General features: G+C 35.4%; 2 protein-coding genes and 1 long non-coding RNA gene across 3 annotated transcripts in view; 1 reads left to right on the forward strand and 2 right to left on the reverse strand.

The window, feature by feature from the left end:
• Window positions 1-5,132, reverse strand: part of LOC110873397 (prolycopene isomerase, chloroplastic) — a 10,173-nt gene extending 5,041 nt beyond the window's left edge. The window contains exons 1-7 of the mRNA XM_022122314.2: window positions 4,349-5,132; window positions 2,277-2,483; window positions 2,067-2,166; window positions 1,761-1,843; window positions 951-1,007; window positions 720-872; window positions 12-90 (exon numbers count right to left, since the gene is read on the reverse strand). Coding sequence (XP_021978006.1) covers window positions 12-90; window positions 720-872; window positions 951-1,007; window positions 1,761-1,843; window positions 2,067-2,166; window positions 2,277-2,483; window positions 4,349-4,948 — 1,279 coding nt within the window. The 5' untranslated portion in view covers window positions 4,949-5,132. The remainder of the gene's footprint in view (window positions 1-11; window positions 91-719; window positions 873-950; window positions 1,008-1,760; window positions 1,844-2,066; window positions 2,167-2,276; window positions 2,484-4,348) is intronic.
• Window positions 5,133-12,217: 7,085 nt separating this feature from the next.
• On the reverse strand, window positions 12,218-21,829 carry LOC110873396 (nardilysin-like). Its single transcript, XM_022122313.2, has 19 exons — window positions 21,458-21,829; window positions 20,928-21,003; window positions 20,495-20,541; window positions 20,299-20,411; window positions 20,062-20,135; window positions 19,847-19,942; window positions 19,627-19,746; window positions 19,308-19,541; window positions 19,055-19,203; window positions 18,682-18,838; window positions 17,730-17,882; window positions 17,235-17,614; window positions 15,940-16,089; window positions 15,668-15,850; window positions 15,253-15,456; window positions 14,659-14,765; window positions 14,428-14,581; window positions 14,220-14,341; window positions 12,218-12,644 (listed from the first exon to the last, which is right to left on the reverse strand). The coding sequence occupies exons 1-19, from the start codon at window positions 21,749-21,751 to the stop codon at window positions 12,401-12,403; spliced, it is 3,057 nt and encodes a 1,018-aa protein (XP_021978005.1). The 5' UTR covers window positions 21,752-21,829; the 3' UTR covers window positions 12,218-12,400.
• Window positions 21,830-46,459: 24,630 nt separating this feature from the next.
• Window positions 46,460-50,131, forward strand: LOC110871332. The gene is made up of 3 exons (XR_002553654.2): window positions 46,460-46,530; window positions 46,640-46,660; window positions 49,756-50,131. It is a non-coding gene; the product is annotated as an uncharacterized LOC110871332 (long non-coding RNA).
• Window positions 50,132-72,089: the final 21,958 nt, after the last annotated feature.

A 72,089-nucleotide genomic window follows, 5' to 3' on the forward strand; every position in this document is an offset into this window, starting at 1 on the left:
TGAAAACTAACCGAAAGTATCCCATCTTGTAGCATTTGAGATTATGGTTTTGGCAAAGAATTCTCTTCCATCTGATAATTTCACTCCTACCTACAATAATGCAAAAAAAACGCGTAAAATTAGATTATTGTTTTGCTCCTCATGATAGTTGTAGCGTTTTAGTTGACATTAAATGACTAGACTACCCTTCACTAAACACAAACATTGGGCAAAAAGGACAATTCAACTAGAATTTTTTTTTTTTTTTTTTTTTTGGAAATGGACACTTGGAAAGAAATGGCCTTCGATAAAGACAAACAAAAGGAAACTTATGGACCCGAATCAACAATATCAATTTATTTGTTTTGATAACAAAGAGTAAATAAATCATTTTAACTAGAAAACTTTCTTGACATTGAAATTAAAAAAATAAATAAATAGAGGAACGTTATGGATCCCAAACAATGCTATAAAGTGACTTGTAACGATTATAAAAAGAAACTCGATCATCTTAATTAGCAAACTTCTTGAAATGGGAGAATATACTTGTAGTTGTTACAAAGGGCAAACCGGTCATTTTAGCTAGGTAACATTCTTGAAAGTGAAACTAAATCTACACTATTAGCTTATTTGTAATGATAACGAAGGTCAAGTAGGTCATTTCAACCAAAACTTTATGCCAACTAGATGCATATATTTTTCTACAATGTCATTAATATCAATAATTAAGATAAACTCACTGCCTTCCCGTTGTCAACGATAATACTTGTGACATTTGCCCTGTAAAGTATTTCACTTCCTTGGTCAACTAAACCTTTTGTCAAAGACTTTGCAATCTCTCCGACCCCACCAACAGGGTAATTAATGCCCCCAAAATGCCGATCACATAAAACCTAATGAAAGCATAAAATCATAAACGGGGGTATACAATCGGAAAAACAAACCAATGAAAAGGGAAGGTTGATGTTTACCATGCTTGCATTAATCATGGGTGTTTGTAAAGCATTAACCGTGCTCACAATGAAACACTGCAAGAACCAAACCGTAAGTATTTCAAAGAAAAAAGTATCGGTCATAGTATTCCGAAACTTATAGGTGGCAATATTAATTCATTTACTAATGGGTTGATTTGGGTTGTATTTTATCTCATAAAAGTCAAACTAAAAAAGTTAACTAAAATGGGAATGGGTCAAACGGGTTGGAAATCGGCAAACACATATCTTTAATGCGTTTAGCCTGTCAACCTCTAGAGATCTAGATATCATTGTAGTTTTCAGTCATGATTAAGAGTAAAGTACACGGATGGTCCCTGTAGTTTATCAAATTTTTGGATTTGGTCCATAGCTTTCTAAAAGTACACGAATGGTCCCTGTGGTTTGCACTTTGTAACGCATTTAGTCTCCAACCAACAAATCTAAAGGGTTTACCATGTCCAAGTTAGGGATTAAATATGTTACAAAGTGCAAACCACAGGGACCTTCCATGTACTTTTGGAAAAAGTTGGGGATTAAATGCGTTACAAAGTGCAAACCACAAGGACCAATTGTATACTTTTGGAAAGCTAGGGACCAAATCAAAAATTTTGGCAAACCACAGGGACCATTCGTGTACTTTACTCCATAATTAATGTAGTGATGATCTATAGTTAAGTAAAGAGAAGTGTTAGGAGGTTAACCCGACTTGTTTTAACATGTACCAAAAATCACATGTTTCAACCCGTTACCCAACCCTCCTGACCCGCCCATCTTGCCACATCTACTTGGAAGACAGTATTGACCCACCTCCGCATCTATGAATGAGAGCACTTCAGGATCTTTTATGTAATTGCGAGCAATGGCTCCCGCGTTTTGTGGCAAATAATAAGCTACAAAAGACACCAATAAAGTATAATTTGAGTTAATTTAGTTTTTGAACAGAAAGAAACCAACGGTTGAATTTTGTATTAAATGTGGGGCCGTAAGATGTCCTTTTCGCGAGTCTTGTCTTCATCTATCGAAACTAAATGGGACCCACACTCATATTATTAGTTTTCTCGGACCATATAGATAGGACCAAAAGAAAACGATAGATGCACACAGAAAACGTACCTAACGTCAAGCATTCGGCAGGCTTTTTAAAAAACTGACCAAAGAGGTATAAAGGTTCTTCAAGGGACTTGAGTTCCAACGAATTCAACGCGTTAAAAATCTGTTTAATACCAACAAAAGTAGATTTTAGACCGTTTTGATTCAAAACGAAGGTGAAAAGGAACAACAAGTAGATATTTGCAGTCACCTTAAACAAAAGTCAAAACAGACCTTCCAACATTCGTTGTAGAATTTGAGAATTCCTTCTTTTTCGTGTGGGAATTTACTTGTGAGTTCGGAAATGAAATCGTCGTATTCTCTGTGTACTTGAACAGAAAGGTTATTCGGTAGATGAAAATGAACAGTGGTTGGATCGGGTATCACCTCCATTTTACACCCCACCGCCGCCAATGCTTGAGTTATTAAATTTAAATTTCCCTATAACAAAAGAAAAAAATTGTTAATTTTATATTGTTCACATTTGAACTCATTTTCAAATATTTTTTAAAGATTTGTTTTCATTTGAGTCTAATTTCATGTCTAGATGGAAGGAATTTATTACATTGTAAATGGTAGTTAAGATATTATCAAGGCGCATACTGTACAAAAAAGCGATATCAATACTTGAAGTTGCAATAATCAGTTTAGATAGCTTCACAAAAGTTTTAATTTTTTATTTTATGAACATTTACGTTCGAAACAGCGAAGAATAGGGCTGCAAACGAACCAAACGTTCGGCGAACAGTTCGTGAACCGTTCGGCGGGAAGTTCGTTTGTGTTTGTTCGTTTATTAAACAAACGAACACGAACAAGAAATTTCGTTCGTTTAGTTAAATGAACAAACATGAACAGAGGTCGTGTTCGTTCGTTTATGTTCGTGAACGTTCGGTAATGTGTTCATTTGTGTTCGATAGTTCATTAGTGTTTTTAGTTTTTATATTTATTTAAATACTTAAAAATTCTGACAAATTAAATATCTAATAAGTGTTAGTGTATTATATATTCTATTCATGAACAATTGTTTGTGTTCGTTTGTTTCCATTTGTGTTCATGAACATTAGTTTGTGCTCATTTGTGTTCCTCAACGTTTGTTTTTGTTCCTTGCTTAAAATTAACAAACAAACACAAACGAACAAGAACAAGTTCATTTCCTTAACAAACGAACACGAACATAAAATCTCGTTCGATAAGTGTTCGTGAACCGTTCACGAACACATATATTTCTTAACAAACGAACATGAACAAGGTCTTGTTCGTGTTTGTTCGGTTCGTTTGCAGCCCTAGCGAAGAAATATGTAAGAAGTCGCAAGAAAACCTATGGGTGAGTTTAACGTAATATAACTCGATTATCCTAAACTTTAAGCAACTAAACATCTTATATTCTTATTACTTATTATTATTCTTTAACTAACAATAATTACTTCAAATACACACATCCAAAGTCCAAACACTCCTAAATCATAGTTGTTACAGCGAATAGCGGACGATAGCGCCAAGCAACCTGTACGCTACGAGCGATAGCGACGAAATAGCGGGCACTATTTTATGTTTAGCGATACACTTGAAGAAAATTTTAGAAATATTTTATATGTATATTACATCCAAATACGTTGTTTCTATATGTATATTTAACCCAAAAAAAAAACCTAAAATCCAGCTATTGTATACCTATATTTTATCGCTATTTATATTAAAACCAAAAAAAACACCTGAAATCCCGCTATTTACTCGCTATGGAGGCGCCAAAATCAGATAGCAATGAATGAGCGCTTCACTACGCTATTCGCTATAGCACTCGCTATGAGCGCTATTAACAACTTTGTCTTAAATTGACGTGAAATATGTCAAATGAACACAATAAAGATTCAATCATGGCAAAGAGTACTAAGACCATGTGTAGTGGGGCATTATGGGGCATTATGGGGGCATTATAACAAAAAAAAACGCCCACTCTTCCATTACATAGGGCATTATGGGGCATTATGGGGGAAAAAATTTGCTTGGGCATTATAATTATAACGCCATTTTGCACTTGTTAGAGGTATGACTTGAGTTGACCCACCAATGAGAAATCACTTTGTTTTTTTGTTTTTTTTTTAAGGATTGAAAGGGGCATTATCCCCACTACACCACTTTGCCCCATGCTGACTGGGTTGCCACGTGTCGGATAATGCCCCATGGTGGGGGCATTATAACAAGTTACCACTACACATGGTCTAACAATTGACAACATAAGTAAACCTACTTAACACGAGTAAATCATCCGATAACCGAATTAAACAAAACACGAAATAACCAAGTACCTTATCACTGAACCCAAACATCACAGAAGAACCAACATCAAAAGTATACCCATCTCTCTCATAAAACCCTGAACTCCCACCAGGAATCACATACTTCTCAAGCACCAACACCTTCGCCCCCTTCACCGCCAATTGTGTCGCCGCCACCAACCCGCCAATCCCAGAACCAATCACAATTGCATCATAACCACCCTTATTCCTCCCCTCTACCACCTCATCTTTCTCCACTACTTTACTAACATCCATCACTGATTTAACCCTAACAGACAACAAATTCTTATTCCTTTCAACTGTTCTAAACAAACCCACCTCCTGATTACTGTAATTTTTAAACTTCAAGGGTCTGGAACAAGAAAGACTCTGTTTTGAGTCTTTTGACCATCTGGGTCCATCAAGAACAGTGCAAGTTAGGGTTTTTAAGGGTGCCAAACAAGAAATTACCTGCTTTATGCATCTGGGTTCATCAAGAAACCCTGAATTGAGTGAATTCCCCAACTGGGTATCCTTAAAATCAAGAAAAGATTGAGAATTTGGAAGCCTCATACTCATCTTTCTTGTTTTGAAGTTGGTGAAACTACCCAATTGAGTATTTGAAAGCATTTTTGAAGGTGGGTTGAAGACAAAAGTGCAATTTTAGAGGCAATTGGTTGGGTGGTTTGGGATTAGTGGCATTGGATGATGATGATTCCAACAAAATACATATTGATCCGGTAAGGAGATGAGACAAAATACCAAAATGTCGCCAAAGTTGGAATCTTTGAAGTATTAAGAGTACACTTTATGGGCATCTTAACTTATTAACTTATTTCCTTCTTGAAAAGATAAAAAAGGACTTTTAGAGTGTTTGGGATTGTATGTGATGTGAGGCAAGAAGTCAATAAGTTAGAAATTCTGACTTATTAACTTCTCAAAGAAGTTGAAAAGGAGTTTTCAAAAGGAAAGCCAAACATGCCTTTTGTGTTTGGTTTAATTTGGGATGATTATTGTGCAACTATTATTATAGCCTTTCTTTTTAATTGGTTTACACTTTACACGCACACACATGTTGTGTTGGAGCATTCAAATCCCTTCCCTTGTATTGTATTACTTGAAACTTTTATAGGGTTTGTGTTAAATAAACTCATAAATCAACTTTTTGTATATTATTCGATTGCTTTGAGGGTGTGGTCCGTTTTCAGTGTTTGGTGTAACATTACGCCGCTTTACCTTTTTGAGTTTAAAGACATCTTCGAAATCCACAAGTTCAGTAAGCGGAGTAAGAAGGAAAGGAAGATCATTTACGGGTTGGCTTTGATTGCGTGTTGGTGCATATGGAAAGAAAGGAACGAGGTGGTTTTTAACCAGAAAAGATGTTACACACAAGAGATCATTGGGGAGTTAAAGTCTAGAGGTTACGCTTGGTTAAAAAACAGATATTCATGTAATTATCTTAGTTGGTCAGAATGGTGTAAATACCCTATGTATATATTGTAATTTCTTTGCCCTTTGCCCATTTGGGTCGGAGGTTGTTTTAATGAAGTTTAATTTTCAAAAAAAATATATATAACAATTACAAGTCAATTGACTTTTTTTCTAATAATCTCTATTTATATTTCAAGATCTATACAAATCCTACCAAATTAGTCAACTTAGTAATAATTAACTACTTTAATACATTATTTTATTCTTTTTTTTGAACGACAAAATTAGATCACTGACGGACTACTGGAGTATCATTGTGTGGAAAAAATCCCCCCTTGTGGGAATCAAACCCAGGACATATTGGTCCCAAAGTCTTATCCCACCACCAAGATGCCACTAGGCTAGCCATGGACAATACATTATTTTATCTAAAGTCAAAGTAATAATTATGTTTTTTTATATTATTATATTTTATAATACTTTTGTTACTTTTTTATATTTTGTTTCTCTCACCTTTCTCTTGGCTCTCTCTCTCTCTCTCTCTCTCTCTCTCTCTCTCTCTCTCTCTCTCTCTCTGTTTATCTCAATCTTTGTAGGAACAGAGAGACTGCTTCCAGTGATACCCTCGGCTCGATAGTAGTTTTGCATCAAACCTTGGACATAAGGCACATAACACTCGGCAATTAAGACAAAGGCCAATTAGTGCATGTACTCCCTTGTCTTTCGGTTTTCAACGCTACCACATGATTAACCATCCCCCTCTTTTAACATTATTTTACGAAATTAGTAAAATAACGTTAAAATTAGTTCACTTTCACTTTTGCCCCCCGAGCGTCCACACATATATACATTATATCCGTATACCGCAAACGGGACGTATTTCAAATGACGAACATATAACTTTATTTTGGTAAGAAAATCAAGTGTGTGCAAATTGGCATGCTAAGAAAATCAAGTGTGCACAAATAAGCATAAACTAGTAAACACGAATATATTTTGTATGAATATAGGGGGTGCCTGGCTTAGCTTTTTGAAACAACTTATTGATTTATTGGCTTTTTGAAAAAGCCAATAAGTCAAAATAATGTTTGGATATGTGAAAGGATATTGTTAAATACACCCTAAAAGTCAATTTTTTTTTTACTTTTTGTCATTTCAGTCAATTTTTCAAATTTATTTCAAGTTTCCATAAAGTAACTTTTATGGTCAATGGAACAACTTTCCATAAACTTACAGAGAACAAGCTTTTAACCCTGTAACCCAGATGTTCACAAATAAGCAAAGGGGAACCCAGATCATAAACCCTAAAAAGACCAAAACTTGCTTACATGGTACTCTTAAATACACCAAAATAATTCTTGAAGATCGTGAACGATGGAAGGATCGTCTGGTACACTGTGATTGTCGACTTCGCACTAGTCATGGGTTACCGTGTGCTTGCGAAATTTGAAAGTATATAACATCACGTAAGTATATTCATGTACATCAAATAAGACTCTTCATGTTAAAGTTTCAATAAACAATATGTATTTGTATTTGCAGGCAGATCAATATGTTTCCTTGGATTCGATTGATATTTTTTGGAAGAAGCTAGACATTTCACCATCGGTATCTTTTCAAAATGACGATGTTAGCTGTGATGATGAACTACTACTTTTTAAAGAAAACTTTTACAAGCAGTCTAAAGGTGGGAAAAAAGTTGGTTAAGAAAACTGAAGGATATATTTGGTCCTGGTAAAACCGACATTCGAGAACCTCAAGTTCAAAAAAAACCTCATGGACGGCCAAGCTTGAAGAAATCGCAACAAAAAAGTGCCAAAAAGGAGCCGGAACCTCAAGCTAAAAAAACTCATGGACGACCAAGCTTGAAGAAATCGCAACAAGATAAGCCGGCCAGACATAGTTCATTCAAATTTGACTTGAACATGGAACCGGTGATAGATTGGAACGAGGTCCCAGATAAGCCGGCCAGACATAGTTCATACATGATAGACTAGAACGAAGTGCCACTGATGAATGACTTGAATATAATGGGTGAGATTCCAAAAGTATTTCATCCATACATAACAAATATACGAAATGTTAAACCCGATGGAAATTGTGGATTTCGAGCACTAGTTGTTTGCCTCGGACTTGATGAACGAATATTGTGTGTACATTCGACAACAAATGAGAGAAAAGTTACAAAATCGATATCATATCTGCGTGGACATTTTTGTCAGGGATGTAAATTCATTATCTCATGACTTGTGTTTCTTTGGGTCGCCTTGTCCAGAAAAACACTTGATGAAAATGCCTGAAACAGGTGTTCTGATTGCCAATAAGTTTGATGTAATCGTCCATTCTTTAAGCATGTTAGGCAGTTTCACTACTTTCCCGTTTTGGAGTGGTCCAAAAGAGATTCAACATCACAGAGCTCTTACAATTTCCCTAGTAAATGACGAGAACCATTTTGTCATGGTGGAATTACAAGGAGGGTACCCAATGCCTACAATCACGTCTTATTGGAATTTTCGCAACATTAGCATGTCTGCGACTGGATGGGAGACCATGTATAGGTGGCGTCTAGAATTATATACCCAACTTTATCGTCATGAAAGTGGTTTTGTCGATCTAGGTGATTAATTGTTTTAATGTTTGCATGTTTACTTTTTTTATTAGATTAACTTTTATTTATTTAAGATGAACTTTTTCACTTTTGTGTTTATAATAAAGTGTCTTGATTATTTATTTATTAATATTGCTATTAATACTAATAATAGTATAACAAAATATAAAAAAAGTAACAAAGGTATTATAAATAAAATAACATATATTATTACTTTTGATTTTTATAATAAAACTAGTTCTTTTACGAGCCGCGCATTGCGGCGGCGCCACCGTACGCGACGTAAACCGATTTGTTTTCGAATTTAATTTACGCTGAAACGTAGAGTAATCCGATTCAAACCGTTGAATGAAAATGTGTTATATTTGACTCGACTTGTTTCTAAACAAATTTTACCTCAAAATATAGACCAACTCAAAACGTACATAAATAAACATGTGCGGCATCGCCGTACGCGGAGTGATAAAATGTAGGCTACAATTGACCCGACTTGTTTCCGAACTAAATTTATGTCCAAACGTATTTTAACTCAAATTTATACCGTTGAATAACAACGTATTTTGTTTGACCCGATTTGTTGCCAAAAAATTTACGTCAGAACATAGTCCAACTCAAAACATACATAAAAATAAACAAATCTTATAATTGACCCGACTCGTTTCCAAATAATTATGATGTTAAAGCATAGATGAACTCGAATTTATACTGACACGTACTTAGAAATAAAAACATAAGAAATTAGTTTACAAAATAGAGGGTTAACTTTGACATTATACCAAAATTGGAGGTAGAATAAGTCGTTTACAAAGTAAAAGGTTATTTTTGGCATTATACTATAGTTGGAGGGTAGAATGGTTGGATGGCAAAAAGCCATCCGACCATTGATTTTAGAGTTAAATGCTTGGTTGGTCCCTGTGGTTTTCAAAAATTTCACACTTAGTCCTAGTGGTTTACTAATTACACTCGTGGTCCTAAAACTTGTCAAAAATGCACTCGGTTGGTCCCCCGACCTAACCACTGTTAAATTTCTCAGTTAGCTATGTGTGAAATAACTATATTACCCCTGAGCAATTAAAAGAAATAAAACAATGGTCTTCTTCCAACCATCGCCGGAAACCAGCATTAATACTGGTCTTCTTCCTCCTACCTCTCAATCACCATCACCACCCTCAACCACCTGGACAGCAGGTTGTGGCTGTCACAGCCCGAAACCCCACCGTGTGCCGCTGATCCACGTTGAACCCAACACCCCTAAACGGCACTACCCCACTCTTCATCACTGCCCAGCCATCTCTGATGTCTCGAACCTAGAACCACCCCTGTTCGCAGTCACCCAGCCATCTCTGATGTCTCGAACCCAGGCGTTGTTTCCGGCTCGGTATGTTAGGGAGTTGGAGAGGGTTGTGAGGGTTGGTGGTGTGGTGGTTGTGTGTGTCAAAGAGAGTGGGGAGAGTGGTGTGAGGGGGGTTTTGAGGTTGTTTGGGCGGTCAGAGGTGGTACGGGTGGGGAATTTGACGGTTGTGGGATCGTTGAGGATGATGCCCTTGAGGATGAAAAAGTTCACATCTTGTTGTGAATTTCTGCTTCAATTTCAGTCAAGGTTCAATCGACCCACATTAGAAAACCTTGAAATCCACACGGGTTTGTGAAAAAGTTCTCATCTTGTTGTGAATTTTTGCTTCAGTTTCATGTTTTCTGTGATGGTTTATGTAGAAAAGATATGGGTATCTCTATTTTTTATTGGGTGTTTGCAGGTTCTTGTGAATTCACAAAACCTGACATGTAATCCCAGTGATTTCAGTGGGTCAAAAGGGTTTATGACGGTGGAGGTGGCTGCGGTGGATTGAAGGTGACGGAGAAGGTGGAGGGTGGTTGAAGGTGACGATGGAGGTGGTGGGTTGAAGGTAACAGTGGTGGTGGTGGGCTCAAGGTGGAGGTGGTGGTGGTGGTGGTGGTGGTGAAAGGAGGAAGAAGATGAGGGGTGGACCCTATTTTTTTTTTTTTTAACATTTATCAGTGTTTTGTTTTGTAGTTCAAGGGCAATCTAGTCTTTTTACACCCACTTAACTGAGAAAATTAACACGGGTTAGTGATAAGGACCAACCGAGTGCATTTTTGACAAGTTTTGGGACCACGAGTGTAATTAGTAAACTACTAGGACCAAGTGTGAAATTTTTGAAAACCACAGGGACCAACCAAGCATTTAACTCTTGATTTTAAGGTTATAGTAATAATGTAATAAAGTAAATAACATAAAAAACATAATTATTACTTTTGACTTTTATAATAAAATAATGTAATAAAGTACTTAATCATTACCAAGTTTGACTAATTGGTATATTAATATCTTTGGTGTATTTATCACACCCTTAAGGCTATGCGGTATGCTAGTGGTCCTCCCTTGGAGGAGGATCCGCCACGTAGGCGTCACATCATAGTTTCTTAGAGGATAATCCGTCATGGTAAAACACTGGAAATGGGAGGATGATCCTACCCCACCATCTTAATTTTTTTTAGTTTATCTACTTTTTAATTTATCTCACCCTATAGATCAACAACAAGATTGATGCTTTGCATCAGATCAACCATCACAAAAGCCCCAATTTTGGTTCTTAATCAACACCCACAAAATGCAGTTCATCCGATCACACATTCACTTTCAATTACCAAACAACACAAATTAACTTCCAAAACCAACATCAAACATTAACACAAACATACTTAAATCACACATCAACCGATCAATCAAACCACCCAATTCAACAAATTGAACAGAAAGAAAGAATCAAAACCTGCAAGAACTGTGCTTCTCTGCTTCAGATAAAAACCCACCACCCTCCATCTCGATTAATGTTGAAGAATGAAGAAACGAGTGTAGATCAGTGGGTATAGTTGAAACTGTGATGACCCAAATGGGATTTGGGAGAAGGGTTTGATTTTGGATTTGAGAGAAGGGTTTGATTTTGGATTTGGGGGTTTATTGGTGTGTGAGAGCAAAGGGAGGACCGTCCTAAACATCGAGACCCCGACGTTAGCGACGATGTTGGACCGGCGACGGAGGGCATGAAATGGAGAGGGGGGCGGCGCCATACCGGAACGCGGCGAGGACGAACCCCGTGCCGCATAGCCTAAGTGAAAAAGACTTTTTGAAACAACTTTTTGTATAAGGTGGAAAAGCCATTTTGAAAAGCTAGGAAACATTAGCTTTTTGAAACTCCTTTTAACTTTTATGAAATATTATCTTTTCCCACCTCGTAAGCTCATCCAAACATTTTTTTAAAAAACTCATTTTAAATAAGTCATAAGTAAATAAGTCCTTTTGCCAAAAAGTTATTTTTGAGTTAAATAACCAATCCCAAACACCCACATAATAACTCTGTAGTGGAGCTAGAACTTTCAATTCGGGTGACTACAAATTTCGAGCACGAATAGCTAATCGGATTTAGCCATATAATTCACATATACACGGGAAACGTACTAGACTTCAAACCATAACTAAACTGATGAACTAAAAATCATAATTTGCATTCGTTTCAACTACTCTATGGACTATAATCCAAAATGTCAAGCTACTATCGACTACAATAAAAGATGTCAAGCTACAAAAAACGACGAACTGTATAAACCCATGAATCTCTTTATTAAAAATGTCAAGCTCCAAAATGCCATGGGTGTTTGTTATTTACCAACATAAAACTCAATATTAATTGTCATTATACGAGAGAAAAATGTGTTTTTTTTTCTAATAAATACCATTCGGTAAGTAATTTGGTGAAATAGTTTGATTGATAAACCTATTTATAAGATGCTTGTTAGCAAATTGACAAAATAAAACATGTATGAGCTTGTAGACATTAATATTGTAGAACGATAAACTAATAACATCTTTAAATAAGCTCGTAAACCATACACATGCATACGAGAATAAACTCAACTCGAAAGTAAAACCGTTTATTCATCTAAATAGCCCGCGCTTACATTTTCTCATCAAAACTAAGGTTCTGAAAATGGTTTTACTTGAAAAGAACCGACTTGCGAATGTATCAACAAAATGCAGGATAAAATGCGGAAGACGCCTTAAAAGCAACAAGGTCGTCAATTACCTTAACAGAAGCAAGGTTTGTTTTAGACTCGTTTATGTTGGTGTTGCACCCCCAAACTCTAACAGCAAGCCTTCGACACTTTGGAGATGCTTTCCTCAAATAAGTGTTGTACCAGTTAGTAATTTCACTCTTCTCGAGACGTTTGACTTCTTCGGCTTCTTTTGCAGATAAGTCAAACATATACCTGCGTGTGTAAATTGTGCTTTTTAGAGGTTGTAAAGAGTATGAGATGCAAATTGATTTGTTTACTTAAAATTGATTTGATTTGAGTTATGTTTTATCTCTAAACGCATCAACTGAAAAACTCCTAAAAAGGAAAATGTCAAATTGGTAGAAAATTGTCCAGGTGTTCTTTTAAAGCATAAAACCTCCTATATAAGACTACCCGGTATGGGGGCCGGCCCTGCCCTGGCGAGCCCCGGCGCCGCACCCCCACACCGCCCCCCCTCATGGCTGTCCCGTCCTCTCCGTCACCCAGCCGACGCCTGTGACGGGCCTCCTCTCTCTTGCATCTCTCTCTCCTCTCTCTCTCTCTCTCTCTCTCTAGAATCAAACCAATATTTTTTAACTGTTTTTATAAATAGTGTGGGGCCCCATCCTCCACCCCCTTGGTCTATCCCCTTTAGGCCCATCCTCACTCCCGGTAACGTGGCGTCCTACATGGCGGCCCATCCCCTTGGGGATGACCCTCACCATACCCACTAGCCTAAAAAATTGGTTATTAGTGAAAAAAAATCATATATGTGATCATATATGGCACATGAATTATTTTTAGAGTAAAATTCCATTTTCGTCCCTGAGGTTTGGCCAGTTTTGCTACTTTCGTCCAAATGTTTGTTTTTCCGCATTTGGATCCAAAAGGTTTTGAAATCTTGTCATTTTCATCCAACTGACTAACTCCATCCATTTTTAAGCGTTAAATCAAGGGCTTTTTTGTCCTTTTAGTTAATGCACAGATGCGGAAAAACAAACCGTTTGTTAAAATGTGCCCCTTATTTAACGGTTAAAATTGGATGGAGTTAGTCGGTTGGATGAAAATGGCAAGATTTCAAACCTTTGGGATCCAGATGCGAAAAAACAAACCTTTGGACGAAAGTCGCAAAACCGGCCAAACCACAGGGACGAAAATGGCATTTTACTCATTATTTTATATAAAAAAGCTTTTATTGTTGGAAAACTTTTAATGCAAAAAAACCACCTATAATATTGTGTTTAAAACAATTATGCTATATGTGAAATAAAAAAAATGTAATCACATCTGGCACACAAATTATTCATATAAACGTTGTAATTGTTGGACAATCCAATGACGCATAGGGTTAAGTTATTGACAAATGGGTCTTAACATACAAAATACCCTTAACGTACAAAGTAACGGAGGGACTTTTTTTTTAATTTTTTTCCCTACTTATTAAGCACGTATTTTAGTCCCAGAATCCAAAAAAAAAAACAAAAAAAAAAAATTCATGATTTTACACTAGTAGAGTAATTATGTAATTCTGTAGAGTAATTATAATTACCCTACAGGAGTAATATAATTACTCTACTACTGTAAAATCACGAATTTTTTATTTTTGTTTTGTTTTTACATTTTGCAATTAAACGTCAATATTAAGTAGTAGGGAAAAAATTCAAAAAAAAAACAATTTCCTCCTTCACTTTGTACGTTAAGGGTACTTTGTATGTTAAGACCCATTTGTATTTGATCTTTACACATGACCCATATCAAGAAATTAACCTAAAATGCAGAAAAACTAACCTATGATCTGTGATTTGCCCCCAGTATCGATTCGTTTCATAATGGAGAGATGGATCTTTCTCTAGCAGCTTTGCGATTAACCCACTTTTAAAATTCTGAAAAGACTCGTCATCGAGTTCACTCTGCAATACCAGCAAACAAGAAGAGAAAGCGAGATAATAAACTGTACTTTAGATTCAAATATATAGTTAAAAAAGAGTGTGCTTACCAGCAAACCGTCCATCTCATTAATAAACTTATCTATTCTTCCTTGCAGATATACCGGACTATATTCAGAAGACTGAACGCGAAAACAGAATCCCAATATCCGATACGTTACCCTAGGGCTACAGTCAACAACGTAACCAAGCTGCTCCTTTGTCCTACATCACATTAAAATATTAGCCATACTACCACATTATTATTAAAAAAATAAAGTAGAAATTCAATCTTACTATACCTAAGTTGATTAAATAGCGGTTCTTCGACAATTTCATCCAAAAGATCAATCAGTGCTTTTAATTTAGCTAAGTCTGAACCAACTTCTGGTTCAATCTGATAATACAGCTGAGACAAATAAATAAATAAACAAATCAGAATCATCCAAATGACACCATATGATGAACGACAGTTTCCTTCGTCCAAAGGTTTGTTTTTTCGCATATGGATTCAAAAGTTTTGAATTCTTGCCATTTTCATCCGACTCGTTAACTTCATCCATTTTTCTACGTTAATTCAGGGGTATTTTTGTCTTTTTTGTTAACTTAAAGGGCAATTTGGCTTTTTCACTTTATGTAAAAAGACCAAATACCCCTGAAAAAGACCAAATTGCCCTTTAAGTTAACAAAAATGACGGAAATACCTTTGACTTAACCGAGAAAAATGGATGGAGTTAACGAGCCGGATGAAAATGACAAGATTTCAAACCTTTTGGATCCAGATGCAGAAATACAAACCTTTGGACGAAAGTCGCAAAATCTGGCCAAACCTCAGGGACGAAACTGGCATTTTACTCTAAAATAATCGTAGAAATCATATAAAAAGATCAAATTACCTCAACCACCGAATTTGTGTCGAGCTTATTTTTTACTGTGACGTCTCTCACGAGGTCAGCACTAGGAGGAAGACATAAAATGTTATCTTTGTGTCTCATTTCGGACGGAAGTGGTTGTACAGAGAAATATTTTTTGAATATGTCTGATACGTTTTTAGCTTCTTCTTCAAGTAGATTTCCATGGCAAAGCCCCTCAATATACAACTGCACAGAGAAGATGTATACATGCAGAAGACGGTTAGCAGAATACATAACTGGGTTAAGTAGGCCAACTTGGGTTAAAAGAAAACAGGGTCGAATGGGCCAAATAAGCCAAACAGGTCAAAGTTTCCCATAGCATATTTTTAATACCTAATATCTCAAAAAGAATTCTACTTATTGGAATGATATATGTTTAACAGGAGTTATTTTGGACCTGAGAGAATAGTTCGGGAATAAAAGCCTTTAAATCTGCTAGAGAGAGTTTATGTAGCAATCCAAGCTTCTCATCAACATCCCAAAAACTTTGACAAAGAAGTTGAAGTCTCAAGTAACTTGAATGATTTAACGGCTTCATGTTGGCGTTTCTTAGATTTCTCTCCATATCCTCCTTGATTACCTGTCAAACGAGAAGGTAAAATAGCATTATAACACCTAATCTTACAAACCATTTTAATTTACCAAGAGAAAGCTCTAACTTATACATACCACAAAGCGGTCATCGGCTGGCACAAAAGATTTGGCAGTTTCCAAAATTTTGGAAAGAAGAACTGGAAGCTTGTCATTAAAACCGTAGACTTTTAGTTCTAGTTTATCACTCACAAGTGATATCGAAGTGTCCAGCTTGGCCACACTTGCCTGCATGCAAAAAAATCGGTTATTATATAAAATCATCATAATAACGAAGAAAAATAATGAGAACTAAAGTCCATTTGAGGACAGAAAAGATAAAGAGTAAAATGCCACTTTTGTCCCTGAGTTTTGGCCAGTTTTGCGACTTTCGTCCAAAGGTTTGTTTTTCCGCATCTGAATCCAAAAGATTTGAAATCTTGCCATTTTCATCCTGCTCGTTAACTCCATCTATTTTTCTCTGTTAAGTCAGGAATATTTCCGTCTTTTTGTTAACTTAAAGGACAATTCGGTCTTTTTCACTTGTTGTACAAGCATTTAGCATAGTGTACAAGTATTCGAAACAAAACAAAGTAGGTAAAAAGACTGAAAGACCCCTGACTTAAAAGAGAAAAATGGATGGATTTGACAAGCTGGATGAAAACGGCAAGATTTCAAACCTTTTGGACCCAGATGCGGAAAAACAAACCTTTGGACGCAAGTCGCAAAACCAGCCAAACCACGGAGACAAAAATGACATTTTACTTGAAAATATATGTTAAACAAAACAAAATATAGTTTTAAAGAAAAACATGGATTAGGATCAAATACAAAGGATCCTAATTGTAAGAAGTGTAAGAAGGATTTATAGAGTGACAAGTGTCCAATAACCTAAAAAAACCCACTACACAAAAAAACCCCACTACAAAAAAAAAACCCTTAAACATCCACCACCACCAAAAACCTAAACCCCCCCCCCCCACCCACATCACCCTCCCCCCCCCCCAAAAAAAAAAAAAAAAAATATTTGCCGAGGGGGTGGGGGGTGTGGGTTTAGGTTTTTGGGTGGGGGTGGGGGTGGGTGTTTAGTTTTTTTTTAGATTTTTTTTTAGGTTTTTGGGGGGTGGGGGGTTAGGTTTTTGGGTGGTGGTGGGGTGGGGTGGGGTGGGGGTGGGTGTTTAGGTTTTTGGTGGTGATGTAGTGGGTTTATTTTGAGCTTATTGGACACTTGTCACTCTATAAATCCTTCTTACAATTAGAAGCCTTTGTAGAATAACTTGACGCAGAAAAACATATTTATGAGTGTGACATACATACAAAAATAAAAGCTTAGAAATTGACTAATAGCATTAAAGAACTACAAAAAAAAAGTGAGAGGAACAATAACTACTTACCTGATATACAACGTCATTTAGCTTGTCTTTCAGTAGGTTGAGAAAAAGCTCAGTCAACAAAACATGCTTCAAACCACTATAGGCACCATTTAACGTAACACGAAAATACGTATTAGCACGTGGAGACCGGAAAGTTGTATCGAGTTTGTACCAAAACTTCATCAACGGTTCATCAAGTATACATTTTGGTGGGGTTGTACCCATGGAATCAAATGATATATTATTTGCACGAATAGAAAAATCTTGTGGAATGAACTCGTTCTTTTCAGGTAGATGCAATGCCGCATTTATTTCTGGAGGATCTCTCCATAATTCCAAAAGAGAAGGAGAAATATCTTCTTCTGTATAATGTGATCCAAACCATGGCTCACATTTGACATCTGGAATGACAAATAAAGTTTGAAGGATAATATGATATTATCGACTTATTAATTATTACCACCATGATTATCTGAAAACAGTTCGTTTAGCAAAAAGCAGATGATAATAAATTACCTTGTGATTTATTGATCGACTTTGATAATATATCAGTCCTCATGTTGTCTGGCGTAAAGAAAGACAAAACATGTTTGATCATTTCTTCATCCCACTCCTTATATGCATAATCCCCATATATAGTGTGCTCCGGTGGATATATAAGCAGATTTGCTGAAATATACATAAACCCTATTAATTAAATATACTATTTAAAACAAATGGCAAGAAGTTAAGGACATTATGAGAATCATAAATTCAGAAATGAATACCAAACCATAAAAAGAGTTCTAAACAACTACTTAATGAAAAAAAAATGTATTAAAGGACACAAGACACTTATGATCCGCTATACATATGGCTGTAAACGAACGAACGTTCAGTGAACAGTTCGTGAACCGTTCGGCGGGAAGTTCGTTTATGTTTGTTCATTTAGCTAATGAAGGAACGCGAACAAGATATTCCATTCAATTAACTAAATGAACGAACACGGATAAAGGTCTCACACATTCGATTGCGTTCGTGAACGTTCGATAATATGTCTGTTTACGTTCGTTCATGTTCGTTCGTTTACATTCGTTCGTGTTCGTTCGTTAATGTTAATTTGCTACAAAAATGTTAACGTTTTTTTAATGTTTCACCTTCCCTCTTAAGGTTAATGGTGCTTTTTTTTTTATTTTCAAGTTAACGTTCGTTCATTTGTGTCCTTTTGTGTTCGTGAACAACTAAAACTCCTCAACAAACGAACACAAACATAAACTTCTGTTCCACATGTGTTTGCGAACAGTTCACAAACATCTGCATTTCCTTAACAAACGAACACGAACATGACCTCGTTCGTGTTCGTTAGGTTCGTTTACAGCCCTACGGCTATACATATATGTGAATTATATTCAATCACAACTAAATGAAATGGGATTTATAGTAAGCAGACAAAAAGGTTAATTAAAAGAAAGATAACCAAAGGAAATACCTGAAAGTTCTGCAGCATACTCATCTTGGGGTTGCTCCTCAGTGAATGTAAAATCCATATTTGCTATGTCTTGTAGTTCTCTATATATCCATTCTTGAGGACCAACTTGTCGCAGTAATTTAAGGTATTGATAAACAAAACCAATAATCTCATAGATCTGCAATATAAATATCTCATTTCAATAAGGACCATATAGTAATTTGTTGTGAAATACAGACTAAACATGACTGTAGTCATGTTGGAGGCTAATGATGTAATAATATGATTCGAACTGCTTATGTATATAAGAAGTATTGTTAAGCAGATTTCTCTCATTCATTTGAGAACTCTGTTAAGTCCATAACATGTTAAGGTAACTGTGTAGTATTATTACCTTCTCCAATCCAGAGTCAGTGAGGTGTATAGACATGCCAAAAACATATGCTACTGAAGATCGTTGCATTCCATCATCACCAACACCAGCTGATATAGAAGTGGCCCACCCTTCAGCTTTTAAAAAGAAAAGCAAGCTTCCTCTGCCCTCTGTACAAATACGTTTCCTCAAGTGAATTTACTGAATATCCCTAAAACCCTATGTTTATAAACGCATTATGTTGATATGAAAACACAATGATAAGATACATTACCGTGCCCAATGAGATGTGCCAAGTAGTCTTCCGCTTTCTTTACGTAAGCTTTCCTGAGGCATGGTAATGTCCATGACAAATCAAGAATATGGACATCTTTCACAGCCTCTAAACGGTATATTTTTCCTGCACGCCAAACTGGAAGTCCTGGTTTGACTTCCGACTTTGACGCATTGCTGGTTTTGACTTTGTCAAATAGTTCAACAACCCAACTTTCAAGCACATCAAGGCTTTCTGCAGCACAAAAAGAAATTTCAAAAGTCAGATTTATCTATCATGATTCTTTCTTTTGTTTGTTATTATATAGCAGGGAACTTACCTCCCCCGATGACCACTAACTTCAAAAGGCCACCATGGTAAAATTCATTGTATAATTTGAAAATTTGATCTCGTAAGTTAACTCCGTTCTCCATCGCATCAACAAGGCTTTTCTTGTTCCCTTTAGTACAACAAAACAGAAAAGATAAATAAGAATAATATGAGAGAATAAAATGAAGTCGTACAATAAAGTGAAAAGGAATAGAAGTATTCAAGTTTACCCCAGAAAAATTGATTAAAGGCGTGACCCGGTGCTGCTGTATGACATTGTAATTGTTGAAGTCGACAAGCATCACTTTGCAGAGCCTGATTAAATTCTGTAGTTTTTGTGGTATAATTAAGGTTGAGAGTTGTCAGTAAGCGATTCACTTTTCTTTCTTATTTTCATGATTAGTTATAAAATGGGAATCAGTTGAATCGACTGATATGTACGCACCGGAATCTACAGCCAGTACTTCTCGGTCCATTGCTTCGGTCTTCACTAGTGGTGAAATAAAAAACTGTGAAAATCTGAGAAATTGACAGAGGATGGCTTAGTGCGCTACAAACTTGAATATGAAAAAAAAAGTTCTCTTTAATGTTGGTAGTAGTGTATTGTTTTCATCATCAATCTATCATTCTAATTTATTTTGTTGTCGCATGTAAACCAACAATCCCGTGAATATAACCGTACCTTTTCAAAGCACCCAAGAGAAATTCTGGTTTAACTTCAAAATGGTAGCAAGTATGCTCCACTTCTGTGTAAGCATTCGATGAACCTCCATGCTTGGACAAATAACTGTCATACTGGCACACAAAAGAGTCAAAACAAGAAGGGCATATGTATCTTCATATATAGTTCCAATGAAATAGTAGAAAACGATAAAAACCTCATTTTCATCTGGAAATTCAGCACTCCCCATGAAGAGCATGTGTTCTGCAACGAAACACGTAGTAAGTACAAAACAAGCGAAATTATTATCCTCATTTCTTGTGAGATTAGACATTAACATTATTATACGCATTAAAAAGAAGTTGTCCTAAACACATGTTTATGTGTTAGTTCATCATGAAAACTCCATCACGAAATCAATATAGCACGTTTTAACTATTTGTATATTTCTCGTTGGCAGAAAACGCATCAATTTGAGTACCTCAATACAATAAAAAGGTAAAAGCAAGCCATTATCAAATATCAACCACTCTTAGATAACATGAACTCAAAAATACATGATTAAGAATGTACAGACTTTTGTTAATCCATCTACACACTACATGCCGAAGTATAATCTGCAATACATATACAAAAGGGCAGGAACAAACCAAGAAAATGTGCAAGACCCTGTGCCTCTAACGGATCACAAAAGCTGCCCATCCCTACACACATTGCTGCCGCTGCCTGCATAACAACAACAACAACAACAACAATAATAATAACTCTAACCAATTTCACATAACAAGCTCTAATCAATTTCACATAACTATAACTCTAATTAATTTCACATAACTATAACTCTAATCAATTCCACAAAACTATAACTCTAATCAATTTCACATATCTATAACTCTGATCAAATTCACATAATTATCACCACAGCAATCAGTTAAATTTCAAACAAAAAAAAAATCTCATTATATACTATATATCATCTATATATAAATACTTATTAGTAGCTACAAAACAATAAACATAAATTAAACAACATATTCAAGCTTATCAAATACTGCTTCCAATCACTGCAATAGAAATTGAAACATATGAAATTCATCTATTGCTAATTTTCACTTAAATCATCTTAACGTATAATTAACCCTAATTTTTCGATTCAATAGCTAAAAACTGATTATCAAACCTTCTTAGTCTGAGGAGCATTGCTCTTTGCAGATCCTCGCTCTTCATCTTCATCATCATCGTCTTCTTCTTCTCCGCTTTCCTCATCATCATCTTCTTCGTCTTCATCTTCGTCATCTTCGCTGACGTCATCAGGTGTGACAGTTTCCGGTGGTCCGTCGGCATAAATATCAGGATCATGTACGAGTAAAGCACATAGGCCGTTTGGCAGCTTTATGTATCTGTATAATCGGCGATCGTTGGGTGACTTGACGACGATATCGTCCGACGAGAAATCACTGGCGCCGACCACCATTGCTGACTGCAGCCTGTTTGCGATGCGTGTGTGATGTTGTTTGCTTGAAGATGTGGCAAACACCTCTCTAACCGTGCCCTACTAGATTATATATATATGTTTATTCCAACACTTTGACTCTTGACGGTGGAATATTGAAATCCAATGTGTTTGATGTCTTGATCTAATGATCTCATCGAATCAAACTTTTTATTGGTAGATTATAACCGGACTTTCAAAATCCAATATTTTACCTTAATTTTTTTTTGAAAATTTTCGATAAAATTAACACTACGAAATGGAAAAACGGGAATTTGGAGGGGGGGGGGGTGTTCGGGGACCCATTGCTCATGAGAAGCTCTGCCAATGCTTGTTTGGTTGGATCATTACCGTTCTATGTCTTGTTTAGTTACTATGTGGGAATAGATTGAATCATTATTTTGTTGTTTGGTAGGCAAGGAAAGACAAATGAATAAAATCAGTGGTGGTCGGGTGGCAGTGATAGGTGGCGGTGGTAGCGAGCCAACGGTAGGTGGGGGGCGGCGATGGGTGGATGGTGCCAGCGATGGTGGGTTTTGGCGACGGTGGACGGTGGTGGTGGTGTTAAAGAAGGGTGACGAGGGAATGAAATGGGAAAAAAACTAGGAGGTGGTGGAATGATTTTGAGGGAATGTAATACCTTGTGTAATTGGATATTTCATTCTATTGACCAACCAAACGTCTTCTTCTTCATTCCCTCACAATAGTTCATTTCATTTCACCTCTCATTCCTACAACATGAAAGAAATATTACACCTTAATAAACCGGTAATATAAAATATTATTTAAGTTTATTTTCAATCCTTTTAATTCGAGAGTTGATCGTAATGGAAACCGCATTTTGTATCGTACTTGTTTAATCATGCGTGTATAATACATAAACAATCACAAATACGCTTTTTGATTAAAAACCGAGTCACCAACCGAGAATATATTATTCTCGGAATTATATCCATACATTACACATATGCTTATATACGCCCTAAAACCCTAAAAATGTGATTAACATTTGAGTTTATAACATAAAATGACAAACAACCAAACCACAAGGGCCAAAATAGATTTTTTTTAAAGGCCATACGGTCCACAAGGACCTGGTCTGACAGCAGGTCGTGAAATTTGCTTGTTTTGAACTTTCCATCCTCTCTTAACTCCCGACCACTTCATTAAACACCGAACCCTAATTCTCACTTATAGATATAACCCTTCCCCACCTTCTAAACACTTTTAACACTCATTAATTGTAGGATCGTTTTCAGACCCGAACGAGTCGTTCAGAAGAGTTCTCGGATCAAATCAGAGGTGGAATTCAAAGATTTGATCTTCGTTCAGCTTGTTGTACACTTTAACAGACTCTTGTATTAATTAACGTGACGTTACAATGGCTGGAGACAATTTGGCAGCACCTCGGCTCCAAAATCACAAAGTTACAAATAAAATCTCAAGTCACCTATTTATAGGCATGGTAATTCCGCACGAAATGTAATTCCGCACGAAACTGTAATTCCGCACGAAACTGTAATTTCGTGTGAAATTACTTTTTCAGCCTATTTCCCAGTTTCCTCGTACTTCGTGACCTAGATCTATCATTTCTATTACAAGACTCGATACAAGACGAAGTCAACTGACATATGCACTAACAGTCTCCCCTTGGATGTTGACGGAGTCTTCAGTACGAGACTTTAGTACGTCAAGACTTCAGTCTTGATCAGTCTTATTGCTTTCTCCAAAAAAATTGACACTGAAGCATCCTTCAACCTCTCTCTTTTTCTTCAATCACCATTATCAGCTATTCTCCAGAATCTGAGTCTAGCTCTTTCACTCTTCAGACTCCCCTTTGCTAACAGACTCCCCCTTAAGTTGTTCCGGGATCGTAATCTGATATAGCACTTTCACAGGTTTTGTATCGGAAACCTGGCTTTAACTCTGCACAGACTTTGACACGGGGATCTACACAAATCTTTATCTTCTCACATTAGCAGCTTTCACAAATACAGGACCATCTCCTGGCTCTCTGTAGCAACAAGATCAGGAACCTGGCTTTTACGTCTACAGACTCCCCCTTTCGACAAGCTGGGATCGCAGTCTGGAATTCACTAGCTGCATATACTCTAATCAACAATAAGTTTTGACTTTATGCTTATCACTTGAATTTAAAATGATTAAATTGGTTTCAAATTAATGAGCCATTTAGTCATTTCAAAAACCTTTCTCATTTTAACAAACTCTCCCAATCCTGTTGTTCATCATGTTTAGCATTTGGAATTTTGAACATCAGCTTTTCAACATCAGTTGTCGAAAATAAGATGAAAGAAAATCTTTTTGATTTTTCAAAATTTTATGCTAAAACACATTTAAAATCTTTTTGGGATTTTGAAAAGCTGTAAAGAAATATTTACAGACAATATTTTTGTGAGTTTGTGTAAGAGGATCATATCAGTTTTTGAGACAAAATGCAAGCACCGTTAAGCTTTGATTTCATTCTAAGTTTTAAACATTTCACATCTGATTGTCGATATACAGATCCACTTAAATTTTCATACAACTTTCAATCTGTTCAGGATAGGATTTTAGTGTTTTAAGAACTTAACTTTTACACGTGTCCCACTTCAGAATATACTCCTGTGTCCAGATCCCAATATTCAGTCTTACAGGTGAGTATATCTAGATGATATCTGTAAAGGGTTAAATGTGAGGCCATGAGAGCTCAGGTCAGAACTTCCGTTCAGCAAAGAGATGATGGCTCGACTTTTGGTGTGTTCCCTTTAGAGAATCTTTTCTTCAACAACACATGATTAGCATTTTGCAATGTTTCATCATTTTTTATGCTGAGGGTGAGCTTTATGAATAAAGCAGGCGAAAAGTATTATTCGAGGACAAGGCCATTGCTTCCGCAAAATCAGAAGCCCCGAGATAATACCTCAGATATCACTAAATATAAAGACCTAATATCTCAGAAAGAGGGACCTTTCAAACAAGATTTCGGGGGTTACCCATATATCCTGGAGATGTTCCCCATGTAAAGGCAAGTTTATTATATTTTTGTTTATATCCCGAACAAACTTATTGATTGTGTAAAAACCTATCGACACATCATCAGTGAGACTGCTTAACACTTTTTAATCTTTACAAATCTTTAGCGTACTGCACTGTCTAGCTGATGTACTATCATTTCCTCTTTTTCACAACAAAACTCGTTTTGAATTTTCCAATGTTTATGAATTTTTCAAATTTTCTAATTTTTAAAATTTTTCTCCCCCTAAAATCAAAAATTATATTTCAAATTTTGATTTTCCGGGAAAGTTTGAAAAAAAAATAAACTGTACAAAGTAAAGTGACAACATGATGAGAATTGCTTCAATTCTCCATCCACTTTGCGTAAACAATCAGAACTCCCCCTGACAACAAACTATTTTCCCATTATGATTTCAAAACACTCAAGTTTGTTTTAATCAAAATGGTTTTTCCAGAAAATTAGTTTTGTCTGTCATTTCACAAACATGGGGTTTAATTCATCACACTGTTTTCAACCACTTGTAGGTTTATCACAAAACAATTTCCAATAATCATACCATTTGTAAGATAGTTAAATCAAGTACAACTTAATGTCCTTGATTAACCACTTGTAAGTCAAAATATCACAGTTACCAATCTGTGAATTTCTCAAGAAAGATGCCGATTCTTACTCCCCAATTACCAGCCTGGGAGTTCCAGCAAGTCAGGATTTTAAGCAAAGAATGCAGGCACCTAAGCCTGACCAGCCTTGGGTGTGACCTTTTCAATTTCACTCGGGGTTTGATCATTCCTTTTTGCTTCATAAAATTATTTTACCCCTTTTACCTTACCCTCGACCATTTTTCCAAAAATATTTTTCACTTTTCCATTGAACACCTTTTCGATATCAAATTCTTTATTTTCAGAATTAATTTGATTCGAAATTTTCACTTTACCAACTTTTTCTTTAAAATTTTCAGTCCGCAATGGTGGGAAGTTGACATCATCCATTGGCGGAACTGAATTTTCTCCTTTTTGCTCAAATGGTGGCTCTTCTGACTTTGACGAATCAGATTCATCGCCAACACGTGGCTCCTTTGTTTCCGAAGAAACAAATTCATCACCGGGAAGTGAAAATCTCACTTTCTTTGAATTGTTAATCTTTTGATTAACCACTTTTTCTTTCTTTACTCTCTCTTCTGTCCTCAGATTTGTATCTGATGAATTCATTTTGCTTGACTTATCATTCTTTGGAGAGCAAGATGATTCACCAGAACTTTTATCTGTTTTTCTGGTTGTATCAGAGAACAAAATCTTTTCAAGATATTCCCTTGCTTTCTTTCTTTTCTTTCTCAGTCTATCTTTCTGCCCTTGTGAAAGCTTCACTTTCTGTTCATTCACTTTCGGTTCTTTGGGCTTTTCATCGACCTTAACTGATTTCTTCATCTTTTTATGAGATTCAGCCCTCGATCTTTCCATTGATCTCATTGGGCAATTATTGGCAATGTGACCTTTGATTTGGCATTCATAACATCTTCTTGTCTCAAATCTCTGTCTCTGGCAGTTAACAGCAATGTGTCCTTGAAAACCACAGTTGTAACACACCCTGTTATCGTACCAATCTCCACCATCAATCCAAACACTCAAATCATAACACTGATTTGATTTGTAGTACTCATGACTTCTCCTATAAGCTTGATTTGACGCTTGAGCACTATGGTCAAACCTGCACCACTTATTACCAACTTTTTGTGAGTTTTGATTTTCAACTTTTTGTGATTTTTTATAATGATTGGATGACTGAACTGATGAGCTTTTATTGTAATTTTGAAGATTTTTCGGCTTTTTAACATTTTGTTTTTGTTCCACATTCTTCTTTACAGGTTTTTGCGTTGAGCATTTACCTTTTTCAATAGAATGTAAAACAGTTTCTTGAAACTTTTCTTTTAATTTCAAAAATATTTTCTTTTTCTCATTTTCATCATCAGTTTTATCATCACAATCCTCTTTTTATGACTTTGTCATAATTTGTGACATTGTCACTTATTGGAATCTCATTGATCGGTTTTGGACATATAAGATCTGGTACTGATGATGTATTCACAAAACCTTTCAATTGATTTTCTAAGTCATTGACTTTATTTCTAGCACATTCAACTTCTTTTTCAAGCTGAATGATTTTCTCAAGATGAGAATTTATTGCTATTTGTTTTTCAATGTTATTTTTGCCAAAAATAGATTTCTCATCTTCTAAAATCTTTATTTGACTTTGAAAATCTTTTTCAATTTTTAATTTTTCATTTTCAAACATTTTTATTTTATTTTCAAAATCTTTTTCTTTTTCTTTCAAAATTTTGTTTTCCAATGTCAAACTCTCCATCTCTTTCAAGAGTTTGACATTGTCTGCTTTGAATTCATCACATTTTGAGCACACTGGTTCAGAACTTGAAGCTTCATTTTTCTCGGATTCTTCATTTTTCGACGATACCTCTGTCTCTGTCTTGTATGTGCCTGCACAAAAAATTTTAACAAAATCAAGAGGATTCATACTTTCATCTAGATAACAACCCCTCTTAATATCGTATTTCATAACATCTTTGGCTACAAGACACATATTGACTCTTCTTCTCATTTCAATAATCACATCCAAACTTATTTTTTCCAATTCTTTTTCTATTCCATTCATCAACTCTTTCTTTTTCTTATCATTTTCGTAATTGTGTATTTTAAGCTCTCTGATGAATTCTTTTGGATAAAAATTTGAAAATCTAGAATCATTTTTCAGTTTATTCAAAAATTCATCCCACTCTGACGGTAACGCGTCTGCAAATTTTAATATCATTTCAGCATTTGACATCCTTATCTCGTACCTTGTCAAATTGTCCAGTAAATGATCATACCGATTTTCCAACTCATTCAACATTTCATTTTTCTTACACAAGAAACATTCAAATCTTTTAACCCAACCTTCCTTTTTCACATTATTATAACTACTATCCAAATATCCACAATACCAATTATTTAATCTTTCAAGATCAACGTTTTCCATTTTGTCAAACATTTTAACCACAATTTCTTTGTTAAATGTCTTGGTTTAAAAATTGTTTTTAGCTCAGAATCCACAAAATTTCAACTTCTTGGTATTTGTGCCTTGTAAATCACTTCGAATCAACTGCAAACAAACAAACAAACGATCAGTTTTAAACAAACTGAATACGTGAAAGTGTGTGTTAATGAAATCAATCTAAGACTCGTGTCGAAGATTTGCGGACTCGTTTCAATGTTGTTGAAGTAAAGATCACTGAATGAATGGGCCGATCAAAACGAAATGGATTCAATTTGGCCTTCACTGATCAGGCCGATGATATTATATTTAATATTGGGCCGAGAACTTTGTTTTTATAATTAATGTTCACATGGACCTATGTTCTCACAAGCAATCTGATAACATCAAAAGTAATTGGCCGACAATTGGTTTTATCACAAACAACTTATTGGACCGTTAATTTGTATTCAGTCGAAACAACATAGAGTCTGTCAATTAAATTAATGTGTTCATGTGATGTTAAAATGTGATTGGGCCGTTAATATTCAGCACATGGATCGATCAATTGTGATTATCTTTCAAAACAATGGCCGACAACTATTTACAATGTGTAAATTCTCATTGGGCCTCTAGTTTTTATCACATGCAATTCACACAAACAAATCTTGGGCCGACACAATTAATGATCACATGCACAGTACAATGGCCGATGAACAAGTGAGTGACAATATCATTTAATACATCATAAAGACACGATATAGAGATTGATTGGGCCGATACTTTGTATTCAGTCGATGTGGGTGACAAACACTTTCAAACGAAATAACAATTTCACGCGGAATATCTGTTTCACACGAAATTATGTATTTCACACGAGATTACCAAACGAAATTATGCATTTCACACGAGATTACCAAACGAAATTATGCATTTCACACGAAATTAAGTATTTCACACGAAATTATCAAACGAAATTTAATTCCGTATGAAATTATGATCACTTTCAAACGAAATTAGGGTGTTTTCAAGCGAAATTAGCACATTCAAACGAAATTATGTTTAATTTCGTGCGGAATTAGTCTGACGTCACGCGATTTCGAACATAAAATCTCAGATTTCTCTCAAACGGCTAGGAATTAGGATCTGAAACTTTGTAGGGTTATAGATCAGGTATTTTCGCACAACATATCATAAAAATCAGCTAATTTGGACCGTAAAAACCCGTTCAATTTTGAAAAGTTCAGTAAAAAACGTGAAAGAATGAGTAGAAGTCAGAATTTTCAGTGAAAACAAGCTAAATCGGTAAGAACTCTTCCTCCTGAGCTCTGATACCACTTGTAGGATCGTTTTCAGACCCGAACGAGTCGTTCAGAAGAGTTCTCGGATCAAATCAGAGGCGGAATTCAAAGATTTGATCTTCGTTCAGCTTGTTATACACTTTAACAGTCTCTTGTATTAATTAACATGACGTTACAATGGCTGGAGACAATTTGGCAGCACCTCGGCTCCAAAATCACAAAGTTACAAATGAAATCTCAAGTCACCTATTTATAGGCACGGTAATTCCGCACGAAATGTAATTCCGGACTGATACGTGGTTGAAAACTGGTGTTCGTTATTGCGTAACTTAGTGTTGTTACATAAGTTCAATCTTGAATGGTCTACTTTTAATAAGATTTGTGTTGTGCAGGTTTTATAAAGTTTAAGGAGCTTTTCGGGAGCTTTACGGGTCACCGGGTCGAAAACCGAAGCACCAGAACGCGTCACGGATCAACCGGGAGAGTTGGGAGCGAAGAACAGAGAATTCACAAATGAGAACCCGTCGCCGACGGGGTCCAGACCGTCGGCGACGCCTTCCAGATAAGCCCGTCAGCACATGTTTTCCGTATCCAGGTACATAGGCCGTCGGATGGAGGCGGCAAAACCAAAGCCCGTCGCCGACGGGTTGAGGGTCGTCGGCGACGGCTTGTCAAAACTGGAAACGCGAATTGTGAAGGTTTGGGGGTTAAGCTTGATTTTGATTGGTGTTCTTTCATTCAATACGGGAGTTACACTATCCTTGGAGTTTGAATCTTGTTCTTGGAGCCTAATTGATGAAGCTTTTCACCTACCATTCAACTTATCACTACATCTCCAACCCGAATCAAGAATCATCTACCATCATTCATCACAATCTTGATTCAAAACCCTAGCCATCAATCCATTCATCCATTCATCCATCATCATCCATCACCAATCTTCATCATTCATCAATCATCTAATCAAGCTTCAAAGATGACTCCATCCGCATTCCAAACATCCGGTGATCAAGTTGCATCAACCATGAGCGGCTAATCATCTCGGTTTCACCCCGGTGTAGGTAGTTGTTAATTTTAGGGTTTCGAATTGTTCTTGTTTTAACTTAGTGACAATTTGTATTTGATTTTTGAAACTCTTGATAATAGTGTTACATTTGTTGCGAATTCGTGAATTGTCGAGCGATGTTAAAAGTTATGACTTCGCGAAATGGTGATATGTAATTGTGCATTATCATTGTTAGGATTTACTTGTGTTGATTACAAAGTGTCTTTTTGTCCGTTCTTCGGGATGTTGATAGTTAGTAGCACCTAAGTCACGGTACACTAAATCTGTTAATCAAATGCATTTTAGTTGAAACTAAAACTTGTAGAAATCCTAGGTTAGCAATTACCGAAACCGGGTGTGATTCCTTTTTATCATTATTGTTCTAGTATCCAATTTTCTTGCAATCGTTAATTAGTAGTTGTTAATTAATTAATCCAATTCCAGGAGTTCAAATTCACATCTTTTTATTAAACAAAAATACAAAAACACTTTAGCAAGCTTCATAATTGTGACAATTCTTTATAATTCAGTCAAATCCATACACAAACCACATACTCTTCGTGGATCGACCCCTTACTACCACTAACACATTGTTAAGGGTAATTTGGGCTTATAAATATTATCTTTGACCGGAGCGCGACACTCCGATCAAATTTTGGCGCCGTTGCCGGGGAGTGCGTGCGCTTTGTGTTTGGATATTGTTTGAATTTGTGTGATTAATTGTTTAAGCTGTTTAGCTTTCTTTTTGTATTTGTCTTTTTCCTTGTTACGCAGGGTGCGTTACTTGTGCAAGTTACAGGTAGTGCATGCATACGCGGAACTCCGGGAGGACTTCACCTTTAGTCTACGAACCGGAAATCGAAAGACTCGCAAGAAGGAACTTAGCAAGCCGGTTAGAAGCAACTCTTGCTTCTAATCAAACCAACCAAACACCACCACTCACGCCAACCATTGAAACCGATTCAATGGCGAATCAAAACTCCAATCAAAACCAGAACCAATTCCAATACCGGAGCAACTTTAATCCCGCTCAAAACACCCAACCTATACCTCAAGAACAACCGGGTGGTAACACCAACGCTAGACCACCCACTCCACCTTTCCAAAACCAAAATACCAACAACACCCAACGAACACCTCAACAACAAACCCTTCACTGACAAGCATCGTTACCTATCAACCTTGATGATCGGAATGTCAATTCCGATCGTAGAGGTAACCGTGATCGCGACAATCCTGCAAATGAAGACCCGTTTTTCAACATCGACGATTTAAGGAATGCAATCCCCGATGATGAACCGTATAGTGTTCCCGGTTATCAATCGCCGGAACATGTAAGCATTCATACGGAAAATTCGGACGATGGGGGGTACTACGATGATCGGGTTAACGATGATGAAGATTGGGGCTACGTGAATAGGGGAAACATCTACAACACTAGAAGGTATGATGATGAGGAATTTGGCTACCAAAATGCCAATTACGTTGGGGACGATGAATACGGTTACGGAGGTGGAAGAAATGATGGTTATGGGAACAACCGTCAACCACAGAACAATAACCAACGAAACCGGAATGATGGGTTTTATAATAACAACAATGCAAACCCTAACCGGATTCCTCGTTTCGTGGGAGGTGGTAACCCAAGAGGTGAAAGACGGGATAATAGAAGACCGGTCGATCAAGAAGTTAATGGTCCACAACGTAGGCAACAACCTCTACGGGGAGTGAATGACCGTTTCCGACCGATAGTGACCGAGAATAACTCTCCAATAGTGTGCGAAAGGAGAATGTTTGATTGTAAGCCGCATTACATCAACATACTTCCCCATTTCAATAGGAGGTCGAATGATGAACCATACACACATTTAACGGAGTTCTCTTCCATTTGTGATACTATTGGGGGGCACAATTTCGCACTAGAGGAAGTCAAGCTTCGGTTATTTCAATTCTCGTTGAAAGACAAGGCAAAACAGTGGTTCCTCACACTCCCAGCCAACAGTATTCGAACTTGGGAACAAATGCAACAAGCATTTTTGGATGAATACTATTCTATGGCAAAGACCGACGATGCTAGAGACGAAATTCGGTCGTTTCGCCAACTTTCGAGTGAGCCATTACATGAAGCATTTACCCGATTCAAGGAGTTGATGCGGAGATGCCCACATCACCAAATAGAAAAGTGGGAGTTGGTGAAATGTTTTGTACGGGGTTTGGATGATACAACTTGGAATCGCCTCGAGTCAACAAGCAATGGAACACTCTTGAGCAATCATGAAGACGATGATTGGGAATTCTTGGAAAGGATGAGCAAGCGGTCTAAAGAAAAGGAATCGGCCGATAGAGCAAGGAGACATCCAGTTTCCCGGTCACTTCCCGATCTTGATTCCAAGGATCGGATCTCTTCTTTAGAGCGGGAAATGGCTCGTCTAAAGAAGAAAGAGGTAAATGCGGTTCAGTTTGCGGTTTGTGAAGAATGTGGAGATATTGGGCATACAACTGATCAATGCCCAACGGGGTCGAGTGGTTACAATGAAGAAGTCAACCAAGTATATGGAGATAGGAAACAATACGACATGAACTCCAATACTTACCATCCGGGTTTGAGAAATCACCCCAATTTTCGGTATGGCAACGCTTCAAATCAAATGAACCCGAATTTCCAATCGGGTAATCAAGGAGGAAGTGGGTCATCATATCAAAACCGTCAAGGTGGTAATCAAGAAGGTTACCAACGAAATTACAACCAAGGGTACCAAGGTGGGTACCAAAAGAATTATAATAATCAAGGCGGTAACGGAAGTGGGTCGAATAATCAAACCGGTGGCGATGACTTGAGTGCCAAGATGGATGCTTTGCTAAACATGCAAAAAGAATCTCAAAACAACATAAAAGAGACTCACAATGATGTTAAAGAGATAAAGAAGGCAAATGAGATTCGAGACAAAGCGCATGAGGCATTGGCGAAACAAGTGGGGCAACTAGCGGAAGAAGTGGCCCAAATAAAGGGAAGCATGGGGATGCTTCCAAATGACACCACGGTAAACCCTAAGCATCAAGGGTCGAGCTCGAGACACACACATGAGGTACATTTAAATGAAATTTCTTTACGTAGTGGTCGAGTCATAGATAATGGTGTCAAACCACCATCACCCCAATTTGTTGAAGGGGTAGTGGAAGATGCGAGTGAAGATGAGCGTGAGGATGGTCAAACGGGTCAAAATAAAAATGACTTGAAAAAGAAAAACAACCCACCCGTTGGGACCATCCCCATCCCCAAGGCTAAGGAAAAGGGTGTGGAGGCTAATACCGCCCCTTATCCCGAAGCATTGAAGGGACCTATGAAAAAAGTTGTAAACAAAAGAGGTCCACAACAAGAAGAGTTGTTGGAAATTTTCAAACAAGTCAAAATCAATTTACCTCTTTTAGATGCAATTAAGCAAGTACCGTCGTATGCTAAATACTTGAAAGATTTGTGTACCCAAAAACGCACTCACAAATTTCCAAAAAAAATAGATTTAACCGAAAATGTGAGTTCGATTCTTTCGGGTGCACTACCACCCAAGCTCCAAGATCCGGGTGCGCCTATCATTTCAATTCAAGTAGGCGATTTTAAAATCAACCGGGCACTTCTAGATCTTGGAGCTAGCGTAAGCATTCTACCGGGTAGCTTGTATGACCAAATGAATTTGGTCCACTTCAATCGTCAAACACCACCGTGGTATTAGCCGATTTGACACCCAAGCTACCCCGTGGAGTTGTTTCGGATGTGATAGTGAAAATCGAGGATTTTTACTATCCGGTGGACTTTCTAGTACTTGATTATGTGGCCAAGGACCCAACAAAACAACCTACGGTGATTTTGGGTCGACCGTTCTTAGCAACTGCAAATGCTCAAATTGACTGCAGAACAGGAACGGTTGACATGACATTTGGAAACCGAAGGTTGAGGTTGCATGTTTTTTCCGGACTTATGAGCCCTCCAGTTGATGATGAATGCTATATGGCAGACATTGTTGACACGTGTATACCTCTTTGCGACACAGTCGTTTATGGGGAAAACACAATGGAGGATTGTTATATGTTTGACAGGTCACAGGTGGAGGTGGAGCAAAGCATGGACGAGGAAGTAAGGAGTTTGGAGGTGTTTGCGGTTAGGGAAGGAAAACCGACATGGACGCACCAAGTTGAAAGCTTACCGGAGAGCATTGACACTAAATTGAAGCCGTCATTAGTAGAGCCTCCGGAAGTTGAGTTGAAAGCATTGCCAAAGCATCTCAAGTATGCTTACGTTGGAGAAGGCAATATCCTCCCGGTTATTATTGCATCGAATTTAACCGTGGAGCAAGAGAAAAAGTTGATGGAGGTGTTGGTCACCAATCGGGCGGCGATTGGATGGACCATTGCGGATTTGAAGGGTATTAGTCCCTCGGTGGTGATGCATAAAATCATCAGGGAAGAAAATGTGACTCCCGTTCGAGATGCACAAAGGCGGTTAAATCCGAACATGCGGGAGGTCGTGAAGAAAGAAGTGTTGAAGTGGCTTGATGCGGGTATCATTTACCCGATCTCGGATAGCCAATGGGTGAGCCCAACACAGACGGTTCCCAAGAAAGCGGGTATACAAGTTGTCAAAAATGACGCAGGTGAAGAGGTAGCCACTCGGCCGGTAACCGGGTGGCGAATTTGTATTGATTATAGGAAGTTGAATACCGCAACTTCCAAAGATCACTTTCCTTTACCTTTCATAGACCAAATAGTTGAGAAATTGTCGGGGCAAAAATTTTATTGCTTCTTAGATGGTTATTCCGGTTATAACCAAATTGCCATCTATCCGGAAGATCAATCAAAGACTACGTTTACATGTCCCTACGGTACCTTCGCATTTAGGCGGATGCCGTTTGGATTATGTAATGCTCCCGCCACCTTCCAAAGGTGCATGATGAGTATCTTCTCCGATATGGTGGGAAAGTCTTTGGAAATCTTCATGGATGATTTCTCAATTTTTTGATCATCCTTTGAGACTTGTTTGGACCAACTAGATAAAGTGTTAAAAAGATGTGTTGAAACTAGTTTGGTCCTAAGTTGGGAAAAGAGCCATTTTATGGTTCAAGAGGGAATTGTGTTGGGGCACGTGGTGTCAAGTCGTGGGATAGAGGTTGATCGTGCTAAGGTGCAAGTTATATCCACTTTACCGTATCCCACGACTGTTAAAGGTGTTAGGTCGTTTTTAGGTCATGCGGAGTTTTATAGGCGGTTTATTAAGGGTTTTAGTGATATAACAAAGCCTTTATGTAATTTGTTGCTAAAGGACCAACCGTTTGACTTCAATGAAAATTGCCAAAATGCTTTTAACAATTTAAAAGAGAAGTTAGTGGAGGCCCCAATCTTGCAATCGCCAAATTGGTCTTTACCTTTTGAAATAATGTGTGATGTAAGTGATTATGCGGTGGGGGCCGTGTTGGGACAACGGGTTGACAAGAAACCCGTTGCCATATACTACGCAAGTAAGACTCTTTCGGATGCGCAATTGAATTACACAACCACCGAAAAAGAGTTACTTGCGGTGGTATATGCATTGGATAAATTTCGGTCTTATATATGGGGTAGTAAAGTGATTATTTACTCGGATCACACTGCAGTTAGGTACCTCATGGAGAAGAAAGATGCGAAGCCGAGGTTAATCCGATGGGTGTTATTGCTCCAAGAGTTTGATTTGGAGATACGGGACAAGAAAGGCATTGAGAATGTGGTAGCGGACCACTTGTCCCGCTTGATGGTTGAAGAGGATCCGAAAGCCTTAGAAATCAATGAGTCTTTCCCAGATGAGCATATAATGAAATTAGACAAATTGCCATGGTATGCTAACATTGTCAATTATCTTGTTACAGGTGATATGCCGGCACATTGGGATAGACGGAAAAGGTAACACTTCATGTCCCAAATCAAATACTATCGGTTGGAAGAACCGCATTTGTGGAAGGAGTGTGTTGATCAAGTTATAAGAAGATGCATTGATGACGAAGAGATTCCGAGCGTGTTGCAGCATCTACACTCGTTTGCATGTGGTGGTCACTTTAGTGGTCACAAAACGGGTCACAAAGTGTTGAATAGCGGCCTTTATTGGCCTACTATTTTCAAAGATGCAAACGAGTTTGCCAAAAATTGCATAGAGTGTAAAAAATTAGGGGGTATATCAAAAAGGGATGAGATGCCCATGCAACCAATCCTTGTAGTCGATGTTTTTGATGTATGGGGTATTGATTTCATGGGCCCATTCCCCAATTCCTATGGCAATTTGTATATCTTGGTGACCGTTGACTATGTGTCAAAATGGGTCGAAGCAATAGCCACCAAGACAAACGACCATTCCGTAGTATGCAACTTTGTCCAAACCAATATTTTCTCAAGGTTTGGGATTCCTCGTGTCATCATAAGTGATGGAGGATCCCATTTTAAAAATTTTCGGTTTGGAAAACTCTTAAAACGGTTTGGTGTTGACCATAGGATTGCTACCCCCTATCACCCGCAAACAAGCGGGCAAGTTGAGGTGTCAAATAGGCAAATCAAAGAGATTTTGCAAAAGACCGTGCGGGCGGACCGTAAGGATTGGTCAATTAAGTTGAACGATGCTTTATGGGCCTACCGGACGGCACATAAGACACCCATAGGCACTACACCTTACCGGTTGGTCTACGGTAAAAACTGCCATTTACCGGTTGAACTTGTGCACAAATCATTATGGGCTATTAAAGAGGTTAATGTGCAATATGATGATGCAGGTAAAGAACGGAAGCTCAAATTATGTGAGTTGGAGGAGCTACGGGAGATGGCATATGAATGCGCGTCCAAGTATAAGGATGGGATGAAAAGAGCGCATGATGCCAAGTTGAGGAAGAAAGAGTTTGAAGTGGGTCAAAAGGTGTGGCTCTACAATTCGAAGCTCAAATTCTTTCCCGGAAAGCTCCGAAGCAAATGGATGGGACCCTATGTTGTCACCCGGGTCGGACAATTGGGTGATGTTACAATCGAGGACCCGAAGGACGGGGTACGGCAAACGGTAAATGGTCATCGACTAAAACCGTTTCTCGATGGTAACGAGAAAGTGGATGAAAACAAGGAATCGGTAAGCTTCGTAGTAAGTTTCCCGGTTTACGAGATCGAATGAAAAGGACCGGTAATACTTTGTGTAAAGTTGTGTACAATTTTTTTAATTGTTTGTGTGTTTCGAGGGTAATCGTTCAATTCCTACTAATCTCTTTTGATTGTGTGAAGTCCAGACATTCCGAACGGGTCATGAAGATACAAGGTATGTTTTTAGACTTGTTTATGTGTATTGAGGACAATACACGATTTTTTGGGGGGTGGTAGGGCCGTTGACGATTATCGCGTTTGTAGATTATAACTTAGAAAATTACAAAAAGATTTTTTATAATTTTTAGGGATTTTTAGTGTACATAGTCCTTTTAGTAAAAACTCATAATTTTCCTTAAAAAAATAGAAAATTACAAAAAGATTTTTTATAATTTTTAGGGATTTTTAGTGTACATAGTCCTTTTAGTAAAAACTCATAATTTTCCTTAAAAAAAACAAAAAAAAAAACCTCTGCCCGTCGGCGACGGGGTGATGACCGTCGGCGACGGGTTCTCTAATAGCCTGTCGGCCACATTTATCCGTATCCAGGTCTTTAAGCCGTCGCCCCACGCCTCTATTCCCTTGACCGTCGGCGACGGGGTGGGACCCGTCGGCGACGGGGTGGGACCCGTCGGCGACGGGTTCGCATTTGGTCTCCGCATCAGGTCCGCTTAAAGGTAATCAAACCAACCCAAAACCCTTAACCACTCGATTCAACACATATCTAACCCAAAATTCGAACCAAGTGTCACATATCTGATCCATAACCATCCTAATACACCCAAACTTCTGAAATCTACACAACCATACGTTCTCTCTCTCTCTTGCAACTCTATCTTCTTCCCCAAAACTCTTAAACCCTAGAAATCTTCAACCTTTCATAACTTTCTCAATTCTTCACCAAATCAACTGATTTTTGAGTCTATCTTGGGTAATTTTTCAAGAGGAACAAGATCCCCAACACGATTTTCATCAATCCTTGCTCTTTTGCAAGATTTCTGGGCGTGGTAGTTAGGGGTTTTTGACGGGGTGTTCATCAATTTATTTGCTTTACATCTTTTCACTGTTTTTCTTGCTTCAACAACACAAGGTATGGATTCTCTTTAATCTTATGCTTGATTATCATATATGTAATGTTTTTCTTCCGAAGTTTTAAACTTTTTAGTTTAAGAGTAGGTTGTTTAGACAATGTGTGTTGATCTAGCATGATTTTGAGTAAGATTAGTTGTTGTTGGTGGAATTTGAGCATGTCTTAACTATAGTGAAGTAATTACACTGTTATGCACATGATTGAACATGAAAGTGATGTTGAATACATTGTTGAAATTATAAGAAGTTGTAAGATTAACAAGGAAATTAATAAGTTCATGATAAAATTTGCGACTGTGAAAGTTTAAAAATGCGATTTTACTTTCACTTGTTAATTAAAAATTTCAACATCGCACCTCATGTTCAAAGTTTTGGAGCCTAAACCTTTTCTCTTAAAACCATTTTTCTATCCTTACCAAGCCCTAGAAATCTTCAACCTTTCATAACTTTCTCAATTCTTCACCAAATCAACTGATTTTTGAGTCTATCTTGGGTAATTTTTCAAGAGGAACAAGATCCCCAACACGATTTTCATCAATCCTTGCTCTTTTGCAAGATTTCTGGGCGTGGTAGTTAGGGGTTTTTGACGGGGTGTTCATCAATTTACTTGCTTTACATCTTTTCACTGTTTTTCTTGCTTCAACAACACAAGGTATGGATTTTCTTTAATCTTATGCTTGATTATCATATATGTAATGTTTTTCTTCCGAAGTTTTAAACTTTTTAGTTTAAGAGTAGGTTGTTTAGACAATGTGTGTTGATCTAGCATGATTTTGAGTAAGATTAGTTGTTGTTGGTGGAATTTGAGCATGTCTTAACTATAGTGAAGTAATTACACTGTTATGCACATGATTGAACATGAAAGTGATGTTGAATACTTTGTTGAAATTATAAGAAGTTGTAAGATTAACAAGGAAATTAATAAGTTCATGATAAAATTTGCGACTTTGAAAGTTTAAAAATGCGATTTTACTTTCACTTGTTAATTAAAAATTTCAACATCGCACCTCATGTTCAAAGTTTTGGAGCCTAAACCTTTTCTCTTAAAACCATTTTTCTATCCTTACCCGAACAAATTCCCTAGTCGCCCAGTTTGAGCCTAAACCTTTCGTTTGACCACCCCATAGCCCATAACCCTTAAACCTTTTCTTTTTAAACCCGTGTGATGAAAATTCGATTATAGGAGCTTAAGTTTGCATAGTTGTTATGATTCGTAAAAAAAAAAAAAAGAGAAAAATGTTGCGAAAAAGATTGAAAAAGCTTTGAGAAAAACACAAAAAGAAGTGTTATTAGTTGTTGAATAAAAGGCTTAAGTTGTTGCATTGTAGTGATGATTATAGTTTACTTTTGTTTAGAATAGTCTTTTGTAATAAAAATCGAATTTTCATCACTTTAGCCACTTTAAAAACATCCTATTTCCTACCCTTAGCCTAGCCCCGTTACAACCCTTCAAAGACCTTTTGACTTGTGCTTAGTATTTGTGTTCGGTAGTGGAGAATGATTGAGTTGCAAGCCTATGCGGGTACGTGTTCTAATCGGTTTTGAGCGATTAATTGTGGAAGTGCTAATACATTATACACATTGGCCAATTTTAAACCGAGTGGAGAGCACATTGTGAGGGATATGAATGAGTTGTTAGTTTTACGGGCGGGTTAATCTTGGATAACCATTAGTATATGTGATTATTCACTTAACCGGTAAATATGTGAAATTTGTAAAGAGTTTGAACTTTTGTATGACAATAGACCTTAACCTCTGTCTCGGGAATGGGATGTGCATTTGTTGTTCGACCCACGTGAAAGTGAAAAACAGATTTGCTTGAGGACAAGCAAAAGACAAGTGTGGGGATGTGATACGTGGTTGAAAACTGGTGTTCGTTATTGCGTAACTTAGTGTTGTTACATAAGTTTCAATCTTGAATGGTCTACTTTTAATAAGATTTGTGTTGTGCAGGTTTTATAAAGTTTAAGGAGCTTTTCGGGAGCTTTACGGGTCACCGGGTCGAAAACCGAAGCACCAGAACGCGTCACGGATCAACCGGGAGAGTTGGGAGCGAAGAACAGAGAATTCACAAATGAGAACCCGTCGCCGACGGGGTCCAGACCGTCGGCGACGCCTTCCAGATAAGCCCGTCAGCACATGTTTTCCGTATCCAGGTACATAGGCCTTCGGATGGAGGCGGCAAAACCAAAGCCCGTCGCCGACGGGTTGAGGGCCGTCGGCGACGGCTTGTCAAAACTGGAAACGCGAATTGTGAAGGTTTGGGGGTTAAGCTCGATTTTGATTGGTGTTCTTTCATTCAATACGGGAGTTACACTATCCTTGGAGTTTGAATCTTGTTCTTGGAGCCTAATTGATGAAGCTTTTCACCTACCATTCAACTTATCACTACATCTCCAACCCGAATCAAGAATCATCTACCATCATTCATCACAATCTTGATTCAAAACCCTAACCATCAATCCATTCATCCATTCATCCATCATCATCCATCACCAATCTTCATCATTCATCAATCATCCAATCAAGCTGCAAAGATGACTCCATCCGCATTCCAAACATCCGGTGATCAAGTTGCATCAACCATGAGCGGCTAATCATCTCGGTTTCACCCCGGTGTAGGTAGTTGTTAATTTTAGGGTTTCGAATTGTTCTTGTTTTAACTTAGTGACAATTTGTATTTGATTTTTGAAACTCTTGATAATAGTGTTACATTTGTTGCGAATTCGTGAATTGTCGAGCGATGTTAAAAGTTATGACTTCGCGAAATGGTGATATGTATAGGATTTACTTGTGTTGATTACAAAGTGTCTTTTTGTCCATTCTTCGGGACGTTGATAGTTAGTAGCACCTAAGTCACGGTACACTAAATCCGTTAATCAAATGCATTTGAGTTGAAACTAAAACTTGTAGAAATCCTAGGTTAGCAATTACCGAAACCGGGTGTGATTCCTTTTTATCATTATTGTTCTAGTATCCAATTTTCTTGCAATCGTTAATTAGTACTACCTCCGTCCCATTAAAAGTGTCCTATTATGAATTTTCAAAGTCTTTATATATAAACTTTGACCTTAAATAATTTTGTTTGTGTTAGATAATACTTGATGAAAGTTATATGATTTGAGTATGTTTTACAAGTGTTTTTATCGGGTTAATTTTCATCAAGTTTTATATAACACAAAAATATATAATTAAAGTCAAAGTTTATAAATTAAGACTTTAAAAATTCAAAATATGACACTTTTAATGGGACGGAGGGAGTAGTTGTTAATTAATTAATCCAATTCCAGTAGTTCAAATTCACATCTTTTTATTAAACAAAAATACAAAAACACTTTAGCAAGCTTCATAATTGTGACAATTCTTTATAATTCAGTCAAATCCATACACAAACCACATACTCTTCGTGGATCGACCCCTTACTACCACTAACACATTGTTAAGGGTAATTTGGGCTTATAAATATTATCTTTGACCGGAGCGCGACACTCCGATCACGGACGAAATGCAATTCCGCACGAAATGCAATTCCGCACGAAACTATAATTTCGCACGAAACTGTAATCTCGTGTGAAATTACTTTTTCAGCCTGTTTCCCAGTTTCCTCGTACTCTGTGTCCTAGATCTATCATTTCTATTACAAGACTCGATACAAGACGAAGTCAACAGACGTATGCACTAACATTAATCACTTCCAAACTCTCTCAAATCTTCAAAGTTCTCAACTTGGACAGATTGTTCAAAGCTCCAAAACAATGAGGTTTGAGCTTGTTTCTTCAACTTTTCTTCTTGTTTTCTTCTTCCCTCTTCATTGGATAACCTCTAGGAGCATTACCACATGTTTACCAAGGCAAACAAATTTGGTATGTCACCATGTTTGAGGTTTAAATGAGGATTTTGTTAAACTTTCAGACTTGTTTTTACTTTACCTTGTTTTCTTATAACTTTTTTACACCAAACTGAGTCACCGACTAATCTCTATGTTGAGGGACTTGTGTTAAGGTTTATCCCAGAAAACATACAGTTCATATGCCTCCTCATACTATACTCAAAGTAATCTTCAAACCATTAAAGTGATGAAACCACACCAAGTCTCCAATGATACAATATTGGAAGCACTCGTATTGGTTAACACTCACTTGGTTACTTAGCATATTAGACAGTTGTTTATGTATTTATACCTATATTCATGACCATCCGAATCATCCATATGATGATTTGTGCATTGCTGAAATCTTAAGGTTAATAGATTTATCCAACCCTTGCTTGACAATACATGTCTAGACTAATATATGACTTATACATCATAATATATACATAATATAAATCCCGAACTCATTGTTGAATTTTGTGTTAAGGTGGAATATATCTTAGTTCAGATTCCTTAGGTTGGACTTCTAATGGGTGACTTAGTCCCCATGAAAAACACAATTAACAATAGTGTCCAAAACAAGATATGTTTTTATGTACTTTCATACGCATACAATTCCCTTTTACTTTCCAACCTCCAACTCATCAAACTTATACACCTTTGTTTATCCTTTTTAGGGTAACTTGGTGATTCCATCATCTCAAACCGCTCACTCGCATTTGTGGAACTAATCTTCGCAAATTGTGAGTTCATATTTGACCCATTTTACGCTTTAAACACTATTTGGGTTCTAACATGTATCTGTATTAAAATCACAATCACACATACAATCAATCTTATGCAAACATCCTCAAACATGCTTACTTATTATGCTACTTGTTTATACATACTAGGACAATCTTATGCATGATATATATCATTAACTTTAAAAAGGTTCCCTTAACATGTATAGCGCTATAGGATTAGCACACCACCCCGTTTGTTGGGTCATTGTTAAGTATTCAATCTTTATGGTCTTATTCACTTCGGTGATAAGATTACGCTAGTGGAAACGTTGGATTGATGTTAGTTATGCATGCTAGTTGTAATATGATTAGTATACTCTAACATGTGGATTTGAGAACCAATCTCTTATATGCTGTGTAGACAAAACTAGTATGTTCACCGACATTATTTGTGTTGACGGATACTTATTACATGTTACAGGAAATGTATGATGATGCCACAAGAAAACTACAAATTTATAACATCTCATACCTTCAACAAATTCATAATAAAATGCAAGCTTAAAGAGTTCAAAGTTTCAAACCACCACAAAAAAGTCAAAACAATCCAAAGTTTTAAACAATCAAACATTCAAAACAAGACATAAATCCCAAAAGTAGTTCTTGAACACTTAAACAATAAAAACAATAAATTCAGCCATAAGCGCTTGTAAGCATCCGATATCCATCCCTTGTGAACCTGTGATAACATAACATATATTATACATACACACAATATATTTATACAAGTTAAATATTTAATACCTACCATATTAGTAAGCCAAAATAGAAAAAAACACATGGTTAGACGTCATCCCATCTTAATCTTAAGTTGGAACTATATATATATATATTATATCCAACACATGGCTTAAAAATGGGCATCAACCTACAGAATTGCTAGGCATATTGTTTGGCAGTGGGCACTCGGCATCAACCTTCAAAATTGATCGATAATAATGCCTTCAAAATTGATTATTAGACAGGAATTCCTTCAAAAAAATTGCTGAACATTAACCATATTTTAAAACACATGGTTGGCCATTAGGTAATGCCTTCAAAATTGCTCTAATTTTGAAAAACAAGAGTACAACCGTAACTTAATAGAAAAAAAAGCACCTTACAAAATTCCCGAAAACCCTCCCGCTCAACAAAAAATGGCAATTCATCAACAATCATCATTTTTACTAAAGCTTTCCTAATCACTTCTTGATTGAACTCCCACAACTTAGGAATTGTTACGGTTTCGACAGAACCATCATCACTAATATGTGTTTTGGACTCAAGATCAAGCAACTTTTGTTTTTTATCTATATTTTCCGGATAATCTTTGCAAACATTAATGTGATTTCTTAGGGGAGTAGTACCACTTTTTGACGCACAACCAATTAGTTTATGATAATAAATACACTCGGCTTTGTCGGGGATATCACAATCGGTAAAACATTGCCACCAAGCGGATCTTTTTCTCAACAAACGGATTGAAGGCGTATCACTTACAGACGAGGGTAGACATGGGGGTTTTCCGTCTTTTTTCGGTTTTTGTTTCTTTTTTGAAACCACCTCGTTTTTAGAAACCAACTCACAATCTGAGTTGTTTTCATCAGGATTTTCCATTGAAATAGCTAATTGTACATGAAAAAACAACCAAAATAGCAAAATAATTAAAAGTTAACAAAGCTACAAATCTGTTAACAAGTATTTACAATAAATTAGATAAAATCTAGAATATTAAAAAAATAATATATATTAAATATGTTAGCAAGTATGTATAATAAATTAGATCAAATCTAGTCTAGAATAATAAAACAATATTATATATAAACATAATTTTATATATTAAATAATAAAAACTTTTATATCTTAAATAAATCCGTGTATTGCACGAGTTAATTAAAAAAAGTATTAAACAATTTGAATAACAATAGATCTTAGTTATCCTTAAAACATAAGGATAAAGATTAGTGATATTCATATATTAATTATAAAAATAATTAAAATAAAATATCAGTATAATTTTGAGGTTAAAGGAGATAATGTCATGTATCATTAATTGGAATCGTTTATTAGAATTTTGATTTAGTTATATCTGTTATTGTATTAAATAAAAGCTATTATATTCATATAAAACCGTAGGTTCTAGCTCAAGCTCGATATAAGAAGCCAGACTCTACATCGTTTGCTAAATAAGCTCTCGTTTATGCTCTAGCTCAAATACTTAAGTTCAACTTGATTCGAGCTTTAGTTAGCCGGTCTCGAGTAGCTTACAAATGATTCAGCTCATTTCTAAACTTAGTTTCGGTCGATATGTTTGACCCGTTTAGTTAAACATGAAGACCTATCAACACATTTAAAGTTCAAATAAAATAATATATTTTATTAGTGTCTATATATTTAACCATTTTTATTACAAAACATCTATATGTAATGACATTTTTAACTTGGTACATAACAATTTTAAATGTGTTTTTGATTAAAGTCTACGTGTCTCGAAACAAATAAAATCAATAAGAAGTCTTATTCAAATTTATAATTCAACCTAACTAATAATCATAATCATGGTTATCCCTATTTATAGGTGGATAACTATGTGAAAAATGATGCCACGATATTAGGGGTGATAATTATGTGAAAAAATGATCTAATTTGGTTTTTCTAAATATCGTAGTCATCACAATGATCTATTTTGTTTTTTTTTTTTCTTCTAAATATCGTAGTCATCACAATAACATTTGTGGTCAACTAACATTCTAGAAATCCCGTATTTGATATAAATAATAATTATCTATAATTAGGTAGAAGAGATAACTAAATAATATTTTGTAGGAGATTATCTATAATTAATTATTAGAAGATATTAAACTAAATGATAATTATCCATAGAGTACATGGCCTAATATGATGACAAGTGTCCCAAACATGGTTTCTTTTATTATCTATATATATATATATATATATATATATATATATATAAATGAGATGGATTTGGGCTAGGTGGCATTTGTATTTGGCCATCTTGGCTGATGTGGCATTTTAGTTTAGGAGGGAAATCACATTTTGGTTTCTACATTCACGATTTCTATAGAAAAGAGGTGGGATCCGTTTTATTTTTGGGTCGGGTCTTTTGTTTCTGCATATATTCGGATCATATAAAACCTATGTGAATTGTCATAACAATTATAGATACCTACCACAACTTTACTCTTTTCTCTCTTCTCTTTCTTCTAAAATCGTCATCTTCTCACCGGATTTTCAACATTGAATCAAGATCAAAGGTAAATACACCAAATCGAACTTAAATCTTTGTTATTATATGTTCTGAATGAAGATCGGATGTTGATTTTATGTTATTCCGTACACCAAATCGAACTTAAATCTTTGTTATGATATGTTCCGAATGAAGATCTGATGTTGAATTTATGTTATTCCTTTCTATTTAAAGGTCTGTTGAATCTTTGTTCTTTCTACTTCTATTAACTTTTTTTTCTGATTTTTGTAGATCTGCCAATATATCTTGAAGGTATATTGTTTTACTCTGTTGTTTATGTAGTATTCATCTTTAATCTAAGCGCTTGAACATGTTTAATTTTTTTTAACTCTATTAACTTCTTTTTTTTCTGATTTTGTAGATCCGACCATAAATCTTGAAGGTATGTTGTTTTACTCTGTTGTTTATGTAGTATACATCTTTAATCTAACAGATTGAACATGTTTATTTTTTTCTTAAACCAAAATCTACATCAGATGTTTTTGTTGATTTTTGTTATGTATAAAATCAAGTTTCCGGGTTTTTCTTAATCATCTATTCCACATTTATCGCAGTTAATGATTTTGGTTGTTGTATTTTTCATGTGGTTCCTTACATCCGTTATAACAATCTGAATCCCACCATTCGTCAAGCAACAGAGGTTAGTTTATCATATATATTTTTTTTTGATATATATATAGTGTGTTTTATTCTTATTAAATTATCAATGTTTTGAAGTTCATATTCTTTGATTTTTCAGTTATCATTTGTTCAATTTTGCTTTAAAGAAACATTTAATTTCTTTTTAAAATTTATTTTTTTTCCTATAAATAGACTACTATTTTTAAGGTTAATTTTTAAAATTTGAATTATAAGTATGTTTCTTTAATTAGACATTGTTTCTATAAATAGGTTACGGTTATATTTTTTTAAAAAATTGCTTACTTCCTTTGCAGTTATAGAGATTTATTTCTGAACCGAGTCTGTCCTCCATAGTTTTTTCTGATGTGAGTATTTCTGATTCGATATTTTGTTCGAATTATGAGAGTTACTTATGTATTTTTTTCAATACGAATGTTAGTTTTATATATTTTTATTAAAAAATACAACAATTGAATATATCTTACACACGATAAAACATAACAGTCAAATTACCAAATAAGTTGATGTTTGAATTTGTATGTTGACTTATTTCTAGATGTATATCTTATATTTTTATTAACTTATTATTAATTTTAGGAAACTTATAAATATTTATAATAATTAACAAAACATTGATAATAAGCATATAGTCATTGTGGTTACAGACGTGTCGAGTCTACGAAGCTTCGATTTTTAAGGTTAATTTTTGAAATTTGAATTATAAGTCTGTTTCTTTAATTAGACATTGTTTCTATAAATAGGTTACGGTTATATTTTTTTAAAAAATTGCTTACTTCCTTTGCAGTTATAGAGATTTATTTCTGAACCGAGTCTGTCCTCCATAGTTTTTTCTGATGTGAGTATTTCTGATTCGATATTTTGTTCGAATTATGATAGTTACTTATGTATTTTTTTCAATACGAATGTTAGTTTTATATATTTTTATTAAAAAATACAACAATTGAATATATCTTACACACGATAAAACATAACAGTCAAATTACCAAATAAGTTGATGTTTGAATTTGTATGTTGACTTATTTCTAGATGTATATCTTATATTTTTATTAACTTATTATTAATTTTAGGAAACTTATAAATATTTATAATAATTAACAAAACATTGATAATTTATTTATGTTAAATTATTTGGTCGATTTTGTCTATTCGTAATTTCCAAAGTTTTGTAAAGTAATATTTCTATTTATAATGCAATAACATATCAAAGTTATTTTAGATAAATTTGTTTCTTTATTAATTGACAATCATATTTAAGTAAAATGGAAATTAAAATAGAATAACAAATAATTTTGATGTAGATAATTTATTTTTTTTATCAAAATATATATAATATTTGTTTTGTTATATGGTATTACACTTTTAATTAATTATTTAATGATCCTTTGTTGTTTATGTAGTATTCATCTTTAATCTAAGCGATTGAACATGTTTAATTTTTTTTAACTCTATTAACTTCTTTTTTTTCTGATTTTGTAGATCCGACCATAAATCTTGAAGGTATGTTGTTTTACTCTGTTGTTTATGTAGTATACATCTTTAATCTAACAGATTGAACATGTTTATTTTTTTCTTAAACCAAAATCTACATCAGATGTTTTTTGTTGATTTTTGTTATGTATAAAATCAAGTTTCCGGGTTTTTCTTAATCATCTATTCCACATTTATCGCAGTTAATGATTTTGGTTGTTGTATTTTTCATGTGGTTCCTTACATCTGTTATAACAATCTAAATCTCACCATTCGTCAAGCAACAGAGGTTAGTTTATCATATATTTTTTTTGATATATATAGTGTGTTTTATTCTTATTAAATTATCAATGTTTTGAAGTTCATATTCTTTGATTTTTCAGTTATCATTTATTCAATTTAGCTTTAAAGAAACATTTAATTTCTTTTTAAAATTTATTTTTTTCCTATAAATAGACTACAGTTTTTAAGGTTAATTTTTGAAATTTGAATTATAAGTCTATTTCTTTAATTAGACATTGTTTCTATAAATAGGTTACGGTTATATTTTTTTAAAAAATTGCTTACTTCCTTTGCAGTTATAGATATTTATTTCTGAACCGACTCTGTCCTCCCTATTTTTTTCTGATGTGAGTATTTCTGATTCGATATTTTGTTCGAATTATGATAGTTACTTATGTATTTTTTTTCAATACGAATGTTAGTTTTATATATTTTTAATAAAAAAAATACAACAATTGAATATATCTTACACACGATAAAACATAACAGTCAAATTACCAAATTAGTTGATGTTTGAATTTGTATGTTGACTTATTTCTAGATGTATATCTTATATTTTTATTAACTTATTATTAATTTTAGGAAACTTATAAATATTTATAATAATTAACAAAACAATGATAATTTATTTATGTTAAATTTTTTGTTCGATTTTGTCTATTCATAATTTCCAAAGTTTTGTAAAGTGATATTTCCATTTATAATGCAATAACATATCAAAGTTATTTTAGATAAATTTGTTTCTTTATTAATTGACAATCATATTTAAGTAAAATGGAAACTACAATAGAATGACAAATAATTTTGATGTAGATAATTTATTTTTTTTATCAAAATATATATAATATTTGTTTTGTTATATGGTATTACACTTTTAATTAATTATTTAACGATCATTTGTTGAGTACTAATAAAAAAATCCTTATTTTTATTGTCACAGATTTCTATTTGAAATTGAGGTTTTGTTTTGATCAAAGTTGGGTTATGCAGGTAAGTGTTCAATCTCATGTTAATTTGAAAACGCATCAATCTTAAGGTTCAACATCTCGAGTAAATGTGATGTTTATTTATGTTACTTAATAACAGGTAAATGGGGGATATCTACAAATTTTGATGGTACACGGCTTTTCATTAACGACAATTTTGATCAGATGCTGACATTCAAGGAAAATGAGCAAAATTTATTATTTTAATTTTTCTAACTGTACCAACTAAATTTTTATTTATATTTTGTTCTTCATTTTAGATTATGGTTTCATTTATATTTTAACTACTATCAGAATCTTAATACCATGTTGGGTCGAAGATGCTGGAGAATGAACTTAAGCGTAATTTGGATGCCGTTTATGATGTGGATTTATGTTCTTCTCAGTCTTCCACTAAACCGCCTAAGGGTGATTGTGAGAACAATGAAGGTTTGAATGTGAAGGTGGGTCTTTTGAATCCAAAGCTGGAAAAGTAGCCTCAGAATCTAATAGTCATCTCAGTTTCTTCAAATAGTTTTCAATGTTTTTTTTAATCAGTCGTATTCAGAACATTTATGTCAGTACTTGATGTTGCTTTTTACTCAATGTTTGTTGCGGTTTATCTTGATTTTCGTTTATTGTTGTTATATAAATAAGAGATGATATTATTAATTAGCATTTGTATTTTTTTTGTACATAGAGTTATATTTATTATACGTCGGTTTTTTTATTACATTAGCATCAAAACTTTTATTTTTACTACATTGAAATTCAATACTTTAATGCGTTGACGTGATCTTAGTTTGTTACCCAACATCGATGTTGTTATATCAATAGCATGAAATTATTGTTAATCACTTTATTGTGGTTCTTGATGTTGAATATAAATAAAGAGTTATTATTAATTATTCTTTGTATATTGTAAATTTTATGTACAAATGTTTTTAATTGTGTTATTTATTCATTCATAGTATATATACATATTATTGTAGATAACTATTAACAATGTACAATCCAAATATAACAATGCAAACCTAACATTATAATAACATTCTTGGTATATAAAATTTTTTTAGTCAATTTTTTTTTGGTTTTTTTAAATAAATAATTAAATCACCAGTGAATGTATACGTAGAAATAGTATTATATGTATTAACTTTTAACAATTCTTTACATTTATAGAAGAATTTGCTTATCATATGTGAATCCCAACCAGTTTACTAAAATTAATTTAAACTTCCCTTCATAAAAGAACATTCCATTTATAATATCATTTTATATAAATTACAACGTACATCTCCATTACATATCAACTTTCAACCTATCTTTGATTTCTTCAACCAGGTACTTTGTAAAATTCTTAAGTAATACACAATCTCTTTTTCATGTATCAATACAAACTATATCATTTATGTTTTATTATACGTTTCCATTTTACTAGGTGTTTCGTATAATGGATAAAATTCCGTTTGATGTTATGATCATGAAAATTTTTGTTAGGCTCCCTCACAAATCACTATGTCGGTTTAGAAGTGTATGTAAAAAATGGTATGAAGATCTTTCAAGTTTTGAATTTTTACAGAGGCATACGAATCGCGTTAGTAATAGAGTGGTAACATGTTAATGTCGTCTGATAATTTTAATGATTACAAAATTAATATTTCTTTAACAACGTTCATATTAATTGTCAAATTCTTTCTCATATCTTTTACAGGATCAACTATTGGAACAAGGCATGTTTCCAGATCCCTTTGACCTTTAAGAACCTGCATGGGCATTCATTTTCTTCATCTGTTTTGAATTTTGCTATGATTGACCGTTTTTTAAGTTTACGAATAATAAATCAATTATTAATCTTCTTATTTGTTTCCTTTAATCAAACACACTGTTGATCGTTTTTTATTCATTGTTCTTTATTATTTATTATTTATATTTATTATTATCAATATTCTCAATTATCAATCATATCAAATTGAAATAGATTTATGTTCAATTTATCTAATTATGGATTGAATATTGTCATTCAAATTTATATAATCGGTTACATCTGATTCTTAAAATAAAATATTCTCATTAATTACAAATATTTCAAAATTCAAATTTTGAGTCACTATTTTCATAAAAAAATTATATAATCTTTTACATCTAATGCTTAAAATAGAGTATCCTAATTACTTATAGATTATTATAATATGAAATAGATGTATGGCCATTTTATCTAATTATGGAGTCAACGTTTTAATTAAATTTTATATAATCCTTGACATCTCATGCTTAAAATAAAATATCTTCATTAATTATAAATATTTACCTTCAATGGGATTATAAATAAAGCATTTGTTAGTGGGTCAGATTAGATGTGTTTACACAAGAGGTTATTATCTCCAATTCGGAATTTCGGTTTGATTTTGTATCTATTATTGTGGTATTTTTGTTTAACTTGTCATTCATCTTTATACGATTCATTATTTCTCTGTTATATGTTTGTAGATCATTAATGTTTCTTGGTTGCTTACTTCACAAATTCATATACATAAATCTTATCATTTGTTTCATATGAATTTTTTTTAGGATGGAACCTCTTGAGTTTGAAATGTTTGCTCACGAAATTCTATCAAGGCTACCAAGTAAATGTGTTGGACGATTTAAATCAGTTTGCAAGCAATGGCGTTATGAATTGTCTTCACCTTTGTTTTCTATTATTCACTCTCGCCGTATGTCTAATTGTGAACATCGTAAGCCAATCACGTTGAGTATGTCCTCGATTTATATTGACAACTTGATTGGAGGAAAGGTAGACATTTCTGAAAGGAAGTTTATTTCCTTTCCCGTTGATACCCCTCTTTCAAATCTAACGATTCTTGCTTCTCAATATGGTCTTTTACTGATGTGCATCCAAGGTCCTTCAGACCAATTGATTCTGTAGAATCCAACCACCAATAAATTTTTGAATTTGTGTCATAATAAACCTAAAAGTTTTTTCGATATCAAGGCAGATGCAGTTGGGATTTATCTAGACTCATTTAACGATGTTAAAATATTACACCTCCAACGTCGTATTGATGATGTTGTACCTCGTGTGTATTCTCGGAATACACATCAATGGAAAACTTTAACTTTTTTTCAAAGGACCAGATTACGCTTCAAGGTTATATTTGTGGTCTCCCGGCACTTTATGCAACAATGTTTTATATTTTGCATCTCCACACTATTGGGCGCCTGCTAAAAGTTATATGACTGCATTTGATGTGGTTTCTGAAACTTTCTCAAAGCTTTCAATACCACAATGTACTCATGTTGTTGCTCGCCAAAGTAGGTTTTTCAAAATCCGCAACACACTTCATATGTTTGTTGTCGTAAAGACCCATGCTATAAATGTGAAGCTATTTAAATTTCAAGATCAAGGATGGTCAGAAGTGTCTTCTTTTACAAAGCTAAAATCAATTTCATATGAGTCATGGCTTAAGAAGTTAGTTGAGAAAGGAGGAGAAACTTGGTCTTTTATGTCCGACTGGGGTAGTATGATTGAAATAAAAATTTGCACGAAAGATTTTCAATACTTACAAGACGCTGAGACCTTTCAAGGACTATATAACGTAGCATCTTTTGAGGAGACCTTTGTGTCACCTACAGTTTAGCATTAATATGTTTTTCGTATCAAATTTATTGTGTTTTAATATTTAACATTTTTATTTACTACTCATCATCTTATGTATGACAATGAATACATTGAGTGTATTATTTATAGTAAATTGTTAGTGAAAGTGATTTTGTAAACTTTTGTAACTATTAGAGATCTATAAGGGGTGAATTTGTAATTAGATTTTATTTACGTCAAAATTGGTGCAACTCAAAACAAAACCATCATATCACCTGCAACATCATTACCCATCAAGAAGAAGTCTTTCACCTCCTCTCTCGGTTATCGCTTCCTCACCGCCATTGTTGGCTAGGGTTTCAATCTTCAATACTCTTTTGCAAAATACACTACAATCAACTGAAATTAGGTATGTTGTTTATCTTTAATCCGGTTATTGAGAGGTTTTCGTCCTATTGTTTTGCAATGTTCCGATTTTCATGTTATATTTACAAGATTTAACAATGTTCTTATGTTCAATCAACTGTTATACACAATTTTCTTTAATAACAATCCGATTCCGATTTTGATGTTATCTTTACAAAAATTTCCCACTTTTTTATGTTTCTTAATTTCCTTTTTCATGGTAAACCGTAATTATTTGATAACAATGTGATTAAAATTTACGTTCACAGATAATAGGTTAGTGAAATTTGGTTATTGTTTGTACTATTGATTTATATGTATACTTTCTTTATTTATCAGTAATAATTTTCCATCTTTAGTCATTGTTAATTTGAAGAATAAAATATTTTCTTTGTTTTGAATGTGTTTATTTTTTGATGTTATCGTTTTATTTCTTGCTCTAAAAAAATGTTGATAATAATTTTACAGATATGGATCCAAAAAGAAGTAGTTGTTCTTTCTTGAAGTTAGTCGATGTTCATAATCCTACAAAAGTGGTATGTATTTTTTGTTATTATGTTTACAAAAAAATATGTTGATACTTATATGTCTTTTGTTTCAAATTATAGGAAATGCCGAATGATTTTGCTACATTATTGTGGGGAGAACAATTCCCATATGGTGATCGTATTAAAATTTTTGCTGCTGACAACTTATGGATTGTTCAAATTGAAAAATATGGGTTGTGTTGGATCTGAGTTTGATTTTGATTGTATTTTATGTTTGAAAATAAGATGAAAATGGATGAGTGTGCAGCGGAAATTATAATGAAAACAAACTTTGCATACAATCAAACGAGAGTAATACTTTTATCAAACATCTTTACATAGAGAACCGAAAGATTGAATTTATTTCAACTACGATTACAATGATTGATGTAAGAATGCAAAATCCCCCTCAGCTAGAGCTCAGTAGTTTGTTCGTGCAAAGAAGACGAATGATGCAAAGAGCTAATAGAACAATACAAAGTACTGAACTATTTATAGGCACTTGCAAACTACTGAGCATCTTTGCTGACGTCACCATGAAAGTGACATCTAACCTCCTAACAAACTCTAACCTCTGATCTATACAGACACTGCTTGTGTTAACTACTGCTAATACATTCTATTACAAAACAAACTTTAGAACAGCTGCTGCAACCTTCTACTGCTGTGAACCCAGCAGCACTTGTCCGGATCAGCAGTGCTTGACTCAAGGCAGTAGATTGAATCAGCAGGACTTTAGTCTTCCATCAGATCTTTAGTTGAGCAGCAGTTATGGGTCAGCAGTTTAGCAAGATCAGCAGACAGGAGGTCATCAGTAGTTGTAATCACTTTCAAGGGGAGAGATTTGTATATCAACATCTGCTTATTCAGAATCCACTGCTCTGATCTAGTTTTGGCTTTAATTATCTGTTCCTCTGATAGGGTTCAATCCCAACAATCTCCCCCTGGAACAGATAATGCCAAAACCCTTCATTATTTGTGGATATTTTATTGCCTCATTAACAGCTCCCTTATCTGACCTTTAAATTGTAACTCAAAGTCAAGGGCATCTGTATCTTCATCATCCCTGCTAAGTGGAAGATCAAGGAGATCCTGCAAATCTTCAAGACTCAGGCCAAGAGCTTGTTCCCTTGATATTTTCTCCACTTCTCCACCAGACCTGAGCAAAGTCAATACGCAGGTCTGTTTGTCAGTTTCCCACTTTTGTATTTTTGAGCCTGGTGGGTTTCTTGGGAGATGCTTATTTGTAGAAGTATTTGGTGAGGCTGGCCTGTTCATCACTGGCTGAGCAGTGGTAGCAGAGTTTTCCTGTTCAAGTTCTTCTTTTAACGTTCTTAACAAGCCTTCTTTTACAACAGCATTTCCAGTAAGAATTTCTTGAACAGTTTCAGCTCCTAACTGGCTTTGTTTCCTTCTTTTGTAGATGGCATTACCAGCTGGAGCAGTGGCTCTCCTGATTTGCAGCTTTGATGGTCTTTTTGAAACCGCTGCTTCAGGATAGTCAGGTTTTTGAGGAATTTTTGGATCTTTCTTTCTTAATTCCTCCAACCTTTTGTAGGTTGACCTGACCACATCTTCTTTCCATCTAGCAATTTGTCTTTTTGTACCAAAATCAGCAACAACCAGTTCTTCTTTCATTCTCTTTAGTTCCATTTGCTTATCAGGTACATTCTTTCTGAACTTTGCCCAATCAGGAGGAGTGTGAGTGACTTTCCTTTTTATCATGTCTTGAATTCTTGCAGCTTCAACTTCAAGTTCAGGAACAGTCCACTCTTTGTACATGTGTCTCTCTCCTTTGTATCTTTTGTGAAACATAATGCTTTCAATGTAGTCTTTCTTCAAAGTTTCAGCTGCTCTTTCTGAAATTTGTTGACTGACATTCTTTGCAAAACGTTCTAGGGAACTGACTTGTGTGAGCAGATATTGGTAGTATCTTGATACTTCTTTGTCAGATTTCCCTTGTGTGTTTCTTTTCGAGATATCATCTGCTTGCTTGGCCTTTATCTTCAAATATTCTTCAATATTTTTGGGCCAGGGATATCCTTTGATTGAAGGCAAACTCCTTTTGGCAGGGTCATCCTAAGTATAGAAAGATTTTATTTCTTCTCTAACAGCTTCTAGTTCAAGAGGAAATTGAACACCTGCAGGAGGTAAGGGCTTGTGCATTGGAACAGAAGAGAGTGGAACTGGTTTTGGTATATTGACAATAGCTAAAGGTTTTGAAGATGTTTGGGATGGTGCAGTGACATCATCTTTAGGAATTAGCCTTCTCCTCTTTATTTGAAGAGGGACTGATGATGTTTTGGATGGAAAGGTGGTTGTAGTGGCAGTGGTTTGTGATAGACTAACAGTTGTTGAAACAACTGGTGTTCCAACCACTGTTGTCTTTACAGCGGAAGTTATAACAACTGCTGTCTTCTGCCTTTTGACAGGAGGTGATTTTGATTTTGGTGGTGATGGTGGTAAAGCAGTGGATGTAGTGTGTGTTGAGATGGTGTGTGTTGAAGTGGGAGCAGATGTTGAAACTACTGAAGTACCAACAGCAGCTGATACAACAGGAGTTACAACAGCTGTTTTAGGTGGTGGTTTTTGAGCAGACTTTGAACGTCTGACTGGAATGGATTTGGGTAGCCTTACTTTTCTTGTAGGCTTCTTCTTTTCATCAATAAGATTTTCATCATCTCTTGACCCTGAAGTACCCTGATCCGGATAATCCACCCTGGCTTTCTTTTTGGCCTCTCTACCCATTTTCACACATGCAAGTGCTTCTGCAAGTGCATTTGTGGTCACATCAATTTTCTTACTCCCATCTGGCAAGGGAATCTGTTTGGTCATATTTGAATTTTCTGGTGCAAGGTAGAGACCATCTGTTATTCCTTTCCTTCTCCATTCCTGAATTTTCTCCTCCTTTTTGGCATTATCTTCAGGGAGGTGATCAATGAAGAACACGAGTGGAGGAGCAGTGCCAGAGTTGTGCAGGATCTGAGTTTTGAGAGCCTTTAGATCAGCCTGTGTGTCTTTGAACCTAGACTCCATAGCATTTCTCAGCTCTTGAACATGTTTTTCATGTTGCTGATCTGCTACTTGTGCTTGATGATGGAGAAAAGGTTGAAAAAGATTCCAGAGCTCATTTGTAGCAGGTGCCTGTTGGAGAGCAGGTGCTTGAGGTGGAATAGCAGTGGATTGTACCTTTTGTACCTGTAACAACTGTTGGAGCATATCTTTGAGCTCTGCAACAGAGTTATCAAGTTTTTCAACACGAGCCGTCAATTTCTGGTACTTTAAATCATCACCCAATTTAATGGGATCATCTGATTTCCCACTAACAGTGGTTTTATCAGTGGTTGAAGTAGGGAGTTTACTCCAAACATTAACCACTGATGCCCCTTTTTCTTGGTATTGGGGTCTTCTTCCTTCAACACTTGACAACCTTTTGATGTTGCCAGCAGGATAAATAAATCCACTGGTGGTTGGCAGAGGTGCTATAAAAGGAATTGCCTCCAAGGAAGTCTTATTGATGTAACCACTATCCAACTGTAAACCAGTGGGTTCAACAGTTGTAGTGGCTGCTTCACTTGGAATACCACAAAGAGCTACTTGTAACTCAATGGGTGTAACCTCCTCAGGTTGTGTTGGTGGGTTAGCAATGAATGATACAGCAGGCTCAGTCATTTGTTGAGGCATATTCTCATTGACAGGTGATTGAGAAGGACTGAGTAATGCCTGGTTCAAATCAATTGCATCCAACAGTAGTTGTGTTTTTGGTGGAATTGAGGATGTGATGGTGGGTGTAGAAAGCGGATTTGCTCCGGGCATTGAGCTGTGGATGATGGAAATGAGTGTATCCAGAGCATCATAATGTGGTGGCCCTTTGTGTACAACCTGTTCTTTTTGTGAAGAAGCAGGAGGAGTTTTGGTTATGGGTTGAGATATTTGTACCAACTGCTGTGAGGAAGAAGCAGCAGTGGTTTCTTGTGACATTTGTGTTGTCACAGGCATTAACTCTGGTATCTCTTCCTCCAGAGTTGCCGTTTTGATTGGTTTGGGGGGTTTTTGATTTTTCTTTTTGTAAAGCTTTTTGGGTTTTGTAGGTGTGGGTTTCAAAACAGCTGGTCTGCTGCTTTGATCACCTAGAGCAGTAGGCTCAGCAGCAGATACCTGAGGAGCAGTGGTAGCTACTAAATTCTGCTCAGGTACCCCTGCTTGTGTTTTGCAAGGTGCTAACATTCGTGAAAAAGTTTCAAATGTTAGGCAGTTTATTACAGTTATTTCACCTTGGTTTATTAAAGCTAAATCATCCTTACTGAATTTCTTTTCAAAATAGTAACTTAAAAACCTTGGAAACAGTAAGAATGATTTGGTTTCAACATTATTAACCAAATCTTTAAAGATTTCCCGAGAATAGTTATAATTTTCTTCTTGAAGAATTGCATATCCCAGATTTTGAATCTTTATAGGGATCTCATTAAAAGAAGTGGTTTTGTTTGAAACACACAGTAGGAGGGTATGAAATAGGAATCTGGGTGCAGAAGGAAAATAACCTTTTTCTAAGGTTAGTTTCTTCATCATTGTGGCTTCATACCCTCGTTCAATGAAGTCAATGTGCAACTCGTTTTTAGTGAAGGAAGTTTTACCTGCCTGGTCATCGAGTTGAAAGACTTCGGAGATGGATTGTGGCGTGATTTGGACAGTTTTACCCTTTATAGAAGAGTGAATGGCGATTGCAATGTCTCCATGTTTTTCAATGGTTGCATTTTTCCAAAACTCTCTTTGGGTCGCCAAATAGATTGGTGCATCGGCGGTGAACAAAGTTTTGTACTTTGATTTTCCCATGATGTTGATGATGGAATCGAAAACATCGGTGGTTCCTGGTTTTGTTAGAAGACCCAGGAGATTGTGAGATGATTTGTATGGAATTTCAGTGGAAGTTGCCTTTTGAGAGGCTGTTTTCGATGATTTTGATGTGGGTTTTGCAGATGACTTCGATTTTGTCATTTTTGAAACAAACGATCGAAGGAATTTGTGAGAGATGAGAAGAAAAACTGCTTTGAGAAGAGAATTTTTAAGAATTCAATTCGACAGTAAAACCCTGTTTTGGTGGTGAGTGGGGAATTTTATAGGAAAGAGAATGAATGCTGACGTGGCAGCCGTTACAAAAAGTCTGACTGCTATGTACTGCCCACGTGACAACCACTGGTGAAAATGAAGGACAGTACTTTTGGTGAAAGCAACTGATGAAAGCAGTGGAAAGGGGGCAGTGGATGATTTTCACTATCAGTGGATAGCATATCAGTGGATAAGACACTGCTTTTGAACAACAGAGGTTATCAAGAAATGAGAGAACAGAGGTTGCCTTTCAGCAGTGGGCATGCTTTTTGAAGTAGAGCAGACTTTTGAATAATCAGTGGTTATGGCAGACTTTTAAGGATTTTAATGAAATTTTCATTTTTAGCTATTTTTAAGGATGGATTTTTGATTTTCTGAAAACATTTTGTTGCTTTTATTCATAGAAAAACAAGATGTTGCTTGTTATTCCATGTTTAGCATCCCAATCCTAGAGACCAAGCTTTCAAAAGTGGTTGTATCAAGTGCTTTTGTGAGCACATCTGCCAGCTGGTCTTTAGTTGGGACATGATGCAGAGAAATCAAACCTTTTTCATAGCAATCCCTCACAAAGTGATGTCTGATGTCGATGTGTTTTGTGGTAGAATGGGAAACTGGATTTTTTGATGATATTTTCTGCTGCCTGGCTATCCAACATAAGTGGTGTCTTTAAGGCAGTGATACCAAAATCCAGCAACTGATTTTGAAGCCACAGGAGTTGGGCTGTACAGCTTGCAGCAGCAATGTATTCAGCCTCAGCAGTGGATGTTGAAACTGCTGCTTGCTTTTTGCTTTGCCAAGAAACTAAGCAATCACCTAGAAACTGGCACCCTCCTGAAGTGGACTTCCTTGTGGTATGACATCCAGCAAAGTCACTGTCTGAAAAACCTGAAAGCTTGATATTCCCATTAGCCAGATACCAAGTGTGGGAGCACCTTTTATGTATCTAAGAATCCTTTTTACAGCAATGAGATTTGATTTTCTGGGAGCTGATTGACTTCTTGCACAGACACATGTTGCAAACATGATGTCTGGTCTAGATGCAGTTAGGTACAATAAAGACTCAATCATGCTTCTATAAAGTGTTTGGTCAATCAGCTCATCCTTTTCATCAGACATGACCAGCTTATTTGTGGCCATGGGTGTGCTGCATGGTTTACAATCATTCATATCAAATTTGGTTAAAAGTTCTTTAGCATATTTGCTTTGATGAATGAAGGTTCCATTTTGCAATTGCTGTACTTGGAGACCAAGAAAGCATTGCAGCTCACACATTGCACTCATTTCAAACTCAGCTGTCATGAGTTCTCTAAACTCTTCACACATTTTGGTACATGTGCTTCCAAAAATAATGTCATCCACATAAATTTGGACAATCATTAAATCTTTCCCTCTCCATTTAAGAAACAGTGTTTTATCAATGGTACCTCTTTTGAAACCATTTGAGAGTAGAAAGTTGGAAAGAGTTTCATACCAGGCTCTTGGTGCTTGTTTCAGGCCATACAAGGCTTTGTTTAGCCTGTAGACATGATCAAGATAAAATGGATCCTCAAAGCCTGGAGGTTGACATACATACACCTCTTCTTGCAATGTACCATAGAGGAAAGCACTTTTGATATCCATCTGAAACACCTTCATGTTGTGGTTGACAGCAAAGGCCAGGAACAGTCTGATAGCTTCCAATCTTGCAACAGGGGCGAATGTTTCATCATAATCAATCCCCTCTTCCTGTCTGTAACCTTGAACCACAAGCCTGGCTTTGTTCTTGACAACAATGCCCCTTTCATCTGTTTTGTTCTTGAAGACCCACTTTGTGCCAATGGGACTAACCTCTTTTGGCAGTGGTACAAGCTCCCATACTTGTTGTCTTTTAAACTGTTGGAGCTCCTCTTGCATGGCTTCTACCCAGCTGTTGTCTTTTAGTGCCTCTTGGTACTTGACTGGCTGATGGAGTGATAGAAAGGCAGCAAAAAGACAAATGTTTTGGGTTTGGCTTCTTGTGAGCACCCCTTCATTGATGTTGCCAATGATTTGATCAGGTGGATGAGATCTCAAGAAGATTAAATCTCCTTGGTATGGTATGATGGCATTTGTTGGTGAAGGTTGCAAATGTGTATTATCTGAGCTAACCACTGCTGGTGACTTTGATGACCCAGCAGTGGCTTCAAAAGGTGGTGGAATGGGTGGTAATGGAGTGGACCACTGCTGACTTTTATCCACTGTTTGAGGACTTTTGTCAGCAGTGTTTAAGGATGTGGAAGCAGTGGTAGATGGGCTACTTTGGTCAACAACTGTTGAGGTAGCAGTGGTTGAGCTTTGACAGCTGTTTTGAACAACTGGTGCTTTTTCCTTTGTGGCAGACCTTTGAGGGATGATGATTTCATACCCATAGTCTGGTGATGTATCCTCTGATGGACCTGCACTGTTAGTCTTGATAGCAGTATTTTCAAAGGTGAATTTTTCAAGATCAAACAGATCAGCAGGATTTGCTAGGATTTTCATTGATGAAAGCTTATTGAACTTTACATCCAAAGTCTCCTCCACTACCTTGGTCCGTGCATTGAACACTTTGTAGGCCTTGGCAGTGGTTGAGTATCCCAGAAAATAACCACAATCAATTTTGGCTGCAAATTTTGAAATGGAATCTTTTAAGTTCAAAATAAAGCATGGGCAGCCAAACACTTTGAAGTATGAGATCAGTGGTTTGATTTTATACAGAATTTCATAGGCAGTCTTTTTGTGCCTGGGGTTTATTAAAACTCTGTTCTGGACATAGCAAGCAGTGTTTACTGCCTCTGCCCAGAAAGTTAATGGCAAACCTGAATCTGCAAGCATAGTTCTGGCAGCCTCAATCAAGGTTCTGTTCTTTCTTTCAACCACCCCATTTTGCTCTGGTGTTCTAGGGATGCTGTACTGCCTTACAATCCCTTTCTTCACACAGAAGGCATCCAACTCCTTATTTTTAATTTCTGTGCCATTGTCACTCCTAAAGCTTTTCACTGGAAGGTCAAATTGCTTTTCAACCTGTGTCACAAAGTCTTGCAAAATGCCTGCAGTTTCATCTTTAGAGTACAAAAAGAAAGTCCATGTAAACCTAGAAAAGTCATCAACTATAACCAAACAATATCTTTTCTTTTTGAGGCTCATGACTTGAACTGGGCCAAACAAATCCATGTGTAGCATTTGCAAACACTGGGTTGTTTTGGACTCTTCAATGGACTTGTAAGAACTTTTATGCTGTTTTCTTTTTAAACAGGAAATGCAATGTTCAGGACATGAAAACAATTTTTGTGGTAGGCCTCTTACCAAACCATTTTTTGAAATTTCTGTTATTGTCTTAAGATTTGTGTGCCCCAGTCTTCTGTGCCAAAGTTCTGTCTCTTTGTTAGAGGCAGCTGAGAACAGACAGGCATCAGCTCTGGGACATTCTTTAGACATGTCAACAACATAAACATTGCCACTTCTTTGAGCAACAAGTTTAGTTTGACCATTTTTGATTATTGCTTTAATCTTTTTGACCATTTCTGGTCCAACAATCCTACAACAGTCTTTTGTGAAGAATGACCCAAACCCTTTGTCACTCATTTGAGATACACTCAGAAGGTTGAATTTCAGATTGTCTATTAGACTGACATTTTCAAATTTTACATTAGCAGATTGCACTGTCCCAGACCCCAGAACTTTCCCTTTACTATTATTTCCAAAGGATATATCACCCTCTCCATGGATTTTAAAGTCTTTGAGGAGGGCTTTACATCCTGTCATGTGCCTGGAGCCTCCACTATCTACATACCAAAGACTATCAAAGCATGCAGAAGCTCCCTGCACATGAAGTAAAAGGATTAGTTCATTAAGGGCTCCAAAGCCAACAGGGCTTTGGATGGGGATTCAGCAGTGTCTGGTATGGATGCAGTGTGATGAGCAGTGGTTAAGTCAGGGGTTTGGACAGTTTTAGTACTGTTTCTTGCTAACCACTGTTGGGGGTCTTGACCAATCACCTGCTGATAACCAAAAGGATGCCTATTCACTCTGGGTTTAGAGGGCTTTTTGTAGACCTTAAAACGTGTGGAATCCTTTGGTAAGACTGTTTTTCCTTGCCCTTTTTGAACTGATTGGCAGGGGGTGCATCAGTAACCTGAACATCTCTTTTGACAGATGTTTGGTTCAGCTGTTTTGTGACAGCTGTTTGAACTGGCACAAACAGTGGTTGTTTCTTGGTGAATTTGACAGATGGTGATGATGCTGATGAACTCAAGGATGTTTTAGCCATGTACTCATTCTTTTTCTCATTAAAGTTTTTGAGATACACACATGCCTGAGTTTTATGGTTTGTTTTACCACAAACACTGCAACTTTCAGCTGAAGTAGTGACACTTGTTTTGGTTAAATCATAAGCTTTTAAGTGAAAACAATCTTTTGTTAGATGGTTCCTCTTCTCACAAAATTCACAAAACAAGTTATCAATTTTTTCTTTCTTCTTCCTCTTTTCAGACTCCTTTGCAGCAGAGGTTTTAACCACTGCTGGGATGTCCTTAAGAGGAATGACTTTAGCTTTTGGAGCTTTAACACCATCAGTTGATGTAAAGTCCATTGGCTTGAAATTTTCAAGAATATCACACTCATCAGACCATTTTGGTTTAAATTGATGATTTTCAATCTCCTCAAAAGCAGAGGGACCCATTGGTCTGTCAAGTGTGATTTTGTTACCAAGTTTGTCAGTGATTTTCACTTCTTGGCCATTCTTGTTTGTGGGGATGAACTCAGTAGTTACATCAGTGGTTGAAACAGATTTTTCAAAAGCAGTGTTTTCATCATCATGTTTTCTATAACCAACCCCAAATTTCACATTGCTTTTTATCTGTTTCTCAAGCATAACCTCATACCCTTTGCATGATTCCACCCATCTCTCACATGTGATCTGAGTGGACTCTAACTCCTTTTTGCAACCTTGGTATTTTTCCATCAAGGTTTGAAGTTGGGTTTTGGTTATGCTTTGCTCTTCTTTCATGCTGCAAATTTCTTTCTCTTTTTCAGCCAATTTGTTTTTAAGTTCTTTTAGAGACCTTTCAAATATGACTTCATCAGATAAGATTTTATCACGAAGGTTTTCATTCACCTCTTTGATGTTAGCAAAAGCAATAATGCAATTGTCAGAACACAGTTTTTCAAGAACTTGAGGTGATACCTTTGCAGCAGCCATCATTGCACAATCACATTTAGGATTTTCCTCATCTTCAGCTCTCTCTTCTACCTCACCTGTCTTTTCTTCTTCGGACCATGGATCTGTCAGTGGTTCAATCAGAGTGCCTGAACTTTCTTCTAACAGTACTTCATTTGCCACAGCAGTGACCACTTCTTCAATCACCTCATCCACTGTTTCAGAGGCCAGCTGTTCCTCTTCAGATTCAAGCCCCTCCTGTATTGACTCTAATGCCATTAAACAAAATTCATCATGAGAAGAAACATTAGAAGCATAGAGTGCAAAATTTTCATCACTGAGGTCTTTAGGCATACTGCTCCAGTCAACAAATTCTTGAGTAAAGAAACTTTGTTGATCTGGTTGTTTTGCTACTGGAGCAGTGGTTTGTGGTGCAGGTTGCACTTGTGCCTGGGGAGCAGGGGTTTGAACATATTGGATCTGTGGAGCAGCTGTTTGGACATAATGCACTGGCACAGGAGCAACAGCATAGTGAGCAGTGTTCACATGTGCTGCTGGGGCATATTGGGCATAGTGCACAGTGTTTTGATTTTGAGGTCTAGGATTTGAACTAGGGTGAGTGATTATGGGACCAGTTGTTTGACTCCTACACTCTCTAGCAAAATGTCCTAACCTGTTACACTTATAACACTTGATTTTCGATTTATCCAACCCAACCCTTAGATTCCCATGCAACCCTGGGAATTTTCGCCCTGTTCTTTTATAAAACTTGCTAGTTCTAACACTTAGCAAGGCCAGTTGGTGCAGGATGTCTATTTCCTCTAGATCAGTGGGGTCGAAATGCTGTAGATCATTGAGTTCAAAGCTTAAATTGTCTGACATATGGTTTTCATTTGCAGTGAATGCATAACCTGTAGAGTGAGGATCAGGGTTGTTAAAATTTGCACCAGCAGTTATGTCAATGAAGTGATCATAACCCTGATCCTTACCACTACCACCAGATTCTTCTTGACCCAGAAGAGCAGTGTTACCGAATGAATAATCATCAACAGTTTTCCCTGACTCTTGTAACTTCCTTTTCTGGTTCAACTCCCTTTCGTAGGTCAGGAGTCGACCATGGAGTTGGGTCAAGGTCAGATCCTTGAACTCAGGTGAATTTCGGGTGACAAAAGCTATTGTGTCCCATTTTTCTGGCAGTGACCTGAGGAACCTGCTGTTTTGAGTTGAGTTTGTAAAAGTGGTTTTAACAAGCCTCAGTTCACTGATGAGACAACTGAAACGCTCAAATTGCTGCGTCAGTGATTCACCTTTAACATGACAAAATGTTTCATACTGTTGGTTCAGGATTTCCCTATTGTTTTCTATGACTTCTTCGGTACCTCCAAACTGTTCCTTAAGCGCGTCCCACAACTCTTTGGCATTGTCACAATGTAACAATCCAGCATATATTTCGTTGGGCAGCGCTGATGCTATGATACTAAACGCTTTAGCATCTAGTTCAAATTTTTGATAATCCGTTTCAGTATAATTTTCAACAGGTTTTGGAACTTGTTTTTTAGCATCTTCAGCCCTTGGCACTGTAGGAACATGAGGGCCAAAGATGACAGACTTCCAACAACCCGTGCTTTGTTGAGCGAGGATGTGACCCATCCTCCTCTGCCAGATGTTGTACTCATTTCTTTTTAGCATAGGTGGTTTAAAAAGAGAACCAATGTTGTTTTTATCGTCCTGAGATTGTGACGTCATTCTTGTTGTTTTACAGGTACTGAGAAATCAACTTTAATGGTGATTAATCCTTACTCTGTTTTTCAACGACGAATAAACGATCAGTATCAACTGTTTTAAGCTGAACTATTTACGTCAAAATGATTGTTAAATCAAATTTGACTGTCCAAGCTCTGATACCAATTGTTGGATCTGAGTTTGATTTTGATTGTATTTTATGTTTGAAAATAAGATGAAAATGGATGAGTGTGCAGCGGAAATTATAATGAAAACAAACTTTGCATACAATCAAACGAGAGTAATACTTTTATCAAACATCTTTACACAGAGAACCGAAAGATTGAATTTATTTCAACTACGATTACAATGATTGATGTAAGAATGCAAACTCCCCCTCAGCCAGAGCTCAGTAGTTTGAAAGAAGACGAATGATGCAAAGAGCTAATAGAACAGTACAAAGTACTGAACTATTTATAGGCACTTGCAAACTACTGAGCATCTTTGCTGACGTCACCATGAAAGTGACATCTAACCTCCTAACAAACTCTAACCTCTGATCTATACAGACACTGCTTGTGTTAACTACTGCTAATACATTCTATTACAAAACAGACTTTAGAACAGCTGCTGCAACCTTCTACTGCTATGAACCCAGCAGCACTTGTCCGGATCAGCAATGCTTGACTCAAGGCAGTAGATTGAATCAGCAGGACTTTAGTCTTCCATCAGATCTTTAGTTGAGCAGCAGTTATGGGTCAGCAGTTTAGCAAGATCAGCAGATAGGAGGCCATCAGTAGTTGTAATCACTTTCAAGGGGAGAGATTTGTATATCAGCATCTGCTTATTCAGAATCCACTGCTCTGATCCAGTTTTGGCTTTAATTATCTGTTCCTCTGATAGGGTTTAATCCCAACAGGTTGGGTCCTGTTTTAGGTGATGGGTTTAGTAAAGTCGTTACAGACAGTGGTTTACAAAAAAATGATTATCTGTTGTTCAACAATCTTGGACCATGTACATGGTATCTCGATGTCTTTAAGTCATGTGTTTTGCACAACTCTTTTATCACTTCCATTAAAGTTGATGATGATTTCATTGTAAGTACTGTATATAAAATAATTACTTTTTTATGTCAATTTTGTTTTGTGTATATTTTGTTTAACATAATTGTTAACAAATTTACAGCTCATGGCGGACAAATTCTGGGGATAGTTTTATGGCAGCAGTTATAAAGGTGGATCAACAACTCTTTATCTCGGTGATAGGTTTTGGAATGTGAAGATGGAGGCGTTGTCCGACAAATGTGCTTTCACTGATGGATGGTCTAATTTGATTAGGGATCTTGAATTAGATTCCCGGACTACTTTTATTTTTACAATGGCTGGATATGAGACTTTTGAGTTGTCCGTTTTTAATCATGAAACTGGTACTCAAATGTATTTCAAGAAGGTTGACGTTGTTGTGTTGGATGATCCTATTTACGGAGATGATGGTTTTGATCTACTGCTTGCGGTTAGTGTTATTATGCTTACAATATATTTTTTTTCATAATATGAGGTAATTAGTTAATCTTGAAGTTAACATTGTTGGTGTTTTTGAATATTATTTTTTTGTAGTCGGAACACAAAGAGAAGGTTATTACCAATGAAAGTGATGTTGATGAAGATCTTGGTGGTGATATAGTTGGTGAATCTAACCGCCTTTCATCTTCCTTTGATGCCTATCGGTCTCATGTAAGTGTTTCACAATGTGCCTTATATATATTATATAATGCTTCTAATTACTTTCTTCTGTACTTATATGTTTATCATTTATTATTATGTAGAATGACCCAAAAGGAAAGTCAAAGATTGTATTTGGTCACCAGACTGTATCTGCAAAGGTTGTTTGTTATATACTAATTTAATTTAATACTTTATTTCAATACATATAATAAACTTTTTATTCTATTCGGTGTATTTGTTTTCCATTATGTAATCCTTTTAATGAATATTTTTTTTAAATGTAATATGTTAAATCTTTTATGGTTTTGTAGGTTCATCCTAAGGTCAAATCAACACATTACATATATAAAGGGCTTTCGACAAAGGTTGTTAATGATTAGATAATATAGTTTGATGTTTTCTTTCTATAAAAATAAATAATATTTTCAAGTTTCGTTTTTGTTAATGTGAAAACCCAGTTTGATGTTGTTTTGAAATCTTTTTTCATACCAAACAACACATTACATGTGTAAAAACATGGTTAATTGGTATATAATTCATTTAATTATTTTCTTCTATATCAATATGTTAATTTTTTTATTTTCTTTAGGTTGAACGAAAAGGAAAATCAGCTGATTTTGTTTCTAAGCAAAATCTGTCTTCTCACGTTGTCTCTCAAGTAAGATACCGTAACCATGAATGGTTACTTTTATTATTTAAAGGACCGTGTGTCTTATTGTGGTACAATTTTATGTATATGATTTTTACACTTATTGTGTCTTATTCAATTATGTAGGCTAAAGTAAAGTCTAAGTCATTCAGATCCACAACATCAACCGCCCTTCAAGTTGGCCGTAAATGCTCTACATCAAAAAAGTTAAAACAAACTGATGTAATTAAATTCACCAAGAAAGCCGAAAGCAGATTGGTATACTTTATAATTTTTTGTTTCCTTATAATAGCACATAATACAGTTCGGCTCTACTCTTTTTTTTAATCAATAAGGTAATTAATCCTTTTATATTTTTCTCAGCGTTTACCGACTGATGTTTCAAGCCATCTGTGTCTTTCTCTTCACAACTTGCACCATGTTACAGTTCAGAATGAAAAATGTGAACTACTTAAGTTGGGCACAAGAGGTGAGAAGTCTGGGAAGGGTTTTAGGTATGGTTTTAAAAAGTGGCGAGCTTTCTTGAAATTGAATTACATCGACTTCGGTTCTACTCTTTTCTTTACGTACGTCAAGCCTTCTAAGCGTTTGATGTTCACCAAAGTCGTACCCAAGATCACAAAGAAAAGAGGTCGTTCGTGAATGTTGGTTATTATGTTATGTTAGATGGTTAAGTATGAATATTAGATGTGGTTTTATCGTTGGTTTGTTTTGATACTTTGGGATAGTACTTATGGTTTGTTAGACATGTCTTTTGGTAATATGTATATGCTGTTAATATACTTATGACGTGGTTATGTGAAATTCAGGTTATGTTAGCATATAACCTAAATAATAAAAAATTAATAAATTAAACCTAAATATATATCGATGATTATGAAGAAATCTCTTTTTTTTTAATTCAATAACATTTGACTTTTATCATGGTTCTTCAAGAATGATTTTATTTTCGTAATGATATTTTATTTTTAGAAACTTCCATCTAATTCTAACAAATTATAATGGAATAATTACAATTGATTTCTATCAATACATATTTGGAAATATGTATCTTCATTTGTTATATAAAATTTCAAAAGATATGTAATAATATTGAATTTTTATATGCTACTATATGTCTCATATATATATATATATATATATATATATATATATATATATATATTCTGAAATTCGTTTTTGTGTATAATAACAAAAGAGTTTGTTTATATATCTAAGTTGTCCGAATCAAAATCAACTCAGCTGGTCTTGATGGTGGATTAAATCTACAAGGTAAGATAATTAAATTGTGTATGTTTATTAAACCTATTAATGTATAAAAAACTTTTATTTTTACATCTTTATGACATTGTTGTTTATGTAACTAATCACCATGGATTATGTAATATGTTTTGAAACTAATAAGCCATGTTATCACATGCTTGATAACGTTTGGGTATGTGTTTTAATTTATGTTTTTTAAGTAATAATATATTATCACATGGTTGATAAGAATATATTATCACAATTCATTTTATTTCATATATCATATATGTTTTTGAAGTAATCAGAATATACTATGACTGAAATTAAAAAATAATTTAATTATTTTCATAATTTATAATATACATATTGTTAATTGTTTTTTCTACGTTACATGTGTTTGTAGCTTTTAAATATGGCTGAAAGTTCTTCCAAGTATTTTTTTTAATGTTAGACTTTGTTGTGCATTATACCCATTAACAAGTTATATTTTATTAATATCTTATGTTTTTCAATCAGTATTAGAGAACCTTTCTTTTGTAGACACATGAATCGAGCGGACGAAGTTTTACTGGTATTTTCTAAATTCAGACATTTATTATGTTTTTTTTATTTGTTATCATGAAATACAATTTAAAATTATCTTATGGTTTATAATTTACAATTATAATTATAATTATAAGTTATTTTGGATTCCTTGCTTTATTAGGCGATTCCTTTATACGCTGGATCCAAATTGTGGGGTAACGATAAAGCACCCAAAAATGTTATGATACAAACTCAAGATGGTCGAAAATTTAATGTTTCTTTAAGCGAAGCCAAAGGAAAACATTTCTTTTTCCATGGTTGGTCAAATGTTGTGAAACATTTAAAACTCAAAAAAGGATGTTTAGTGCTCTTCAATTCTGTCGATTTATCTATATTCAAACTAATACATTTCATTGATGGTGTGTTTGAAAGCTCTTTCTGGACATCTCTGTTACCTACAACATCTAACTTTATTGTAAGATTAGTTTTTCTTTCATTTTATTTATGTTAATATATTTAGGTTTTATGAACTGATTACAAAAGTAACATTTTTTTAATTATTTATACAGGTAATTCCTGAGTGTATACTGCCTAATTTCTATGATTATATTTCAGATGATATAATTTCCATTATAGATGTAGGCAACAAAATCCTTCACGTCAAGATTGAAACGCTTTTTGGTAAAGTTGGTTTCTCCATTGGTTTTGATGTTATTGTTAATTTGTTTCAATTGGAGGCTGGTTGTTATCTAATATTTACAAGAGGTTTTGCAAAATTATTTCCCATTAAGAAGTCTTGGAAAAAATGGTGTTGAAATTAATTATGCCGATGTACAACTTGATGAGGTAAGTATACATTTGCTTGGTTCTTTATATATTTAATTACTATATTGTTATTATAATCATTGTTGTATGTTATTTTCAGACTGTAGTTGCACCTATTGATGTAGTTGACGAGGCAGCTATTGATGAACACGAAAATGTTCGTGTTTATAAGTTTAGGCGTATGGCTTCTAAAGATTTTGTAAGTTTTAATATTATTTTAGCAAGTACTATATAATAAAAATTATATATTTTTTTAGTCACATAGAAATACATTATTATTTTTATATTCTTCTTCTTATTAATTTTGATTTTATAAACAATACAGCGACTGCCTGATAAGGTTTCAAGTATGGCTAAACTTGGTGCTGATTTAAAACCTATGACCGTTAGACTTTTGCATCTGCCTGAGCAAGACGACTTTACTAACCGTACTAGACGTGAAAAGAGAGGAGAAAGTTGGCGTTATGCGTTATGCAAATGCTCCAGATTCATGAAAAGTGCTCTCATTAACGAGTGTGATCCAATTCACTTTTCTTTTGATGAAACTCATCAAGTGTTGAATGTTGAGTTGGTTGTACCTCACCAAAAAAAGAGTAGTGATTAATTGTTTTACATTTAAGTTTTGGATATTTGGTTTTTGTATGATATACATTCACTTTGTTATGTTTAATAGTTTTTAAATGTTTATTCATACACCTTATTCATCATAGAATTTTTCGTTTATTAATATATATGTATATATTTATTTGATTACAAAGATAGATTGTCAACCCGTGAGTATTCACGGGTTATAACCTAGTATAATATAGATCAAATCTAAAAGCAATTCGAATTAAAAGAATCAGTATCAAAACTCTAAAAGCATCTCAAAATTAATGGAATCACTGCCAAAATCTAAAAGCATGCTAAGGTTTCCTCAATATATTTGACCATTTAATAAACATTTCCTCTTAGATTTTTAATTTCTAGATAGT

The sequence above is a fragment of the Helianthus annuus genome, chromosome 8 (genome assembly GCF_002127325.2).
Source record: "Helianthus annuus cultivar XRQ/B chromosome 8, HanXRQr2.0-SUNRISE, whole genome shotgun sequence".
Classification (NCBI taxonomy): Eukaryota; Viridiplantae; Streptophyta; class Magnoliopsida; order Asterales; family Asteraceae; genus Helianthus; species Helianthus annuus.

What these genes read in the sequence shown, in the direction of transcription:
- LOC110873396 (XM_022122313.2), bottom strand. Translation starts at nt 21,751, where the DNA reads ATGGTGGTCGGCGCCAGTGATTTCTCGTCGGACGATATCGTCGTCAAG. An exon ending in GTTAGTGGTCATCGGGGGAG is followed by an intron (nt 19,542 to 19,626) that starts GTAAGTTCCCTG and finishes TTTGTGCTGCAG; the next exon opens with AAAGCCTTGATGTGCTTGAA. An exon ending in GTATGCTGCAGAACTTTCAG is followed by an intron (nt 17,883 to 18,681) that starts GTATTTCCTTTG and finishes TGTATATTTCAG; the next exon opens with CAAATCTGCTTATATATCCA.